The following is a 68,281-nucleotide window of genomic DNA, read 5'->3' on the forward strand; positions in this document are numbered from 1 at the left end:
GCGCCCAGCAGGTCATACACTGTCTAGCAGAATTGCAATGTTAGAGGATGCCTTGCAACAGATTTTAGTGCAGTAGTTACAAACAAATGTGGGGCAGTCTGAACTCACGAAAATGGTGCATAGTATGTCTGCCAGACCATCTCATGAGGAGAAAGGTAAATCTCCGATGGAACCGGAGTCCAGTGTTTGTACGGTCGAGCCTAGGAGGGCTAAGGTGCCTAATATTGCCAATTATAGGCCTGAAAAGTATTTCGGTCGGATGTCTGACCGTAGTTCCGATATCATTGATACCTGGTGACACAAATGGGACGAGGCATTTGCCATTTGTGAAATCAGGAATGATATGAAGAAAATCCGTGAGGCCACCCATATGTTTAATGAGGCTGCGGATAGGTGGTGGATAAAATAGCAAAAAGATGGAGTAGCATCCACTACCTGGGAGGGGTTTAAAAAAGAATTTAGAAAACACTTCCTACCTCCTGACGAAGCATCTCGAGCTTGGGATCAGTATCAAAACCTTCATGAGAGAAATTTGTCAGTGGCAGAATACACTGATAAGTTTAGAGAAAGTGTAATGAAGGTTGATGAGCCCCTACCTCAGTCAATCCAAGTAAAAGATTTTATCTTTGGATTGAATGATCGGATAAAGATGGAAGTTCAGGCTAAGTATCCAAACACGCTAGATGAAGCAATTGCCATAGCCCTGAACTATGAGGATGCAAAAGGGAACAGACCAAGTGGGTTTGTGCAGGTTGGGACTCAGTATGGGTACCCGAAGAAAATTGGGTTTAAGAAAAAGTGGATTAGCAAAGGGAGTGCCTCACAGCCTAGTGGTCAAGCCAAGCAGGCGAAACCAGTTGAGACTCCCAAATTGAGTACCACCATTGGAATCAAAAGGAAAGTAACACCAATGGCAGCTCGGGCTTGTTGGTCGAAGTCCTCTTTGAACCTAGAGCAAAGGGAAAAAAGCGAGGAGAGAAGGCTTGTGTTTTGGTTGCCTTCAGCCTCATTAGTGGAAAGATTGTCCACGAAACAAAGATCATCGGATGGCTGAGATGGTGGTCTCAGAATGCGACGTGGAAATGGAGGGAAGTCCCAGAGCAGAACAGATGTAGATTTAGCTAGTGGGATCTTCTCAAAGGTCAATACCTTTTTTGTTATGTGTGTCTGTTGCTAAGTTAGTAACTAGTGCACCTGATAATATCCTATCAAAGCCCGTAGCAACGGGGTATACAGCCTTTAATGATACGGAGTTAATTAAGATGAAAGAGCAAGTAGCTAATCATCAGGTCATTGTGTTGTTTGACTCAGCGTCAACGCACAATGTAATTAACTCCAAGCTCGTAAAAAAAGGCTGAAACTAAAGACTAGCCCATCTGACTATGCATATACAGTCAGGATGGCAGATGGAAGTTCAACTGAAGTATGGGACCAAAGGGTTACCCAGTTGGAGCTTCGAATTCAGGACTATGCTGAGAAGCTTCATTTTGAAATGACTAAGCTTGCTCATGCAGACATAGCCCTGGGTAAGGCTTGGCATTCTAGGAAGAATCCATCCATAGATTGGAAAAAGCACATTTATCAATTCAAGATGAATGATGTGCTGTATGTCTTACGAGGTGAAAGGGATATACGTCAAGGACCGTTGGTTTCCGTGATGGAAATTCGAAAAGCTCAAGAAGAGTTTTTGTTTCTTTGTACAGCATCGGTAGAGCCGATTGATGATTCTTCGGCTAGCACTGATGTTGCTCAAAATGGAGAGATGGCCAAGCTGGCTGATCAAATAACAGAGGAGTTCTCTGATTGTTTTAGGGATGAGCTACCTTATGGGTTACCTCCAGAGCGGAATGTTCAGCATAAGATTGAACTAATCCCGAGGGCAAAACTTGTAAATAGGCCTCCCTATAGGTTGAGTTTTACTAAAGAGGCAGAGGTGTGAAGACAACTGGAAGAATACCTCAAGTTGGGGCAAATTCAACCAAGTTTTTCACCTTTTACTTCCCCAGTGATATTAAAGAAGAAGAAAGATGATACTTTTCGTCTCTGTATAGATTATATAGCATTGAATAATATTACTATTAAGCACAGGTATCCGATGGCTTGGATCGATGATTTGCTAGATGCATTACATGGGGCCGTAATTTTCAGTAAGATAGATCTTAAATGTGGCTACCATCAGATCCGTATTAGAGCCGAGGATGTGCATAAAACCGCTTTTAGAAGCAAGTTTGGACATTATGAGTTTTTGGTAATGCCCTTTGGACTTACCAATGCTCCAGCTACATTCGTCATGCTTATGAACTATTTACTACATCTGTATATCGGAAAGTTTGTAGTACACTTTATTGACGATATTCTGGTATTCAGTAAGAGTATTACTGAGCATTATGAACACTTAAGAATAGTGTTCAGTACTTTGAGGAAAGCCAGTCTTTATGTAAATAAAAAGAAAACTATACTATGTATGGTAAGACTTGAATATTTAGGATTCATAATTACTCCTGAGGGGGTAGAAATGGATCCAAAGAAAGTGGCTGCGATACTGACTTGGCCAATCCCACAGAGTCTGACCGCTTTGCGATCATTCTTGGGATTTGTCCAATTTTATCAAAGGCATATCAAAGGATATTCCGAAATAGTATGGCCATTGACTGATCTGACCTCAGATAAAGTATCTTTTATATGGGGATAGAATCAATAGGAAAGTTTTAACACCATAAAACAAGTTGTGGTCACAGGACCAGTGTTAAAAATAGTTGATCCCCAGAAACCGTTTTTTCTTGAAACCGATGCAAGTGGCATTGCGGTATGAGTAGTTCTCCTCCAAGAGGGAAGGCCAGTAGCCTTTGAAAGCAAGAAGCTTTCTCCCTCTCAACGAAATTGGCCAACTCATGAATTAGAGTTGTATGTTGTTGTCCATGCTTTGAAAACATGGAGACATTATTTGTATGGATCAGAGTTTTATGTGGATGTTGATCATGATACTCTAAAACATTTTTGTAAACAACCTGACTTGAGAGGCCGCCAAGCTAGGTGGGCAGAACTCATGCAGGAGTTTAATTTGACGATTCGGTACCGAAGAGGGAAGGATAATAAAGTTGCTGATGCGTTGTCACGCATTATGCATAACATGAGTTTCACGGTGTTAGAGAGTGCTCTAACGACCGAGATTAGAGAAACTCAAAAGGTGGACGAGTTCTCGTCCAGAGCCTTTGGCCTAAGGCTCATGTATTAAAACCTGGAGAAAAGGATGACTTGGCATCCAGAAAAGGCCAAACTTATGCAAGATATGCCATAAGGGATGGTATGCTGAAAAGAAATGGCAAGGTAGTGGTACCTAATCAGAATGATCTCAGGCAGAGAGTCATTCAACAATGCCATGATAGCCCATGTGCAGGACATCCAGGAGTCGAGAAGACATATGATCTATTAAAGCGAGATTTCTTTTGGCCAAAGATGAAAATGCATATTCATGAATATGTGACGCGTTGTTTTTCGTGTCAGGTAAGTAAGGCAGAGTGGGTGAAGCCACCCGAACTTTTACAGCCCTTGGAGATACCACTAGGTAAGTGGGAGAGCAAATCCATGGACTTTATTGTAGGACTGCCTACGACACAAGGTGGATATGATTCTATCCTTATGGTGGTTGATCGTCTTACCAAGATGGCTCACTTTATTCCAACTAGAGAGTCTGTTAGTGCCCTGCAAGTGGCGGATTTGTTATTAGACATATATTTTGTTTGCATGGATTACCTAAATCCATAGTGTCAGACAGGGATGTCAAATTTACCGGTCATTTTTGGACTGCAGTATTTGAAACACTAAGGACTGAGTTGGGAATGAGTAGTGGGGATCATCTAGAAACGGACGGTCAGACAGAAAGAATCAACCAAATTTTAGAGGATATGCTTAGAGCATATGTCATTGAGGCAACATACATGGGACAAGTGGTTGCCATTGTTAGAGTTTGCCTACAATGATAGAAAACATTCCTCTACAGGGTTCAGTCCATTTGAGCTGAACTATGGTTATAGACCAGCGAATCCAACTATAGTTGGAATACCTCAGAAAGTGCCTAGTGCCGCGAACTTTGTGATTCAGATGCGGGAGATGCTAGCACTTGCGAGAGCTAACATCTGCCAAGCTATGGATAGAGCTAAGGCGTATGCGGATGAAAACCGATCCGCTAGAGAATTTAAGGAAGGAGAAAAAGTTTTTCTCAGAGTTCCTTCGCACTCTAAGTCTTTGACTGTAGGAGAGTGTGCTAAGTTATCACCTCGATATTGTGGGCCATGGTTAATTCTAAAAAGAATAGGCAAGGTAGCCTATAAATTAGAATTACCACAGGGTTGTAAGATGCACCCAGTGTTTCATGTTTCTCGTTTAAAGAAATTTTTGCATACAAGTGACTCACTAATCGAGGGTGTTGTTTTGTTTCAGGAGTTAGAGGATAATGCAAGACACAAACCAACATGAATCCTGGACTGAGGAACAATGCAAGTACGCAATTGGAAGATACCCATGATGTTGGCTGCATGGCATGGTCTACCTCTATCAGAAGCTACCTGGGAATCCGTATACCAGTTACGGAGAGTGTTCCTAGACTTTATCATCGAGGATGCTGATGCTAAAGAGGGAAGGAATGTTACGCTCAAGTCGAGGTAACATGACCTCGGAAGGGTCAGTCGACATTTTCCTTTAAAGGATCAATGTTTGTATTATATTTGTTTGGACTTCATGTAAATGATCAAAAAGGAATAAAGGTCAAGGTCCTTGGTGTGGGTGACAAGGCACTAGACTAGGTGGATCTAAGGCTAAGGGACCTAAATGCATGAAATGTGCCTAGGGGCAAATGTTTTAAAGATATCCCAAGAGAGGGGTAAATAATGCATTAAGGACCCTACAATTATGACATGTGGCATACTAGATTCATCTAGGGAGTTTTGGGGCTCGTTGGGAATAAGCAAGCATGAGCTTTTACGTAATCAAACTATCTGGGAGCTTGCTACCAACGAGGTTGGCTGGGAGGATAAACCAAGTGCCCGTGCCTGTGATTCGACGATAAGCAGGAAGAAATCAGATTAGACTGTGTTACTGCTGCTGTGCACTAATGAACTCCGGGGACAGTGAGTATTTAGACCAATGTGGTTGTGCAAGGGCTGATTGTCATCAATATTATAATACCCATTTGCAAAACAGTCATAATAGCCATCTTCCTTTTGTTGTGCATTATCTTCACAACTTTGGCTGTCATTTTCAGGTTGTACCATGTAGATTCCGCTTTTGTCATTGGCAGTGGTCATGAACATATAAGAATCAGCTGTAGGGCTCTGCCATCTGACATTATCCCTGCAATCCACATGCTTGGCCAGGTTTCCGTCCCCACCATTAAGTTCAGTCCTAGATAAATGCATCTCTGTTGTGTGCTTCATATACATGTCATATAAGTTGAAGAGCTCAAATTTTGATTCCCTTTGAAAACTATCCCCTCAAATTTTGCAAGTGCCAATACATGGCAACAATAGTTTTGATGTGCTGTAGATAGCAAGAGGACATCCTTCCAAATTTTTTCCTCTGCATTTATAACACTAGGAGGTAGAACTCCCACGTATACTCACCTAGTGAGCAATAGTAGCGAAGGGCATTATTCATGTGGCCATATTCCCCATTGTCATGCTCCTGACTGCATTGTGATGCAGCTTCCGGGATCAAACTATCATGCATATCTTGTTCTTGCTGCCCGAGCTGCTTCTCGTCATGCATATCTTGTTCAAGCTGCTCCTTGTCACTATGGGTAAGTTTACTTTGGCATCCCTTTCTGTGGTTTATGGAGACCATACAATGCTGGATACTAACCTCCTCCTCAAAAACTTTGTCCTCAAAGTTTGCATGCCTAGAAGGATCAAGTGTAAGTGCATCCACATCTTTACTTTGTTGGTCAACATCTGCATCTTGATTCTTATTAAAGACTTGCTCATCATTGCTTGGCTCATCATCTAACTTTTCACCCATCACGCCTGCTTCGTTGTCACTGTCACAGGTAAGCATTTTCCATCACCCTGCATAGAGGTGTTAGTATGTTGAAGTGCCAGGGCATCATCTCGATCAAAGTTTTGTTCCTGCAAACTGATATAACAGCCCTCTTTTTCTTGCTGTCCATATTTGCCTCCATCATGTGGGCTTCTCTTTTTATCTGAGCGGCTATCTCCAAAAATCCCATTCGTATTTGCAGCTGTAATCGCCTGTGGAAATAACCAGATTTGTGTCGTGCATACAAAGGCATGTTCACTAGCTTTGAAGCATGATTTGGCTATGTACGAGTGAGAGGCATAGGATGGCTGGGCTGCATTGGCTGCGTTACCAGCATTGGCATACGTGCATTCTCCCCAGATGTTGGGTGGCTATTTTTATCGGCATGCTTAGCCTTTGCCATCACACCTCTAGGCATCATAGCTCCAAAAACAAGTGGCTGCTTTATGGCATTTGTATCTCCACTTTTAGCATGGAATGACCCCACGAATGACAACTCTATTGGTTTTAACAACTGAATGTGTAAGGTACAACCACCGTAGGTTTTAACAGCTGAGGGGGGTCCTATAAATAGCCTAGGAAGCATACTAACTACCTTCTTGTATTTAATTTGACCCCCCACATAGGGCTTGATAGTTCCACATAGGACTGCCATGCAGCTACCCTTCATTGTGGCTGCTCATAGGCCTGTTTGGAGGCATCAAGGGCCGTGGGTTAAGCCCAGCATATATCTTTTCATATGGGCAAGGGAGATCCTAGCAAAGAGGCACTGGAGATGGGGCATTATAACATGGCATGAAGGGACTAGTCAACCAGCCAAAGGGTAGGCTGCATAGTGCACATACTGGTTGGCAAACCAGTCTGATTGGTGGGATGGGCAGACCCACAGACTGGGTCAGCGGGATCAATGGGCAATGAGCCCTGTATATACAGCCCCCATTGGGGCAGCAAAAGTATAACTAGAGCACTTCAGGAGTGCACTCCCAAGCAATAGAAGAGGCACACATTGGCAGCAGCAGAGTGCACCGTGCAGCACAGACACCAACAGTTGCTAAACTGAGGATGAGGACGCCAACAGTGAGAGGAATGAAAATCAAGGTGTGCCTGCTGATTAAAGACATCAGAAACTTGAAGTGAGATTCCAAAATCTCAGATTTATGAAGAAAAGGATGGCACTTTGGAGGCACTTGTTATTTATCAATGTAGTAGAATGCTTTTGCAGTATATATTGGCCTGGAGTTCAAAACAGGGAGGAAAGAGACTAGAGTTAATAACTTTTTTGGCAGTACCTTGGTTGATATGTATGCTAAATGTGCCAAAAGAAGTGTTTGAGAAGGTTTGAATTCAAGTTGGAGTAGCATAAATGCACTGATAGCAAGATATGACAAGCATGCTTGTGGTGAGGTTGATTAAACTGTTTCAAACAGATGCAACTAGAGGGTGTCTCTCTAAATGTTGACACATTTGTTTGCAGCTTGAAAGCTTGTGGCAGGATAGGAGCCATAGGCAAGGGCCAAAAGCTACATTCTGAGGCTGCCAAAAAGGGGTTGGAAAGAGAGATTTTGATCACCCTTTCCTTGGTGGATATGTAAGCCAAATGTGGTATCTTGCAAAAGCACGGGAAAGTGTTTGACAAACTGCTAGTTCAAGATGTAGTCTCATGGACTGCACTACTTGCAAGATATGTTGAGCATGGACTTGATGAGGAAGCTCTTTACCATTTTGAACAGATGCAATTGGAAGGTATTTCTCCAAATGCTATCCCATTTTCTTGTAGCTTGAAAGCTTGTGGTAACATAGGGGCCATAAACAAGGGCCAAGAAATACATGTTGAGGTTGCCAGAAAGGGATTGCAAAGAGATGGCAGCACTTGGTGGATATGTATGCAAAAGTTGCTGAGTTGAAAAATCACGGGAAGTGTTTGATAAGCTTGCAATTTGAAACGAGGTCTCATGGATTGCACTAATTGCAGGTTATGCCCAGTATGGGCTTCTTGAGAAAGCTCTTAATTGTTTTCAACAGATGCAATTGGAAGGCATCTCTCCAGATGCGGTCACATTTGTTCACAACTTGAAAGCTTGTAGCAGGAAAGGATCCACAGAAAATGGTCAAGAAATACCCGCTAAAACTACGAGAAAGGAGTTGGAAAGAGATCTCTCTGTTGCCAGCACCTTGGTGTATATGTATGTCAAATGTGGCTCACTTGTAGATGCAAAGGAATTGTTTGACAAACTTCCAATGCAAAATGAGGTCTCATGGAAGCTCCAATTTCCCGATATGCTGCAAAAATTGATTTTCATACAACAGATGCAATAGGAGGGCATCTCTTTGGATGTTTTCACATTTGTTTGTAGCTTGAAGGCTAGTAGCAACATAGAAGCCCTAGACAAGGGCCAAGATGCGAGAAACGTGTATGCCAAATGTGGCTCCCTTGCAAAAGCATGGGAAGCATTTGACAAATTTCCTGTTCAAAATGAGGTCTTGTGGAATGCACTTGCCGCAAGAGGTGATGCAGAGCTAGACCTTAGTGAGGAAGCACTAAACTATTTCAAAAAACTGATGCAGTTGGAGGGTATGTCTCCAATTGCTATCACATTTGTTCGCAACTTGTAAGCTTGTGGCAGCTTAGGAGCCGTAGTAGACAAGGGCTAGGAAATACACATTGAGATTACAAAAGTGCCTTGGTAGATATGTATGCCATCTTGCAAAAGCGCGACAATTGTTTGATAGGATTCTAGTTCAAGATGTAGTCATGTGGACTACCCTATGATGGCAGGTTATGCCGAGCATGGTCTTTGTGAGGAAGCATTGGACTAGTTCAAAAAGATGCAATCTCCAACTACGGTCATATTTGTTTGCAAATAGTAGGTAACACACACACATTTTTTGGGTGAAACCACCGAATTTATAATAAGAAAAACTTTTTACAATGAGAATAACTTGGAAAACAGGCTATTCTAAAAAATCAAATGTAGTGGGAAAACACCTCTAAAGAAGATACATCTAAGTCATTCTCATGACATGCATCATACAGAGATTGCCGTATGATGCTCTAAAAAACTCTTACGATTGAAGCAATGGATTGCCTATGAAGATCCGATTCCTCTGCCTCCAAATAGTCCAAAATGCCCAAAATCTGACCCAATGAAAAAAGAGAGAATATGGGGCCTATGCTGGAGTCAATCTGCCAAATAACTAGAAAAACTTCCCAAATCGATGACCTGGGAATCTCAAGCGAAGTCAGTGGGAAATGCTGTCCAAGAGTGCTCTAGAGTGAGGGCAAAACCAAAGAAGATGTGGAATTGTCTTTGCAGAAGTAGAACACCTTAAACAATGAGGATCTACAATCCCACGTTTGCCCAAAGTGACTCCCACTGAAAAAACGCCCACCAAACATCTCCAAAGAAACAATCTTTGCTTTAAAGGTAGCTTACTTCTCCATACTACTTTGAGATTTTACTTCCACCATGAAGGAAATTTGTGCAAATGCCAGAGGGTATTCCCATGCTGCGCAATCCATGGAGGAGGAAAATTCAGCCTATAAGTTTGCATAGAAGAAATGGCTTGCAAAGAAATGGGGCGTTATCCTTGACTGTAAGGCATGAGCTGCTAATTTTGAAGTCGAAGGGAGCCATCATAAGGTGGAATTGGGACTAGGTGTTGCAACAAGATGCTTATTTTCCTCCATATTGGTCTATGATGAATACCAAGGGGAAATCGATGACAAGCATCTGGAAATGATAAAATATTCCCCTGAACATCCACCACATCATCAATGTAATGAATCCCAAGTTTCATGAGATTGTATGCCCCAACTGGTTTCTGTAAGGCAAGAGGAAGATCGAAAACTAAGCTCCAGTGTATACTTTCATGGCAAAGAGAAGAATTGCCATTTAACTATAGAAAGCACTCGCTTCCAATCCTGTAATAGAGAAGAGGAGTAAGGACAGCCAGGGATAATGCCATGAAATTTGCGAATGATCACTTCCCAATGATCAGTAATCCAATCCCCATATGCCTTCATCCTCATGTTCATACACATGGCTGCCAACATGATAGCCCATGGCTGATTTTGCTAAAAAAGGTAGGAAGCATGGTAATCTTTCTCGCTAATATATGATAGGTGATGTTGAGAATGTTAAGATCCCCATGCATTTTGGAGAACATATAAAGTGCATTTTTAGCAGTCTCAAACCTTTCCTACAAGATTTTGTCTTCCAAAACAGCTCCATTGCATGATACATAAAAGTATTGAGATCTTTAGTAGTCCAATGTAAAAGGGGCAAATAAAACTGAACATGAGCCATAATAATGGACTGAACAATTATGAGGTGAACATGTAGTGGCCATGTGGATAATTTTCAATAATCCAACTTCTGATAAAGCTTCTCAGACACCCATGCCATTTGTTGTTTGATGGTAATATTCCATCCCACATGATACCCTAGATGTCTGACAATTCAATCAGGAAGCAAATTTTGACCAGGCCAAATAAGTGGGTGCCAATCCCAAGCTTTCAATGGCAAAAGCTTAGATTTATCAAAATTGATATTCAGACCAACTGCCAATCCAAAGTCAAAAAGAGTGCTCATGAGAAGCTTGATTTCAATAGGACTATTTTGAGGCATGAAAAGAGAATCATTAGCATACGCCTGTGCCAAAAAAGATTGTGCTCCAGGCAAATGAAGACCATGCAACTATCCCAAGTAAGTCAAATAATCCATATATAATAGCAATAGATGGGTAGCAATTGCATACAACAGAGCACTAAAGGGGCAACCTTGCCGCACAGATCTGAACAAAGTCCATGTCCTCAACAAGTGCTTTCCAAGTATGCATTGAGAAGTGGAAGCTAAATATAACAAATAGATCACATGGATTACTTTAGGTCCAAAGCCCATCTTGGGCATGGTGTTAGAGATAAAATCCTAGTGAACAATATTGAAAGCTTTGGCAACATCGACTTGCATAATCAAACATCCTGTGAAGTATATTTAGCATATTCAATGGCAACAAGTGTATTGGAAATGTTGTCATTTATCTATCTCCTGGGAACAAGACCATGATGCAATACCCCTTTAACTCTCTGCACAATCGTCTTAGCAAGGAGCTTATAAATGATAGGCATGAGAGTAATTGGCCTCCAGTCCCAGCAAAAGTTTCACACAACCATTTTTTAGGAACCAATTTCACTATGCCATGCTTTCAGGAATGAGGCAGCTGTCTTTCTTGCCATGCCAAATTTATCATTTTAAGAATGATATCTTTCAGATCATCACAAAAAGCCACAAAAAATTCCTCTGTTAATCCATCCCATCCTGGGGATTTACCTTTAAATGTGCCATAGCATCATCAAGTTCAATGTCTGAGAAATGCTTTTTAAGATCTACATCAACCTTTGAATCAATATTTGAGCTGACATGATCCAAAAATCTATGTTGAGCTTGGAACTGATCATAGGAAGGTAAAGGCTACAAGAATATGTTTTTGAAATGCTATACACATTCAGCCTCCAGTTGGGATTGAGATTGTGTCCAACAACCATCTTGTTTTTGAATCCTTTGAATTGATTGTCTTTGTCTTCTTGCATGCAAGGTCTTAAAAAAGGATTTTGAAGAATAGCCTTTGTCCAACAAGGGCTTGTAACTTCCCATTTACAAAGCTTTCTTTGATCATTTTGAGTCAAGATATTCCACGCAGATGAAAGAATATCTATCTCATGAGGAGTAAGCTGTCTTTCATGGCTAATTTGAGTGAGGCTTTGACACTTTGCAGGATATGACATTTTTTATGCAAGCACTTTGAGTTTTTCAGGAGTATGCATCTTAGCCAAGCATGACTTGCATCCTTTGCTGGCTTTTAATGATCAGCATGGCAGATGGATGGTGTTACAATGCATGGTTGAAGAGGATATCTAAGAAATTGCTTCTGTGTATGCCTCTCAAACTTTTGCTTTGCATGGACAGATGTGGGATGCCATCAGCCATTATCCTTGGAAGTATAATGCCTTCATATGTGGAGATTTCAATAACGTTAACTCCCCTCATCCACATGATAATACTACTCACAAGTCTCATATGATACCTTCTGAATATCATAAATGGGAGGAGATGTAGAGTGCTCTTAATGCAGAAGATTTGTGGAAAATCTCTCAGCATCAAACACTAGGATTCACAGATCATCATAGTGCACTTTCCCATTATGAGGCGAGATTGGACAGATGGTACCTATTGAATGTGCATCAGTTTGATGCTTTCGCATGTAATTTGTGGGTTGACTACTCTCTTCAACTGTTGGATCATGCACCCTTGTGGTTGGACTTATGTTTTGCTCAAACAGTAAATGATTTACAGCCTTCAAGTGCTAGAATGCTTCACGTGATGCTTTCCACCTTTTACACAAGCAATTTCAAGAAGCCATCTTACTTGCCATCCAGCCTCTTTGGTTGCATCCTTATGAGGATTTAGATTTTGCTTCAAAGAGTTTTGTATGCCGCATTCAAATGATTATTAAGGATTATGGCAAGTGGCATATGGTTGATTTACAACAACAACACACACCCACACACACACACACACACACACGATTCGTAAATTTCATGCCTACTTCATCATAATTTTCACAAGAAAGATGATTCATCCTCACACACACACAAACACACATGCACACATGTGTGTATTGTAGATATTGTTTTGAAAAGGTTTATGGATCTTTGAGTAGAGTAGAAAGCATTCACATGAAACATTATTAAGTATCATATTTACTGCATTTGAAAAAGGTTCATGAATCAACAATTGGAGTAGCAAGGACGACATCACAAACAAATGACATGCATGTTTTTCGAGTAAGTTAAATTTATTTATTTTTCTCAATTAGTATTGCAATTAGATAGTGTCACCTATTTTGGCATACTCGGGCTTAGGTTGCTAGTTAATGGTTGGCATGTGCTTTACCCTTTAGTTCCCATACCAGTTTAGACACCAGTTGCTTCTCTATCCTCCATTCTAGATCTATATCTGATGGTGGGTCCTTTCGGAGTTGCAACTGGACCTTTTGACTGACTAATTGCATTGGCATTGGCAACCAAATAATTAATATCAATAAGTATAGCTCTACAACTAGGGTCTACCTCTCATCTCTCAAGAGTATCCTTGAGAATTCTGAGATGTTCTTGCCATAACTTACATTTGGCCTGAGTATGATTCTCAACACAACAAAATAATTTAACAAGACCTTTACATTTATCAATCCTTCTCTTGTTGTTACTCTACTTAGCCGTCTCTCCTTGGACTTGGCATCTGCCATAACTTGGTTCATATCAGTTGGGCCCACTCAGTTCATAAACTACAATATTTTGTACAACATTCTTCTTCTGTATGTTTCTTTTTGAACATTTATTACACCACTCTCACTAGAACTTAGCTTCTCTCGATAACCCATCTCCTTTACGGATTTTTTGATAGTAGACTTGAGTTTATCCTTCTTTGATGACTATGCCTTGTCATCGTTATTATTATTTTGCTTCTTTGGCTTGGACTTGGTTCCACCACTCTTCTTCAAAGCCATAGACCAATTAAGCAAATCTTCATATGTCTTGGCAGGGTTAACAATTTTTTAGCCCGCATATCTACCTGTGTATAGTCGATCAAATAGCCAAGCACATAGAGATTTATCATCTCGGGGGGGCGGCACTCAAAAAACATGTGATATAGCATGTTAGTGCACGAGGGGTTATTTTTTTATAGGGAGACTTATATGCCATTTACATGCATGAGGGGATTTGTAAAATAGCAAATCATTGCCATGTATATGTGTAGATTTATGGAGGGGTGTCTAAATTTCAAGATTGAAAAATGTATACATGCAAGAGAGGGTTTATCAATTAGATGAGAAAAAGTAAAAATGCAAGATTAGGGGTATTATTAATACATGCTTGGTTGCACATGCTACATGGGGCTTATGAAGAGTGATCCCCCTCGGCTTCAGGTGGCATGCTAAGTTGGTTGATCAAAGCCCTCATCCTTAAGACAAAATTCTAGAAGGACTCACCTTCTTTTTATTTGAGTTCATTTAGTTTAATATGAACATCCTCTTTATTGATTCCTTATGAAAGCACTTCAAGAATGCCTCAGTCATGTGTTGCTAATCTTAGAAATACCCAATCAAGAATTGGTTGTACCACCTTTGAGCTGATTTAACCAGGGACCTTAATTCATGTACTCCTCCTTGGTCTTGGCCCCTTTAATGTGACAAACTCATAGAAAACTCTAAAGGTGGCTATACGGGCCTTCATCATCAGGTCTTTTATAATTCTAAAATTTTACCTTGATTGGAGGAATTATACCTTGGGCTTTACAACCACTGGCTTGGTAGTTCCTCAGAAGGTTCTTCATCCTCTACGTATTTACTGAGGGGACAAAACTCCATACTAAGTATGAGCATGCTCCCAAACTAGTGGGGTCTATTCTTCTAGTCGAGCCTACCTTCCATGCTTGGGTACCTTTGAAGCAACTGGTCTCAATCCCCCATGTAGTGGTACTTTAGGTGCAACTGGGCTTGGCCCTCATGGTGGTCTCCTAGTTCGAACATGTGCTTGAGAGGAGGTACAAGACTTGGTGCTCCATGTCACGAACTTGGCATATTGGTTCTTGGAGTACTCTGATAAGACACAGACAAGCTTCTTGGTAAAACCAAACTCAAGGTACTTGGCCTAGATACCTTGGGCTACCTCATGGCTTGCTCAGTCTTGAACAAGGCTCATCTTTTGGTTAGAATTCCTTCTACTAACACGGCAACATTCTAGCTGTCTCCAACTCACAGACAAAATCCTGTGGTTTTTCTTGGTTGGGAACTTGTCTTGGCTCCAATCCACACAATCCCCTTATAGATTCAAACCCAATTTGTCAACTCCACCTAAGTATGGGCTCTCTAAGTTCTTTGACATGGAGACTTTTTGTAGATGACTCCTCCAAATCCTCCATACACCACTTGAAGGTAGCTTCCTAATTGAAGGCTTCAGATCATCATAGACATCTTCCTCTAACCTGGTGTCAGTATAGTAGTTGAATCCCACACCTCTTAGTACATGACCCGTCTTGTTCAAGCCATTGCTGAGGGTTTGCAGTGGCTACAATGTGAGGATTCACTCGCACATCCATACCTAGTTTGGAATTCATTGTAGCTTCTCTGTTTCGTAATTATTTCCACCCTCTGTAGCCTCAATGCAAGTATTTCTCTCTCTCGGCCGCATATTGTTATCTTCTTTCCGCACGTGAATCAGACATCTTCAATGGCCTGGAAGGACTCCTTAGTCTAGAAACTAGTCTATAAGATTATAAAATCAAGAGCAACAAATACTCGGATGAATTTTTTGAAATATTGCACTCAACCAAGTAACTTTCATAACTCATCACACTGGTCAGTATAAACTACTACTTGGTGGGGTTTTTTTTGTGCACTCGTAGCTAAGACGCCTATTCTCAATCCACCCAATTTTCCCTACTCAAACCTTTCAATGCATATCCTCCCCAGTAGGATCACTAAATGTTGACACTTAGTTCTACTCCTGGTTTCCCTCGCCTCTTAGGGGATGCTTAGTGCCCACTGAATAGTGCATACATAGTGCTTAGTTCTACTCCTGGTTTCCCTCGCCTCTTAGGGGATGCTTAGTGCCCACTGAATAGTGCATACATAGTGCTTTGGTGGAAGATGCCCTCTCTTGCATTCCTTGGCACTCTCTCACATTCCTATCGGTGCTTGGTTGTGGAATCACATCTTGCACTAATAGGGTCTACATTGTGTGGGAGAAAACCATGGGAAGATGGATAAAATAAACACAACGCAAGTACAAAAACAATATGGTAATGGACTGTAATACTTGTATTATCAAAGACACTCAACCAATACAAACAACCAAGAGCTGCATAGAATCACACCTTGACTCAAGGTGAACCACTCACCCTTGCAATAGGACTCTAGACTCAGTTAGGCTTGCCTCTCATACAAGACACTATGAGCCAAAAGCCAATTGCCCTATTACAATCAACAACTTATAGACAGATTCAATCTCCTAGGTGATTCTAGAAACCTCAACTCAAGGTGAACCGCTCACCCTTCCAATAGGACTCTAGACTCAATTAGACTATCCTCTCATACAAGACACTATGAGCTAGAAGCCCATTTCCCTATTACAATCAACAACTTATAGATAGGTTCAATCTACTAGGTGATTCTATAAACCAACCTGCCAATTCCTACTATAAATCTTACTCAATTGCTAAATACTATTGGAACATTTTGGTGGTGAAGCACTGCTTTCCTTTGCTGCCAAATCTCTACCACTTGGCATTTGGCTACCTACTACGCCAACTAGGGCCCGTCTGATTGTCCAGTGCCTATTCAGGTTCTTGTGTCAACTAGGAGTCAATAATCTATTGTTTTGTCTCTGATGTATGTAATTGACGATTTTCTCCAACTGAGATGCATGTTACCGCAGAACACAACCTTGTTGCGCATTTCCCATACTACTAGCATCAGAGCTGCTTGCAGCTAGGGGCAGTAAGCAACCATGTTTACAATGTAAAAGATTTCCTTAGCCAATATTGACCAAATTTCCTCCATCCTTTCTTTACTCTTTACTCTAATAATAAATAAGGTCATCCTGGATGGCAGTTTGTCGACTCTTTCTTTTGTTGTTGAAAGGTGGAATAGTTCCCGTAGAGATTGAATATTTTGTTTGCTTAAAGAATGTATGTGTGGACCCTAAAGGACTATGAGAATGGAAAGTCCGAAAGTTCTGATATTATTGTGCAAAATAAAAAGTAGTAGTTGAAGGCGTGCACCGTGAAGGCGAATTAACCATAGAGTGTAGGCTATTTTGGACATTGCCTCCCAGACTAGATGGTTGGTCATCAGCTGGCCCAATGAGACTGTAAAAGCTCGACTTGAGAGCATTTTTTATGAGCTGTCGTTTGCTAACTTCTGAGTAATAAAAAAGGAGACCTCTTTCAATTTTTTTTTAAAAAAAGATGTGGAATAAAACACAAGGAGGATCGTATTACGTAAGATTCAAATTTCGTATTTTGTCTGATTCTTAGGGCAATGCTCGCTGAAAACAGTGCATAATAAAAGGGCCGTGAAAGATGGGAGCCTCTGGGTTCAATGTGTAACGAAAGGGAAATTAATAAAAGTATGTGCTGACGGATTGTGCCTCATTAGCTGCCTAGGAATGAAGACAGTTGAAATGTGTCAAAAGTTTAGTCCGGTTTTTAATTAACTTTGATGGTGCCAGTGGTCGATGGGTGGTTGTTAAGCGCTATAAATAATGATAATTAAAATAGCAAAATTCAGAACATTTTTAGTGCCATGTTCAAGTGTAAGACCTGACGGCCTGGAGACGGAATGTGGGTGGACTGTGGGTAGCATTCGGATTTCGAAGCCGGTGAGTGAGTTTTTAAGTGTCATACATTTCCACGTGAAAGGACAAAGAGTGCTTACTACGCTACATTTAGTAAGTTTAAACTTAAAGAATTAAGGTTCGCAAAAAATAACAGCATACAAGAAAGTATAGCCAGCCACGAGGTGAGAGCTAAGAGTATTAGAGAGGTGACTTTTTTGGCTTGCCCTTATGGGTAGGACTAAGTGAAGGTACGAGTTCCTTCATTTTCCCGGTGTCTAAAATTCGTATTGGTTGCTCTTAATAAGTTGGTGGTGAGATTCACGTGTTTTCTTTTTTGGGTTCTTAGTTCATGTCAAAAATTTGAACGCCACTAATGGACCTCTTGAAATAGTAGGATCAATTCCCTCCCCCTAGCTCCTCTCATCAACCTTGCCTAGGTTGTTGTGGGCTTTCAATCTTGGACCTGCACTTCCCAACCCCAAGCATCTTGTTCCCCAAAATTTTCCCAATTGGATTGAGCTCCAACTCTCTTTAACTCAGATCAGGACCTTGGTACCTTGGTTGTAGCAATATGTTAGTCATGGTTGCTCTGTGTGTAAGCCGTTATTCATCCTAGTGTGCATGTTGCTTAGGAGATTGCTCAAAATATTCATGTTGTTGCTGTTGAGGCGTTTTGTCGAAGAATCTATTGTGCCAGTTGACAATTGAGGTAGGACGAGTTGTCCTCTAATCACAAAAACAAAAAGATTCAAACAATCCCCCTTTCTCTTCACCCATTTCATTCATTACAATAACAATTCCTTCCATGCAGGCCTAATGAATGTAATTCACCTTGTTTTTAAAAATAAGAGAGGGGAAGGGGGAAGGGCAGTTAGGGGAGGCAAGGCGAAGGGGCAACGATGGTGAGATAACTAGGGGCAAGAGCCAAAGCATGGTAGGGATAGGGATGTTGATCGCAAGACAGCTCGAGAGAAGGCTATCAAGGAGATAAAGGAGCTAGAAATATCCAGATCAAATGAGAGAGAGCCAAAAATGATATTATATGCATTGATTAGTGATTGGGGTCAAGGATTTGGAAAAAAATTATTTATCTAATAAAATTTAAAGCAAGACTTTAGTTTAAATGCCATGCTTGAAACTGCTTGAGATAAATTATAGAGTCTGAATTTTCAAAAGCGTGGCACTCCTCGTTGAGAGATTTTTGGCATAATGTTGGAGTGTTTTTTGTGACTTACTTTGTGGGGCCTCAAAGAACGCAAATGCATGCATCAGCGTTAGAGGCAAACTTCAGTTGGGGTAGTTTACAATGTGTGGCTAGGTTTGAGGGGGACAAGGTAGAACTACTACCATGTGTCATGCTTGCATGGAGCGGCATGGAAGAAATCGAGGCATTGATCTTTGCTATGATCTTGGCGTAATTATTGGAGGTTCTACTCGTCTGATTTCATCGTGATGGTCGGGCTGCAGATGAAACTTAACATCTACTTTGTCTTACCTGGCTCGATGTCATTGTGGGGCCTCAAAGAATGCAAATCTATGCATCAGTGTTGGAGGCAGTTGGGGCAGGTTCCTACGAGATGTAGTTGAAATCGGAGAAGGTGAAGCTATTTACATTCACCGATTTGATATATTGCTGTCATGGCAATTGATGGTGCATTTGTATATGATGGAGAAGGGACTCTAGCCTGTGACTTTCGGCATGGAGAAAGAAGATTTAGACAACGCCTAGTAGTGCGAGGCTTGAAATCAACGGGCCCTTAGCATTTTAGGGAGAGCTCTCGGAGTCTGATACAGTCACTCTACAATCATCATCTTGATCTAACAAGTGCTGCTGAGAACTTAAAAGCAAACGAAACTCTGTTTGGTGCACGTCTCAAGAATTCTAAAGTCTTGTTGAAGTAGGAGTGTTTCGGCTTGAAGATGGAGGAGGAGTGGAGGAGAACGTTTGTCACTCTCGGAGAGTACATGAGTTCGGATGAGGGCAATCTTGAGGCAATTATTCGATCTTTGTGTCAGAGTGGAAGATGCCGATATTAAGGCAGTTCTTTTGTCAAGCCTGCCTTCCTCCTATAACGGGGTTGTAAAAATCCTTCAAGTCAACAGCAAGGTCTCCCTGAACCGAAATGGTTGCCACTCTATTGGATGACGAGCTGGCTGGAGGTTTTGGGCTACAACATGCTTATCACATGAAGGCACATGCATGCAAAAGCAAGAAGAAAGACCTAATGTGCAGGTATTGTGGCAAGCTGGGGCACCATGAAGATTACAGCTTCTGAAAACGAGATGATATAGCCAAGAAGAACAAAGAGGCCGAGAAAAAGGAGTCACTGCATGTAGTTGAACATCTCATAGGTTTATGTGAAGTAAACGTTTGTGACGATGATGATTTTGCCTTCTGGATCAAGCTTGAATGTTGTAATAAGGTCGAAAATATCTAGGAGGGTTGAGACCATTAGATTATCTGTAGTGTCGCTTTTTGCTTGTGTCGATTGTCTAGTCTCATGGTTTGTCCATTTGAATATGGTCTACCTTGAGTATGTATGAGCAGTTTGCTTTTTCAAGTCCTCACTAAGTCCTCACTTGGTTTGTGAGACATCTCCTCACTTGGTTTGTGAGACATCAGTGGTGACTGTTCAGGTTCTTGTGTGTCAACTTGGATATTTGGATCCTTTGTTTTGGATCTATATACGTTTGTTGGCAGCAGATTTTCTCATGGGTGACTTGGATACTCAATTTGAGGGACTTCAGTTGGGGTAGTTTAGAATGTGTGGTTAGGTTTGAGGGGGGCTAGGTAGAACTATTGCCATGTGGCATGCTTGCATGGAATGCATGGAAGCAATTGACACAATGGGTGGAATTATTGGAGGTTCTTCTCATCTAATTTTGTCGTGATGGTCGGGACTGCTGGTGGAAGCAACATCTACTTCTCTTACCTCTCTATATGGCTCGGTGTTGAGTATGTATGATCATCATTCAAGATGTAGTTCTCATTACAATCAATTGAATGCAAGCTTTTCTTTCTCTCGGCATCTATTCTTTAGTATTTAATGCGGTTATAGTGATCAATTCAACACTCAGTGTTCATAGAAAACCTGGAAACTAACTTGTGATATTTTCATTCACATATAAAAAATATGCTCTCAATTTTATGAAATATGTAAAATTTTAAGCAATTTAGCTATATTTTAGCTAAAAATTCTCAAAATTCTCAAGAACACCTGAGAATTTGAAAACCCAAGTTTTGTCAAAATTGTATTACCGAAAGTACTAACTACTGAGGAAGGCAAGTTTTGCGATTTGTTTCTTGTGAACATACAAATATATATTATATATATCTACAAAAAGCTTTTTGAAAATAAAAGAATTGCGTGGAGCCTGCCCATTGCCCAATGCTCGTTACGTAAAGTTACGTTGCTCCTCCGTCGCCATGCGTGTTTTAAATTCCTTTGTTACGTTGCTCGTTCCGTCGCCAGTCACGGCTGGACCTGCTCCTGCAAAATTGATTGGGCCCCTGGAGTCTGTGCGTGAACAACCATCCCTCTGGCCGCATCGCAATTGACTGCTCGCCGATGCTGCCCCGTCATCACCCCTTGGACTCTTGCGCCAGTTGGGGGCCTCGGACTACGCCGACGCAAGCCCAGCTGCTTCCTCCTATCTGCCCTCTACGCTTGGCCGTTCTGATCCTTTAGCCCTCTCCTCCATATCGCACGCCTACAATTGGGACTCAACCCTTGAGCTGTAAACAGCCGGTACTTTGCGACTCACGAGCAACGCGAGTTTCTTCTCCGTGTTCTTCAAGCCTTGCCTAGTGTGCTAGCTCTATCCTAGATTACGGTGCTGTTTAGCCCGAATTGCTTGCCGGAAGTTTGAATCCTTTGGCGTTGAGAGGCGCGCATCGTGGTAAACGCAGCTACTACCTACGATGCAACGCAACGGAGGAACCTGATTCGAAAAGCTATCTCCTTGCTCGCATTCACAGGTACTTCGGGCTCTGTGGCCTACCCGCTCCTCGCTGCTGCCTTCTAGACTACCCAAGCTGAACCTCTCAGTATTGAGCGGGTTTGCTTGGATTGTCGTGCGTCTTGGCCAGGCGACCCTCTCCATGGTGCCCGCTCTCTAGTTCGTTGGCTTCTCGCTTCGTGCGCTTCAGGTTCAGAGCCATCCACCCAGTTTTCTGGATTTTGCGCTCTAGGCTATAGAACAACTCTTGGTAGCTATCTCATTTCCACTACATCACGTGGCTCTCGCTACTTCTCCACATGTACCATTGAAAGGCTGTTGCACGTGTGCTTCACGTCGTAATATTATAAAACTTCAGCTCGCAAGCCGCCGTTCTTGGAACTGAGAACAACTACAATACTATCCTGTAGAGTAGCGAGGTAACTTCAGTAGCGATGGAGCTATGGAGATTCCGGGCAACTACTCTTTGGCTCTGCCTCCTAGCGTTGCGACCGTTTTTCAGTCTGCGTTCTGTAGTCGGCGCTCCAGAGGCTGACCTGGTGGAACACCTTCCAGGCCAACCAAAGGTTCATTTCAAGCAGTATGCTGGATATGTGACGGTCGATGAAGCAGCTGGCCGAGCCCTGTTTTATTACTTCGTCGAGGCAGAAAGACATCCGGAGGCCAAGCCTCTAACACTCTGGCTCAATGGTGGTATGCACATATCCAAGCCTTGTATTTCTTTCCAAGAGATTTACAGCTCGCAAATTTTGACATTTAGAATTGCATTCTTTTCGTTCAATACTCGATTGTGACTGGCTGGTATAGACTGACATATTTCTACTTGTATGTGTATGTCCATGAAGATTCGTTAGTATCTCTAAAGTTCTATAGCCATGTCCGGAATCTCATCCATATAGACACTATCGTCTTGCCTCGTCTCAAAAGCAATATTGCACCAATGTCCAATTGACAGAAAATTGTATCAATTACGAATGAAATGAGTATCGTAACACCTTTCCAAGCGATGGGAGCTCTAAAAACTGCGTTGTAGAACACAGAATCTAGGAGACCGTTTGCTCAACTTACCACTTTATTTCCGTCACAGAGCTCCAATCACACTGTTTGAATTGTCGTAATTGCTCTCCCGATTGCAGGCCCAGGCTGCTCTTCTGTTGGGAACGGAGCTTTTGAGGAGTTGGGACCTTTCTATCCGAACGGTTATGGAAGAGGACTCGTCCGGAATAATTACGCTTGGAATAAAGGTTAGTGTCGAAAATTCATTTTGCATACTTAAACGGCGGGTGCGCCGGTGTCTACTGTGTGTGTGTCTGTGAGAGAGAGAGAGAGAGAGAGAGAGAGATGCGGGGTAGCCTTTAACACAATAGACGGGACTGGACTTTGGGGGTTGCACCTGCAGAAGGTGGGTACTACTAGTACCTACACCAGGCCATTTAGAGAGAGATTCAGTACGGGGGAGACAAATTTGTCTTTTGACTTCTTCAATTTTATCTTTTTTTATGCCTTCGAAAGTGAAATTGGATTATTATTTTTATCCGAAAAAGTAAAATTAGATTTATTAGTACGAGGGCAAAAACTCAGTTGAACTAAGTGATTTTCAAGTACCGGGAAAAATATATTGAATGAATTCCATAGCTTGTGTTCATAGGACCTATTTGTTAGCTTTTTGAATTTTTTGGTTTTCTATGCTTCACACATTTTTCATGAAAGGTTTTGAAAGAATATGCAAGAAAAGGATTTTCATGCAAGGTTTCTAAACAATATGTAAAAACTAATGAAATGGGCTTCCATCAACTCGCTTGGATATTTGAGGAACATAGGAGAAAGTCACGACATGCGGGAATACCTATATGCTCTTATTAAGACTACGTGGGTCTCTCTCTCTCTCTCTCTCATCCCCTCCCTTCTCTCTTTTCTCTACCTTTCCCTTTCTTAGAGCCACCCAATTGCATATAGGAATATGTCAAAGTCATCTCAAGCCTAAGATATATATTACTTTGGGAGCTACTATCAATCAAACTTATTCCATAACACATGCTCTCTAAGGAATGACTCAACCTTCTCCCACGTCATTGCACCTAGTTTTGGGAACTATATTACTTGAAGACTCTATACAATGAGCCCTCTTCTTATAGTTATGATCATAGCTTAATTATGTTACGCATCCAACATAGAGCTCTCTCTTGCTAGGAGAATCTATCTTTTTAGAGTACTCGTTTCAAAGAAGTGGACACATTGATCTAACTACACCTCCAATTGGATCAATTATACTTGACCTTAACCCTAACCTAGTCTATACTATGAGCTCACTATGAGTTGTCCCATCAAGAACATGTAATATCCTTGAGATTTCTCACATACAAATAATAATGTCAATGTTTTCTTCTCATCAATTTAGAGTAAGCCTTACTGGAATCGAATTCCAAACCTCTTGTCCCCCCTAACATCCTTTCTAATGTCCCAAAGTAAATGGTCTATAGAATTGGTATATACATAAGCATAAATTGGTGAGGATCTTTTTCAATTCCAAAAAATCCACCTTTGCTTCCCCTAACCACAAGAAAGTTTTTTTTTCTTTTTTGGTAGATCTATGGGAGTAACCAGCATTTTAGCAAGGTAGTGCTTAAAAATAGTTTAGATCTCTCAACTACTTCACAATCATATCATCTATAAGACTAGGAGTAGGGGGGACTTGCTAATTGTTACTTTAGATGATTGTAAATTTAAGAGGAATGCTATAATAATTGTTCTCATGCCTAGTGCATCCTTTATCACGCTTTAACTAATTTTGCTTTGTGAATGTTGACATTCTTTGATGCATTTTGCTTTAGTGGAGCCTATTATGATCTCATTAGTGCTTCCTTATGAACTAGGATGGCAACCTTATCTCCATGTGTGCCTACATGTATTTGTGTCTATGTGTGCACACATGTTTATATGCTCATGTGGAGCTTATACACATTCTTTCAAGTATTTTGCTTTAACTGGAGCTTATTCTAATGGCATCAATTCCTACTTATTGATTTGAAATAAGTATTTTGCTTTAAGTGGAGCTTATTCTAATGGCATCAATTCCTACTTGTTGATTTGAAATAAAACACTATCTCTAGGTGCGCGCGTGTGTGTGTGCACATGCGTGCGTGCATGTGCCCATGTAGGCACTCCCCCATTGTCCTCGGCACTTTGTGAAGAATGGCACGCTTTGCTAGGAAAAGCATGTGCTAAGAATTGCTTTGCTTCTTGAGTCAAAGAGCATTTCATTGTAGTTTTGCTTTTTAAATGCTATGTTATAGGGTGGGTGCATAATCAATTCATCCAAATGGTGATGTGTTAGATAGTGCACTATTAGTGACTACGATTGAGCTTATTTTATAGGAATTTAGGGTAGCTACAACATACGTTGACTCAAATTATGGTGATTTGTTGGAATATCATAATCAATTGGTCCCACATGCATATTTTGCAAATTATAATGGTGGTCATCTTTTAAGAGCTATTATAGTACTATACTAGTAGAAAAAGTGATCGACCTGAGTATGCACCCATCATACAATAATCCGTTAGCCTTGTTTGAAGTAGAGAGTCATCTATTCAAACTGATTAAATGCTCTCTTGAGGATCTTATCTACTCACCATATCAATTGGTAGGAGATCTTAGGTGGGCTCATATTGTTCAACAAAGTAGATGGTTTTGTCCATCCTTAGCAACACCATGTGTTGCCTACTGGTAGTCTTATATCTTAAGCTTCTTATTAGTCTCAATGGCTATAACTTGTGGCTTATAAGGTCTTTCTATCGATGAAGGTATGGGTGTCTATAGTGGAAAGAGAGTGGAACCAAAACATGAACATGCATTTCATCAATTTCCTAGGATAGTTGATGTAACAAATATGTGACTATCATGTGAGGTAAACAAAAGGTATTATTAAATTCATTTTTTGGATTTACAAAAGTATAATTACGCAAGGGGTTATTTCAATGGAATTTAGAAAATTTTGTAAGTTTGTATGCAAAAAGGGTTCATTTTCTTTACTCAAACTTCTCAAATAAGGGATATCTAATATACCCCTTAAACATGTGATTCTATATAGTAAACTTTCTTGGGATTTTTTGTAATAAAGAAGGCAAATAAGTTGAGTTAGTGGGGTCAGTACAAGGGCCTATCTAATTAAGAGAGGGAGGTAAGTTAAAGGGATTAGTACAAGCAGTAGTTTTAGCAAAGGGACGACTAAATAGGAGGATGTGGGGAGGCCAAGATTAGCCCTCAAGGGTTCAACTATACAAAATATGAGTAGCACATGCATTCAATAGAAGGGAATTGTTAAATCATGTTTTTAGCCTAAATACATTTATAGAGGTATATCATAAAAGCCATTTTGAAAAAGCTACGGACTTATGTACCAGTCAGACAATATTCATAGAAGATAAAGGATTTACAAATGAGCGTTGAACGCACGTGATATATAGGGCTTAAATATAGTGACTAATGAGCATGTGATCGACTAACTTGTAGTCATAACATGATTTATAATCTCACTTTCTGAAATAGGTTATGCTAGGAAAACATAACGGACTAAGAGATGTAGTTATAGCAATATGCATCATGTTAATCCTCTCCCTTGTTAGGATACAGTCGTCCCACTATTTGTTGCATTGCCAATTCTTAAGATATTGCATTCTTTTTGCTTTCAATGGAAACCCAAGTGTGAGAACCTACCTAAGAGAGATAATCATGAATAGCCATCCTATGTCTTCTAATTCCCAACTACTTACCTTAGATCTATCAACAAATTTTGTGTAGTCATAAACATGTCTAGGGGCTCTATATCTACTAAAGTACACATGTGCATTATGTATCTCTCATTCATAGTCTAAGCAAATCCATGTTCATCTTGCTTTTATTTTCTTCTTTGAGATGTTAAAGCACAAATTGTACACTATTACATTAATTCAATCACGTGAACTTTATCTATTTTAACCATAGCATCTCTATGTGAAGATAATAATAGATGACATTTTTTGGTTTCAAGTAATAGCTATATAATTTATGAAAGGAAAAATTGGAAGGTCATACACAAATTATGATGTATGGCTAACAATCTATTTTATGCAGCGTCAAACCTCCTATTCCTTGAATCGCCTGCTGGAGTTGGTTTTTCATACTCAAACACTACTGCTGACCTTACCACTGATGATAAAAAAACAGGTATTTTAATCATTATTTGAATGTATTAATCATTTGTTTGTTGAGAAAGAGGTGAAATGCATAGTTTAGTATGCCTTATATGCAATGACAATCATAAAGAGTGTTACTTGCAATTGTTTATTAGATAATCTTTAACTAAAATCATGTTATATAAAGACTTTGCAACATAAAGATTAAATTTTATGCAAGAATATCATAGGTCCTTTATGTATTACATTTTAAAAGCCCATCTAGCTTAGGTACTAATGCATGGATAATCTTTTAGGCAATAGGGATTTTGGGGGGGGAAATCCCTTCATAGTGATATGCATCATTTAGTGGCATATGAGTGGTTGACCAATAAACAACATGCCATGTTAGCTATTTTTAGTCATGAATGCCTCTTAAAAAAACCCATGGGTGTCTTGTTTTTTTCCATGTGGCTCTAAATGATAAAAAATATGCCATGTCAATTATCAATGGCCAATTTTGATAAAATGCCACTTGAACACTAATAGGGACTAGTTGACATTGCTAGTGTACATGTGTAGATAGGATGATTGATACATTATAAGGAGACTCTTGTTTCCCAAAATATATCCGGTTGCATGGTTGTTTGATGCTATATGATAGTCATTAACTTTAAGTATAAATGAAAACTAATGACCAAAACAAAATTCAATGATGTCATGTCCTATTTTATTTCAAGATTCCCATATAGGCGTGCACTTAATCTAGAAAAACTCAACTATCCTTCATTACAAGGTATCTTAGAAATGATAAGTTTGTGCATAGAAAAAATCCACATGTGGCCTTATGGGGTTTTAACATTCTAAAATAGTTAAAGTGCCCTAATTGTGGTAGCCTACAAATTGAGACAACATCTGTGATTGGTTATGTGTGACAATTTTTTTAAAAGTCTTTTAGATAATTTAGTGATGCCACCTTTTATGATACCATTAAAAGTATAATGGGGTAGAGAATGCATGGTATCTAAGCCAATTTGTTGCATTGTTTAAGTATTCAATAGCATGTGATCTTCTAGGTTCATTCCTTAACACTTTGAAAATGGTCATTTAACCTTGGTGAAGAATAAGACAACTTTGTATAGGTTAGCATGAAAGAAGTAAGGACTTTGTTACTGGACCATCAGAATATGTACCCCCTTTCATGAATGGGTGGCTTCTCTATGGTGAAAGAAGTAAGGACTTTGTTTTTCAACCATTGGAATATATACCCCTTTCATAAACATGTCCCATGGCTCTTCAATTCACCATCCTTCACATACCAAGCATCCTCTAGTACTCTATTGGAATGGCAAACCCTTCTCTATTGTCCTTAAGGTTTGACTTCAAGGGAGCTAAACTATCGATAGATTCCTTAGTTTGTAAAATTCTATAAATTCTTTATAACATCCTTGACATATGTGTAGTAATATATGTGTGGTTGATCCCTAACATATATGCAAAAAACACATGATCTTGGGGAATTTATTATGAACTCTCTTACATCACGTGCATTTAATAAAGGGAGTTTTAGGTATCCCTTATGTATGTATAATTTTTGTAATCCCACAAGGGGGAAAAACACTTATTTTAAACTCACGTGCTACCTCACATATTGCTTAGTGAACTCCTCTTTTGTTGAACTCACATGCTATCTTACATATTGGCTAGTATTCCTACTTCACATGTGAGAAGATGAGCAAAATACTTTGAACTTGCAATATTTTACCTACCATCTTGAGTTGCTAACTGCTTATCGTGGATGCAACATGGATGTAATGTGACTTCTGGCATTTAAATAAATCCCTCACAATGTAAGAAGAACGTGCCACTCCTCGACTCATACTGGAGATATTGATCACTCTCCATGATGCAAGATATCAAGCGCTATGTAAACCATAGTTCTTTCCATTAAGAAAGATGAGGCATGATGATGAGTATTGCTTCGAATTTTGTTATGCAATCTTGCAATCTTTACAATAAATGCTATATCTTATACAGGTTGTTGCATAGCAAAGGTACATGCCATTCCTTCCCATGTGATATTCCACATCAAGAAATGGTAGGAAGATAGAAGGCTAGAGTAGCATCATGATTCGGTGTGGTTGATTGTGAAACTACTTGGGGGCATTGCACAAAAAGCTGTAGTGGTGGAATTACAAAATTGGTGATGGCATGATGCGTCGATGATGTGTAATAGTTTATGTTCTTGTCGAATTAATTTTGTAGCATGATATTTCACTACTTTTTTCAAACTCACCATTTTGGTTGAATATAGCTAAACTAAAAGGTAGAAGCCATTGGTAGTATAAAGGGCATGGTAGTTGATGACTATTAAGAGCATGCCTAATTATGACACTACACCTATCATGTTTCCCTTTGCTATGGATTTAGATGCTCGTTTGGGAGAGACTAAAATCAAATTGTTTAGACTTCACAAGCAGTTGTAGCTTGAATGAAGAGATTTGGACTACTTTTTGATTAGCCTTCTCCTTTAGTGCTAGCCTTCATCATGGCTGAGTTTGCCTTTCACCTCTGGAGTGCCGACCGAAACTCAGTACGAAGATTTTGTATAAATGGATGCTCAAGTATGTGTGGGTGTGTGGATTTGTATGTGTGAGAGCATACTTTTATACTATGGTCTACACCCACTGTTGGGCATTGATGACGTCAATGGGGATGTCATAGTAGCTAGTCCCTACTATGCATGATGGAGTTTATGGTTCTCAATCTTATGAGTGGCTCTCATGAGATTGAAACTGCACTATGTTGTGTTTTTAGAGGATGAGTTTGGGAATGCTCCTGGATTCATCTAGGTATATGCTTCTGCCGTATTAGCGGACATGCAAATTTCACCTTGCGAATTTTTCGTCCAAGTTGCGGCCTGTTGGTATTGCGATAATTCTTTCTATCTTAAATGGTGCATTGCCCTACCAGCTACATTTAGATTTAGATGCTCGTTTGGGAGAGACTAAAATGAAATCGTTTAGACTTCACAAGCAGTTGTAGCTTGAATGAAGATATTTGGACTAATTTTTGATTAGCCTTCTCCTTTAGTGCTAGCCTTCGTCATGGTTGAGTTTGCCCTTCACCTCCGGAGTGCGGATAGAAACTCAGTACGAAGACTTTGTGTAAATGGATGCTCAAGTATGTGTGGGTGTGTGGATTTGTATGTGTGAGAGCATACTTTTATACTATGGTCTACATCCACTGTTGGGTGCTGATGACGTCAGTGGGGATGTCATAGTAGCTAGTCCTTGCTATGCATGATGGAGTTTATGGTTCTCAATCTTATGATGACTCTCATGAAATTGAAATTGCACTATGTTGTGTTTTTAGAGGATGAGTTTGGGAATGTTCCTGGATTCATCTAGGTATATGACCCAGATGAATTCCATGTCAAGAATTTGAACCTTGAGAAAAAGTAGAATCCACAAGCTAATTTAAATTGAGAGAAAACAACAACCAACCTCATCCAATACTATTTTACTATTTCCTATACATTGGGATCATCTTGGTGCTTAGCTGGTAGCCCATTTCTTGTAATAGCAAGCTTATTATTTTAATTCATGGGCTAGTTTCGAAACCATCAGGCTAGCTAGACAAGGCCAATAAGCTTGCCATTCTAATCATTGGAAGGGTTCCTAATATAGGCTAACTTGAAGGGTCCATTCACCCAAGTTTGTTTTGTTAGAAATGACATAGCTAATATCATCCTCAATGTAGCTAGCTGGTCTTAGCTATGCATTCCTTTCACTTTACATATGCCATCATTTAAGTCATAGAGTATTGTTTTTTAGGTGTGCAACACTGAGGGTGTTGGTAAATCTGCCACCCTGTGAATTTTTAAGTGCAAGGTAAAGCTTTGAAAATGAGAACCTAGTAAGCTTTGTAGAATGTTCTTGTTGGTTGATACCATATTTCATGCTATCCACTATGATGGCAACACTTAAATGTGTGCATTTGATGCCCTTGAATCCTGCACCTATATTCCTTGCATTGTCTCGAGCCCTCTGCAAACATTATAATTATCTCTTTTATTGCCATTTGAAGTTATACCTTAATTGGGTTTTTCATCCTTTTTATCTTGTACCCTCTCTCTCTTTCTTTGCAAGCTTCCCAAGTTTCTTCATACCATATTATATCTTGTTTTAACGATACTAGACTTTAGAGAGTCTTAAACTGAATAACTTGTGAAGAGAACAAACAAGAGCAGATGAATGTGGAAACTTTTGCATTCTTGCATTGATTGTACATAAGAATGTAAATGCCTACTATTGAAGAGATTAGGACCAAAATGTATTCCATGCTATTTGGGCTTAGAACTTGCCATACAAAGATAGTATGTGGTAGACCTCTTCCGAGCCCCTCTAGAAAGAATTACCAACACTTAGGATAGCTCTAGAACACAATTTTGGAGAGTCTAAAGTGGTTGAGCAAAGTCTTTCCTCTCTAGTCTTTTGCCTACACTACTAAATCCACCCATGTACCATGCATTAGATCTTACAGGATGGTATCATGGCGAGTATAAGGCATTGAACCATCAACTGAGATTCGAAACTAAGCATCATCTCCAGATTGATACAAAGAACAAATTAAAATTTCATTGTCTTGTCTACTAAAAGAAGAGAAACTTCCATCTGTCAAAATACAAAGGAATTATAAAACATTTTGTTTAGCAATAACTCCAATGACTTTTTTTGTCCAAAAAGACTCCAATGAATTTAAACAAAAATTTCTCGAGTAGAGCTCTTCGTCCACTTTCATAGACCCAACTATCTAGTATACATGTATGCACCCTCTATGATATCTACGATCAATAGGCACTAGATCTTCCATAGCTACCTTACCCTTTCTCATGTTCACTCTTCACTGCCAATCATTCTATCATCTGATCCATAAGCTATAGAATATTTGAGCCAAAGATCACAAGGGGCTATGCATTGAGTACATTGCACATGGACATAGCACCCTAGCCTCGATCTTAGTAAAGCTATTTAACGAAGCAATTTGTACTAGTGTCCCTCACACCTAGACCCTTTTTATTATTCACCACCATTGGTGATATCAAACATGACCCTCAAGCTTTACAATGGGTGAGATAAAGATTGTGAGGGGCTACGTAGAGCCATGATCTTAGCGAGGCTATTTAATGAAGTGGTTTGCTCTAGTTTTCCTCACACAAGGATCGTTAACAACATTATTTTAATTCATATGGCAAGGGATCCCATGATTCTAGAGACATATAAGACCACTGAGTGGGCATATCATGTCTTATGTATCAACACATGACACTCAGGTTAGTTTGTGGATCATGAGGGATTCATATATCAACTTAAGTAGATTAATTTGGAAGGTCATGCTACCATGGGGCTATGATGGGCCATATTCTCATGATGAGAAGTGTCATCAAGAAGGCTAAGGCATGAGAGTAGAGACTCTACTCCTGCTTTATGTATTTTAGAAAAGCTTTTGACACAATGCCATGAGCTCAATTGTCTATACAACTATATGGCCTAGGATATAATGGAGCTCCAATCAAGACATCATCTAGGCAGTCCACACACTCTATGATCAAGTATCAGGTAGAGTGAAGACCATGGATGGGTGGACAAGGAAGTTCATGGGCATGATTGAAGTCAAACAAGGGTTTCCTTTATCATTGACTTTGTTTGGCCTATATATTGATTAGCTTGAGTCGTTCATCATGATTGTACATAGGGCAGGCTGACCTTAAGTTGACTCTTTAATCTAGAGACCACTATATGTAGATGGTGTGGCCCTACTCTCCATACTTTTTGTGAGATACATAACCTAAAGATCAACCTTGGTACAACCATAGGTTTGAATCTTCAACACATGTCTACTAGCTAACATTGAGAGTAGTTCACCTTTGATGGGATGCCAACAGAGATTGTTGCATCTTGTAGTACCGAGGAGCTACCTTCTTCTTAGGCCCAATCTTTACAACAAGACTTAGCCATGTAGGCCAGTTTGAGATTGTTGCATCTTGTAGTACTTAGGAGTTGTCTTTTTAGGTCTAATCTTCATGACAAGACTAGCCATGCAAGCCATCTTGAATCGAGAGTATGTCACATTGTTGGTGCTTTTAGTCCCATGTCAAAGATTAAACCTCTTCTAATTGACTCTCTTTTTCATCGAGTCGGGATGTAAGTCGGGATGTATGACAGTGGATGTATGATAGGGGATGCATGATAGTGCCTAAATTGATGAGCATATTGATTCGAGAGAGACTTGTCCATATTAAGAGAGTACAAACTCTACTTCTTGCTCAAATGATCCATAGCAAGCCATCGGTCCCACATGTTATCTTGTTAGTCGAGTTTGGGGCTACCCCTTTTTATGGCTCATCTTGGTATGACCTTTATGTGGTGATCATCGCATACCTTCATAGAGCCAAGGCTTGTGGCACCATGACATTCGAATGGTGCAGGCTAGGTTAGTCTTGACTTCATGTAGGGCACTTGAGGCAAAGGAGGATCTTACAAGCTCATGTGCTAAGACATGTAGATGGTTTGTAAGCCTAGGACTCCATATCGACAAATGGCCATCATTTTAGTATAGCTTGGAGTTACATCTTCACCTCTCAGGAGAAGTATTGATGTGAGATATTGAAGCGGTTCTAGATAGAGAAATACAAGGAAGCAGTGATGCCAATGGAGGTTGGGCTAAAGCTGATGGCTCAAGATACATCTCAACTGATTGGTACCAGCAAATATCTGAGGTTGATAGGCCTTTTGCTCTATCTGATGAACATGAGACTAGGCATTTCTTATTGTGTTGGTGTGCTTTGTCAATTTTCTTTCAATCTAAAGGACAATTACTAAAATGAGATGCATGAAGCATACTAGCACATATGGCATTACATATAGCACAAGTATGGAGTTGGTTGGTTATTGTGACTCAGATTGGGTAGGTGACTAGGGCACGCGACATTTGACTACTAGCTATTACTTCATCCTTGCTTCAGGGGTCACTTCTTGCCTAAGCAAGAAATTAACATACGCTTTTTCTTTAATGGAGGTGGAGCACAAGGAGAGTACAAGATGCTTGTATTAGAGCATGTGAGATATTGTGGTTAAGGCCAATTTTGAAAGACATCGATATGCCTGAAGAGGATGCAATGTTGGTCATGACTAACAATCAGAGTTGCATTGCCATTGCCAAGAATAACATGTTCCATGCATATACGAAGCATATTGAAATAAACCACCACTTTGTTTGAGAGCTCATGATTGACGAGATTGCAAAGCTTATGTATTGTCCCAACCAATGGCAACACCTTGGATGTGTTCATGAAGGCAGTCCCAAGGGAGCAATTAGAACACCTCATTTGATGTATGGGGATTAGCCCACAATTGTGTCATTTAGAGGAGGCATTAAGTCAATGGCTCCACTTGTGAGGCCCCTTATGAGAAGGACAAATTGGTCATTGGGGACTAAGAGGATGTAGGGTACTTGGAAGTTGGACCTTGTGATTGCACATCAGACTGAATAGGTTAAGAGGAATCTCCATCATGGATGTTGCATCAATTAACATTGTTGACTGGGTTGCCTGTGTCATAGTAGATGCCCAAGAAGCAATTGCAAAAAAAGAGTCTAGAGGGGCCTATTTATAGCCGTACCCATGGGTCGACCAAAATAGACTTTCCAGCTGACTTGCCAAGTTGGGAAATTTTGTCCATAGATTGCTATTCATCTTGGCTTCGTCGGGTTAATAAGGGGGTAGATAACCTCCTATAAATAACCCTCCATATCCCACAATCCAAAATCAACACTCATTGAAGCCTCAACTAATAGGAAATGCAATGGATCATGAAGTGTACTTATTAGGAGAGTTCTAAGTAGAGCTTGTTTCTAGCCCCTTTTGTTGGAAGATTGTTGTGCTCACATTGAGTCTATGTCACCCACATCTTTCGGTGGGTCACCAGTTGAGATCGTATCCTCATACACTTGGGGGTCATCTTCTCCGGCCCGCTGATCTTCACGATAAGATCAACGATGCAGGCCAGACTGAGTAGGGGATACGCCTCACTGGCTTGGCTAGAGAGACAATGCTTCCACTTCCACTTCTAGGACCCTCGGACCAAGGCTTTTCTCTTCGACTCCTTGGTGCCTCTAGCCAGTATGTATGGCAACCCTTGTTGGGGGCCTGACATGTCAGAGATAGAGTGGACACAGGTGGAGCGCCTACAAATCCTCATGCACTCACGGATGATCCAGGGGAAACCGTTTGTATCACATCACATCACATCATCGAGGCCAAGTTTGGTGCTTCTCCACTCTAGCTAGATGCAGCCTTTCAGACCATCACATATCTATATCGAGTTAGATCAAATGGAGACTGCACATCAAGGAGATAGAGGTTGCCATGGTTGGCTCTCAATTCCTCCATGAGGTTGGCAACAAAGAGAGACAAGCGATGCTCATATGCACGGACTCACAGATGGTTTGTGAGTCTAGGGTTTCACATCGATAGGATAAGTCCTTTTTAGTACAGTTTAGATGCCCCTCCGAAACTCCCACCCACCATCCCGATTGGGCCACACACCAACCAGGTCATTCGAGAGGATCTCCTATAGCTACACACATTTAGGACCTGGTTCGAGCCGAGGGAGCTTCCAGTGAAGTTGAGTTTCTACAAAGATTATTGTCTTCGTATTTCGGCGGAGGGATTCATCACACCACCGGGGTACACTAAGCTTCATATGCCTCTCACTACGGATCTCCATCGGATAGTTTCGGGTATCATCACATCGCCTCCACATAGAGAGTGGCAGAGCAGAGGGGATTCCTAGGGAGCATCGCTTATGCATATTGTGTGACTGTCAGGAGGTTGAGTCGGAGGAGAATTTTATTATCAGGTGCTTAGTGTACTATGAGATTCGAGGTCGCTACCATTGCCTCTTCAGAGATGGCTTTGGGCTCCTTTCTAGATTCTTGCCTACCCAGATCAGAGATGCCTGGCGGCCTTCATTCATGAGGGGCTTCAACACAGAGAGTACTTACTCAGGTGACGGCGGGGCTTGGCCACATCATCAAACACCTCTTAGAGCAGGATCACAGAGTTCTTCCCATCGAGTGACATTAATCGTCTAGTCTCTAGCCACAGACATGACAGAGACCCCGAGTGGACGACCGCAGCACGATAACGAGACATTGAGGGGACACATATCACTCTGGGGACCTCCCGTCATTGTTTAGACTTGGGATACGCCCCACAGGAGTCACAGTGGCTCTGGTCTTGCATCGAGCCTCATCCAAGAGAGCGAGACGCATGGCACCTCTTGACGGGCGCTAGCGTCCCATCACCGGCTATGCACTAGGCAGGGTGACATGACATATGGCGAATTCCACTACACTCTAGTCCTTGTCTTTTTATTGTTACATCCAGATGTATTTGATTATGTATGATCAGGCTTAGGATTCAGCACTCGTGATGATGCTCGTTTCTTTTAGTCTCATAGACCCATCGGTCTTTCGAAGGCTCTAATAAAATTTCTTTCTTTCTTTTCTTTCTGTGTGTGTGTGTGTGTGTGTGTGTGTGTGTCTCTCTCTCTCTCTCTCTAAGTTGGTCTATGTTACCCACATCTTATGGAAGAATAAAGTTTAAGTTCCTAGCCTCGTTGCCTACCTAGCCTAGCTGCTCTGCCTCACCTTGCTGCTCATCCCTGCTCCGCTCTCTACCCGCTCTGCCTCGCCTTGGACTACTGGCTCTACCTCTACCCGCCTCTTCTCGTTGCTCCTCCCCGCCTTTGCTCTCTTCTCCTCCCCTGCTTTTGCACACTCTGCCCCGCCCCGCCTACTAGCTCCTCCTCTGTGCATTGGTGCAACCTTGCTGACTGTTGCTACCCACCTGCAACTCCGACTACCTCTCTGCCACAGCCTGTAGCTCGTCCCTCTAGCTGGTTGCTCTGCCCTCCCACTGCCTCCTCCGCCTGTGTAGTTAGCCTCGCCACCCCTCAGCCAGCCTCACCACCCCTCAGCCCTCCCCGCCTACCCTCAGCCTACCTCCACCTACCCTCGCCACCTTTTAACCCCCCCACCCTATCCTATCCCCGTCCTATCCTATCCTATCCCATCACACCTGGCCACTCCTTCCTCCTCCATTCCCCTCCACATTCACCCATTCCCCTTCGCCCCGACCTACAGCCCCACCTTTTGCCCCCTCCATTGAGCTCTCCTGCTCCCTGCCTTTTTTTAGCACCCTGGGGGTACCTCCCGTCATGGGGGGGGCTCATGCTACCGCTCCCACTCCCACTTTTGCACTAAGACCTACACCGAACACGGGTTCTGACATATAGTTGGTGAGGAGCATAACTCTTTTTCCAAAAACTACAAAAATTGCTTCTGCAGTTCTATGACTCTTGATCATATAATACATGCGTGTAGTCAGTGCATCCCAAATTCCACCACCATTTGTTATGTTGTACATTTCACCTCTACCTTAGTGGGAGCATTGGGTGCAATGGCAATTGAAAAACTTTTGAGACTACTTCTATCAGCTGTATTCCTAATGCCAAGTACCCATCTGATTCGTGTAACCTCGCAAATCGTTCACCTTCCTATAAGTAATCTGCCACTTCCACAAGTTTATCTATGGTATCCCTCCAACTCAATTCTTTGGAGCCAAACTATGTTTTCCAACTCATCATCATCCAAGTAAGATTTCAAGTCGACAAAGGGTGACGATTCTCAGCTGCAACATATTGACTCTCTTTTTGCCCGTTGAAGGTTCTCTTCAAGTTCCTCTAGCTTCTGTGCTTTAGAACACAAGGACCTGGATGTGTAGGGACCAAGATGGTTCAAATGAAACCTTACATTTTCCTATGCTAACTGATTACATTTGTGAATCTGAGTCTACTTGAGCTTGTGAGGTACACTTGTAGTGTCGATGGCAGCAGCTGCTTGCAGTGGTTGGCTTGTTTGTAAAAAGCCTCGCATGTTGAGTGGTATAAGGAAAAGGGTTGGACCTCCCTTCAAAAGGTGACTTGTATAAAAGGCCAAATGGTTGAGTTATACACTAATATACTAAACACCCACCATGAAGAGTTTGAACTTGATATTCCGGTTTACCCATGTTTTCCACCTTTCTTGAATGACCTAGACCATATACTGGCTTTGAATCTGGTCCTCCTCTAGTCAAAGTAATTGTTCTTGCTTGAATTGAGTTGACTTTTCTGGGCTCATCTTCACTACCAAAATAGACAGACTCAAGATATAAACTCTATCTGGATGACAACCTCCAAATGGTATACCAACCAAAATGATGTCATGCACGTGGTGACTTTAAAAGCATTCTAATTGCCCATACCACTGAGTCGAGTTTTGTATCCCGATTTTTTGGTTTTGATACGGTCATCTTCATGATTTGCTTCATCGTCTTGTTGCTGCTCTTTGCATCTCCGTTTCCTTGCAGATGATATGTCGTGGCCATCTTGTGAACTACCATATGCACATCTATCAATTCATGAAGTCCAGGTGCCATTTTTGGAATGGTTCCTATTGAAGAATCAGACTTAGAGGCTTCTTGTCAGCATGACCGCTGACAATACCAGCACTACTTTGCAAACTCATGCGCATCTTTAATAACAGTTGGCCATTATAACCCGGCTTGGAAAATTGTATTTGCCATAATGTCTCTTGTAAAGTGGCCATTGAATATACACTGATGTGCCTCTATCAGCACCACATTTAGTTTATGCTCCAGTATACAGTGCCTTAACACCTGATCCACTCCTCTATGATGCAACATGCCGATAATCACCATATAAGGTTGACTTTTAAAATGCCACCCATTTTATTTGATTGTGACATTTCCTTCGAAAAACACCATTTGTCAAAAATTGAATCATGCAATCATACCAATATTGTCCCAATAGCTTCATAGCTTATAACTTCAAAGAATTCAAAGTTCGACAAAGCCACACATGCTACATCAATTACCATAGATTATTGATAGATCATAAATGACAAGTAGTTTGGGGCCTAGGCTAAAGCCTCATAAAAGTAAAAACAAAACATGATCCATGTCACGACTCTGAGTCGTGACATGTCAAAATCGTAAAAATAACTACTATATAGTCTATGTTGTAGCTAATACAAAACATGAACCATATGATATATTGGATCCAAAAATCTGACAAGCATCATGCATGCTCCAAGAATCACTCCTCAACATCATCAGCATCCATGATATCATCTGTCTCCTCTGACTCCTGAGTGTCAGCCTTAGATGAAGAATCACAGAGAGGATCTTGCTCCTCTGGCCCTGCTGAAGTGGAAGCGATGGATATGGCCCTCGATCTCTGCCTCTAAGAGTGGGTGGAAGAGCGAGTGGTACGGGTCGATGATGTCAACTCCTCATAAAGTAAGGAGTACATATCGTGCTCTTCTTGTGGGATCACTAGAATGAACTTCACCTTCTCAATGTCAATCTTCTCCACATTCACTTGAGAAGGCTCCAGATTCTTGGCATTCCTTTTAAGGAGCTGGAGGTTGCAATGACAAAATACCAACCTCTCTAGCTGAGAGATACTCAACCTATTTCTCTTCTTTGAATGGAAGAGTGCTCAATTTCTCCAATTTCTCTCACATGGACCGGAACTGCAATCCTGAGAGAGCACTCGAATGGCAATGCATTTTTGCACACATAATTAGAATTAAGTAGAATGTAAGTTGTAACTCACACATCGAGTGCTTTACAAGCTATTGTAAACTCTTACATAGGGATTTTACTTCACCACATACTAATTTAGAAAATTTGAAAGACTTTCTAGAAAATTTTCTTGTTTTATTTTGGAATGGACTTGTTAGCTTGAGCATATTCTTTGTTAGGTTATAAATATACACGTCAGCTTGGTAATCTACAAATCTAGAACAATCAATTTGCTACTATTTTTAGATTTTGCCATGCAAGATCAATAATTAATTTGATCATGTATACACCCTAGTAGATCAAGATGGATTTGATAATAAGAGATATCTCATTTTCTTGAATGCTAGCAAGTATGCATGTCATCTTGGTATATATAAAGTATAAAAATTTGAATAAGATGGAAAGTGGTATGTGGAGTGCTTTGAGGTTAAGTATTTATTTAGTGAATAGTTTTTGAGAAGGATACTTGGCTTTGTATATCCTCTAGTGACATAGTTGGCAAAAGAAAATAGATATGTCCAAGTTAATTGTCCAGGATTAACCTAGACAAGCTAAGAAGGGGAAGGATAAGGGATGATTTAGATAAGAGTCATTGAACGTATCAATCTGATACACATCTTAAACCTCTCCTTGAAACTAGGGATAGGTATCGCTTCTTATCATACACTCCTTGCTTGTGTTTGTTTGATTCTCCCCCTTGCAATCCCTTGGATAGCCCAAAATCCAACCTACTTTTCTGTATCATAGGCAACAATTTCCCAAAGTCAATGGAAGAACAATAATAGAAGGTGAATTGGAAGCTTGCTTCTCACATTTCTCCTTAGGTCTAGGATTTTATCAATTTGGTGAGATAGTTTCAAGGTGGATCAAACTAAGGCTTGAAATGTGTATGCTTCTTGCATTGCTGGCCAACCGCCCATTCCTAAGGCAAGAGTGAGATGTATTAGAGTAGGGCTAAGGGTCACAATCTGATGTCAACTCTATGGTCAAAGGAAGATATGTAGAGGGTAGGGTTGCTAGGGAGGTATGTGAAGTACATCCATTAGAGTTCTCGAGGATAAGAAGGACAGAGCCTTGCCTTTCACTAAGACTGAAGGAGTTTGTCCATAACCATCCATTTGGTCGCAAAGTTTCTTTGGAGAAAGCTATGCCTGAGATCGAATGATTAAATGGAAGGGGAGTCTATTTCATCACTTATAAAGCCACTGATGAGATTAGGCAAGAGAGTGGTTAAGCCCTTTAAAAAGAGTGTCATGGTTAGCCTTGAAGAGAATCATACTTTGCCAACATAGGATAGCTAGAGGCTAAAGGAATAAAAGAAAAGACAATGGGTTTGGTGGCATTTCGATCGAGCTTTAGATGAAGGAAATTGTCTTGTATATACAATTGAACTAGGGTTGGTGGATACACAATGGCGATACCTTTAGTGGTGGATCTAGCCCCACCAAAGGATGAGGACTTTCTTAAGGAAAACCACCGAACATTGGTGTTGGTGGAGAAGTCAAGTTCGAAGAAATCATTTGAGATGGACACTACGAATGATGCACATGTTCATGGATTTTCCTCCCTCGCCACTCTTACATAGCATTTCTACTCAACCAGATCACAACAACCTATAACATTCATAGAGGAGGGTAAATCCCAACTTGCTACAGACTTACACCTCCTACCATGAAATTTAGTGTGATAGAGCTTTGTATGCATTCCGTAAAAAATAACACCTGTTCTCCTTGCCACCACCTAGACTATGAGCGACATCATTAATAGTTTTGTTGTTTGACTTTAAGAGACCTTCTGCGATGTCAATGATACAATTTGGATTGCCTGTCATAATTTAGGTTATTAGTTGTGGGTAAATAGCCCATGTAGAGGGAGAGGCAGGGGGTTTGTTTTAGTTAAAAACTTTTGTTTGAGGTAGTGGTGGAAGTTTTATGTTATTGGTGCTCCTTCAATATTCTTTGTATATGCTCCAAATGGTTCGAGGGAGTCATGGGTGTGTTAGGAATTTATGTGAAGATTTGTTTGGGTCTGATTCGATTCTTGGGGGAAACTAGAATTTAACAGAGAAATAATAGAGGTGTTTCTAGTGTAAGGGCAAGAGTTGGGAGGACCCTTAGATGGATTTGGTAGATTGTGTTGACGTGATTCAAGGGGTTTTGAGTGGATTCTTATGGTCAAATAGAAGGTTTGCAAGGGAGATTTAATTTGGGCAAATTATCAGTTTCACATGTTTGGAGAGGATGGTGGTTATGGCCTCCCTTTGGAGGGAAATGTGTATCCTCTATGGGGATGTTGGATCACTTTCTTGTAGTCTAGTGGGGTAAACCTTTTGGTAAGTTGGACCTAGTCTCTCTACTTGTAGCCTACGAAAGAAAGAGCACTTGGGGAACAAGAGGGTAGGAGACTAGTCCTCTATTGTTAAGTTGAGTTGTACTATTTCTTTCTCTGGTAGAGTGCTTACTTGCTGAACAAGGTGCTTGAATCCATTCTTGAGCATTTGCCAATCATCTTTGTTGTTTCAGACTCTTGGAGGGGAAACCAGTGGGCAATTAGAGGGTGAGCAAGGCAACTCCTAAGGTGTTCTTAGGTAGTTGTTGGAGAAGGATTTGTTGATGAATTCTCTTAATCCCAAGTGAAAGTTAAGAAGGGGGATATCGTGGTGGAAGGATATATTTTAAAATATCTGGAAGGCTAGTCAGATAGGTCAATGAGGGTCAGATTAACATTTTCATATGGAAGATTCTCCACAATTGGCTTTCAATTAGAGGGAGATTCGCTAAGTGGTTCCACAATTGGCTTTCGATTAAAGGGAGGTTGGCTAACAGGTTCTTGGTTGACCCATTGTGGTTATCCAGCATATGTGGATTGGCAGTTGAGTCATTGTAACATTTGTTTCTGCCAGGTTGCGAGGGGGTGTGGCAGAATGTGAAAGATAGCCGTGGTGCTATGTAAAAGTTTGCTTTGATGATGGCATTTCATGTCACTCTAGCTGGCACAAAATATTAAGACCCTCAAGGCTTCAATGGCCTCTATATGGCTGCTTCTTAGGACTCCTATGTTTTTGGCAATTAGAGAATGCAAACATAGTATAATTTTGGTGGAGGCTTTGAAGTAGGAGCCTCAGGTGTTTAATCTTCTTGGTAGAGTGAAGGCCCTGTTGGAACTATCGGAGTCCTAGTGTGTGTGGTCCTAGAGTCCTAGGAGTGTCCTATAGTTGTGTGAGTGTGAAGAGTCTTGAGGCCACTTGTGCCACCTCATGTGGTAGGTGTGATTCCTCCCCTAGATTATAGGATCTAGATTCTCTTGTGTGTGACCTCATCTATGAGGTGTTAGTGTGGGAAGATAAGGCTTGCCCAGCCTATAAATGAGGCCATGTACTTGCTATGATTACACAATCTATCAACATCAGTTCGTGCCTCAGCTCTTGTCTCTAACCTGTGATTGAGTGTCTCTCACCCTCTCCCCATTTTCAACAGTTGGTATCAGAGCAGGTCTTCCCTGACTGAGCCTTGCCTCATCATGCACAATTCCTAGCCTTCCATCTTCCTTTCCTATACCCTCACATCGCTCGCCCTATTTTGCTTTGTGTTCTTCTTGAAGACTGCACACTACTCTGTGAAGATCACCCAGCTATTCTTCTAGTTCTGCCCATCATGCTACACGATTTTCGTGCCATGTCTTTGTGATAACATTACCGTATGTCTCTGCCACACCTTGCATGAGCTTCTAATCTTGATGTCACCATTGTTGCTAGCACCTACAGAGGTGAACTACTTCAGACATCGACTGCTAGAGAGGTAGTCGACAACAATGAATGCATGGCCTATTGTGTAAAGCCTTGTCCACTGCTCGTCAAGCTGTAAGAGAAAGGTGCATAGATCTGGAGATGTGTCTTGGATAAGTGACAAAAAGTCACGCGGCAAGCATGAAGCTGGCCGTGGTCATCGACTCACACGTTGCCATCTCCACGTTGTTGTCCAGCAGGCCGTTCCAGTTTTGCCCGCAGTCTCTATCCCAAGATTCCTGATGGCTGCTTCAGTTCTGCCCATTGCTGCTGCCGCCTCTCAGCTCTCCTCCTTCCGCCCCTGATCTGCGCAATCTCTAGCAGCAGCATTCTGCCCCAATGCCCTGACTGCTCGAGCTGAAGTCAGGCCGTTTTACTGCTGCTATTGTTCGTGATCTAATGTCTGCTCCAGCTTCATGCCCACGATTTGCTCTCATAGTTCGTGGGTTCACTCTTGCGGTCTAGATCTTGCTACAACCGATACTATTACTGCAACTTTTCTGTTTGTACTATCTATTGTTTGCAAACATACATTGATTTTACTTCCTTACCCAGAATTGAAGCCTCTGGCATGTAAAATTTGGGGCTTTTTTTGCAAAATTTGAGTAAACATTGTAAGGGATTTAGACACTGGCTGTAATAACAGCTAAGACCTTCCCACCAATGGATAGCATAAAAAACTCCTCGTTCATTGAGAAATTCTCAGGGAGCAATTTCCCAACTTGGCAGACGAAACTCCGGCTTCTTTTTATGCGAGAAGGCATATGGAATATCACCAATGGCAAGGAACCAAAACCCCAAAGTGATGATGCTAGAATCAGTTGGTGGGAGAACCAAAATGATAAAGCAATGGCTATCATTGGCCTAGCTTTAGCTGACAACTTTATCCACCATGTGGATTTTGATAAGACTGCAAATGACGTTTGGGAAAAATTAGAGAATTTGTTTGGAAATAAGATCAATAATTCCAAAGTCTTTCTCAAACAAAAACTTTTCAAGCTCAAGATGAAGGAAACTGAAACCCTCAATGAACACTTGAGCAAATCTTGGGTCAATTCTCCAACAATTATCTGCCATTCGAGCCATTGTTGAAGATGATGATCAAGTTGCTATACTTCTCTCAAGTATTGAAGACATTTCCAAGTACAATGAGATCCTTGCTATCCTAAGAGTCAGCCGCAATATGAGCTTTAAGGATATGGTAGCTCATCTCATTGATGAGGACCGTAGGCTTACAGAGAAAGCAGAATCTTCCTTTGAATCTGGCAAAGCATTCTTTCTCAAGAATAAGCCCAAGAAGAAAGGAAAACCTCTTAAATGTAATTACTGTCAGAAGCTTGGCCATTCAGAGGATCGTTGCTTCAAGAAGATGGCAAAGGTACAAGCCAAAGAACATGCCAATCTGGTTGCGGAGCAGAGCGAGGACGAAGACGATGAAGCTACACCTTCTGGACCTGAGGAACAAGCCTGCACTATTGCTGTTTCTGGTTTATCCCTCCATGAGGTGATAGATGAAGAGTGGGCTTTCTAGAGTCATGTGTGTTAGGTACTCTACCTTGGGTAGTCCCCCTAAAATGATGTAATAATTTGTCATTTTGTGTGCCTTGTCCTATAAAAGGCTCTACTTATTTCCATGTACCTAGTTAGGAGACAGTGGGGTTGTTATGTCTTTCCTTTATCAGGCTTGGTCGAGTTCTAGGATGTTGGTGTACTCCCTAGACCTATGAGTTGGTCATGCATCCATGCTCAGATTTGTGTCTCTGATCATGTTGACACCTAAGCCATGAGAGTGCTTGGTTCAACCTCTGAATTATGCTCAGCTGTTAGCCTCTGAGATTGTTTGGGATGCATAGTCTGGATGATGTCATAGTTTCTCACCCTAGCTCCGAAGGGGGGTTTGTTGGAACTATCGGAGTCCTAGTGTGTGTGGTCCTAGAGTCCTACAGTTGTGTGAGTATGAAGAGTCTTGAGGCCACTTGTGCCACCTCATGTGGTAGGTGTGATTCCTCCCCTAGATTATAGGATCTAGATTCTCTTGTGTGTGTGACCTCATTTATGAGATGCCAGTGTGGGAAGATAAGGCTTGCCCAGCCTATAAATGAGGCCACGTACTTGCTATGATTACACAATCTATCAACATTAGTTCGTGCCTCAGCTCTTGTCTCTAACTGTGATTGAGTGTCTCTCACCCTCTCCCCATTTTCAAGAGGCCCTCCTTGGTGCATCCCTGAGAGCGAAGGCTTACTGGGTAGTGTTTCCGTGAAAGGCTTGCTGGGTAGTGTTTCCCTTGTGGATATCAGTTTGTGTGGGGTAATTTCATTCGATGTTCGTTCTCTGTCTGGGGTAATTTCACTCGAGATCAGTTTGTGTGTGGGGTAATGTCATTCGATGTTAAATCTGATATAAATAGCGGATGCCACGCCATGGTTGAGGTGGCAAACGAGCATTTCGTTTAGACTTCCGTCTGAACATGTACTCATAACCCCGATAGGCTCCCGTGATCTTCAAGGTGACGTGCCCCTGATTCTGATCAGATTGAAGCAGGAAATTTTCTTAACGAAATTCTGTTGGAACCACACAGGTGCCCGACGTATCTGTCTCTGGAGTTGAAAAAAACTCCTTCTACTTTCTGTGAACTATCGAGCATCAATCGTCTCCTCCACTTGCTCGGGCGGTTTATTGATCACCCTTGACTTCTTGAACTGCAAACATGTGCGTTCCTGCCCAGAACCTCGTGTAATCCTGTCTGCCAAAATAGCCAAATGCACAGCAATTGTGGTCTTCCCCTTTGGCTCCATCTACCAGTCTTTAAACAGGAAATCAGCTCGCTTGACCTGTTCCTGTCCTTTACTACATCACCCCCGTGCCGTCATCCTGGTAGCATACTTCAAATTCACCATCTCATTTGAAATTGAATTTGCTGCTAATGAAATTCATTTGTCATATACTCAACAAGTATTATTCCTGTGAGAGTGTCGCCAAAAACGTGCGTTCCTGCCCAGAACCTCGTGTAATCGTGTCTGCCAAAATAGCCAAATGCACAGCAATTGTGGTCTTCCCCTTTGGCTCCATCTACCAGTTCTTAAACAGGAAATCAGCTCGCTTGACCTGTTCCTGTCCTTTACTACATCACCCCCGTGGCGTCATCCTGGTAGCATACTTCAAATTCACCATCTCATTTGAAAATGAATTTGCTGCTAATGAAATTCATTTGTCATATACTCAACAAGTATTATTCCTGTGAGAGTGTCGCCAAAAACGTGCATAATCCCCTCATGGGCGGACCTAGAAAGTCTGCTACACTCATGCAACAGAAAAAGGGCCTTCAAGACAAACTGATCATGAGTTTATCACTCTTGAATTTCGAAATCAAGTCTTGAATAATTTGCAAATTAGGCAAGGCGGGTCGACAAAAGCCAACAACACGGCCCAGTTGAGCCAAACACAGTGCGTCGTTGTGTAGTATCCAACAAAGATTCCAGTGATTTAAAATCCAGCTGTGATCCATTGCTTCAGAGATATACAAGGGTGGATCTTCTTTAATCGATTGATAATGAAGATAGGGGAACTATTAGCAAACGGTGAGGAAGACAGAAACAAATGGCTTGGTATGAGTATAAAGGCAGGCGGATGGAAAGGATCCCCGAATTAGATGACTATGTATGGAGCACCGACTAAGAAATTTCTGTCCCTCAAGATTATGGTATGGAGCTTCAAGTTGACGGGAAGACAAGCAAAAGACAACGAACGCTTAAGAAAAAAAGAAGACACGGTAGCTATTGATGCAGTGGAAGAAGAACACGAGTGACAGGATAACCCATAAGCAAATAGGCAACGAAACAAGCGAGTACAAGTACTCGTGAACATTGCCTTTAGAGGGACGAGTTGATTTGGAGAGGGAGAGAGAGAGAGAGATGTCACTTAGAAGAGAAAGTGTAAAACGTGGCCTAAAATAACTCGAGGGACACTTTTTAAGAGGAGAGCACTCCCTATAAGGTAGTAGATGAAAAGTGAAAGAATGACTCTAGTCTAGTTACACTAGTACTCCAATGTCAGTGGCCGCCTTCACTGAGTAGCTCAGAATTTGCTCGCATAGAGATCCTCTAGCTTAGACCACACCTTAGATGTACTATCTAGGATCTAGACAACTAGATAGAGACCGTATCCGCTCGCATAGAGATCCTCTAGCTTAGACCACACCTTAGATGTACTATCTAGGATCTAGACAACTAGATAGAGACCGTATCCGCTGGTAGTACCAGGTGCCTATAATAGAGCAATAACCTCAATACTTGTAATGATATTCTCACTAAATCAATTGACAACACTAAGGTAAGTGCAAATGCCTATAATAGAGCAATAACCTCAATACTTGTAATGATATTCTCACTAAATCAATTGACAACACTAAGGTAAGTGCAAATTTGTGATTCTAACCTCACCAGCTCGATAGCTTGCATAATTTCTATACATGAAATAACCTACAAATACAATTTTAGGCATGAGGACAAGAGTGCCATAACAAAAAAGGACAAGGTTGGCCCAACTCTTTATAGAAAAGCTTGCTAATAAGTGCGTAAATGCAAAGTCTACTGCAGGCAAAGAAAGGTTAATGCATAGCAGCTTCAGAGAGCTTCAAATTGCATAAAGCACCACTAAATCTTGTGGAGCATTAAAGTAGTCACCTTGAACAACTAAATATTCAAAACTTACTACTTGGAAGGCTAAAACCCTAGCTAATTAACTTTCATTAATGCATTCTCAACACCTAGGATAACTTCCCTCTTTGGTCATGGATTATAGGGTGTCCATGAGTGGTTCACACACTAGGGACTAGGTAAAACCTATGCAAATATGCCTTCACCCTTGTCGACCTTCTCACCATTAATGAGTCCCTTTCCAATGAGGGGAGCATCATATCAAACAAGTTGAGAGCCTTTTGTAATGATATGTCTTATAACATAGAACAATCATTGAAAATGATCCATGCATCCCCTATAGAAATACCCTATGGAAACACCATGAAGATGTGATGTAACAAGGTTCAATAACTTTTGATTAGCAACCAAAACTCTACTCGGGAGTAAGACCTTGGTGGAGCTCTAATGCAATGTTTAGAAAATCCAAGGGAAATGAGGATGAATTGATTTTTGAGGCTAGGGGGAGGGATGGTTGAGAGAAATGGGAGAAATCACAAGTGAAAATGACTAGTAGATCACTCACTATAAGTTGGGTCATGGTCACATCCATAGATAGGATTAGTGACGACTACATAAAGACCTAAGAGAATTGGGTAGTTCCAATCTAGACTTCAACTCTAGTGGTCCTTGTGTGGTTGGGGTGGACTATGGGATGAGCCCTTTGAAATTTTTTTTGATTGGGACCTTTTACTCCCAAGAATGAGATGAGGGGAAAGAGGGCCCAAGGTTGTGGGGAGTTCACCTCACAAAAAGTTAATGTACCATGTGCATTCAAAAGGAGGGGTTTTTATTCAACTTTAGGAACAACTTTACAAGATAACAAGAAGAGGGGCTTCTTAATTCAACTTTAGAAAAAAACACCTTGTTTTATAAGTAATAAGGGGTGCTTTATTGGGGGAAATATTTTAGTTGAGGGGCTTTTAAAATACTCCTTCAATGCATGTGATACGTAAGGTTTCTTAGGAGTGCACTCCTTGAGGCCCAATGTGGTTGAAGAAAAAGGTCACTAGGCAAGGCTTTAAAGGGATGCAAAAGCAAGTATGGAAGGAATAGGATTTACTATGAATCCCATCTATACTAAGTAGGAAGGAGCAATGTTTATGCTTTAAAAAAGGATTAACAAGGGGTAGACCAAGAGAGACAATAACCCTAGAGCGATAACAACTTAGAGAAAGAGGAAAAGAGATAGATGGTGAGGGAAAATAGCACCAATTGCTAAGTGAATAGGGAAAGGAGGCAAATGTAAAAGAAAGGGGTTTGACTACATGAGGGCATGCCAATAGAGCCCATGTGTACTAAGGGAGGGTTGAAAAATAGGCTAAAGTGAGATCTGAGTGAGACAGAAGATAGAAAGAAGAAAAGCTATGAAGGTAGGAAGGGGTTCCTAAAGAGTAAGTTTTCAAGAACAAGCGTAGGATCTTTCACGTCAAATGGTCACTGCAAATCACATATTAACAATAGTTATTTGGAAACTTCATGTAATGCATGACATATTACCTTAAGTAGACATGAGGCCTTATGTTTGTCCCTTTTACTTATTTGAACATTATGACTGAATTTTGTATTTATAATGCGTGAAGAAAATGATTATTGGTTTGACCTAAAGCAAACAAAATCAATTATTCTAGTCTTTTTATGTTTGTCCTTTTATCATCTTGACGAACACACCATAAGAATTGTAGGCTAAGTTTTTGTCTTGCTTTACAGCCCTAGATTCTATGAAATTCTTGTTAGCATGGTTTGACAAGTTTCCAGAGTACAGACATAGAGATTTCTTCGTCACTGGTGAAAGCTATGCAGGTATTTGATTGTTGCTTCTTTCCTTGCCCATTCTTTTAAATTAATTTTTGAACTTTGCATGTCCAAGAGAACATTGTATCTATGACATTTTTATGATAATCTGGAGATCTTTAGGTCATTATGTTCCACAACTGGCTTGTCTCTTGCTTTCATACAATGATAAAAAGGGAGCTTTCCAATTCAACTTAAAAGGAGTAGCTGTGAGTATATTTTATATTTTGTAGGTGGCTATATTGAAATCTTGTTTTGTATTTAAGATTGGACATTTTCTTGGATTGATGCACAATTAATTTTGTAGTCTGTTAGCTATCATACATTCCACTTCACGATTTTTTTGTCCAAGTTGTAGACTATTGATTTTGCAATAATATTTTCTATTTTAGTATGCCATTTCTTTTAGTTATTTTCATCTATGAGCATGTGTTAGTCTTCAATCTTAAAAGTTTTTTTTTGGTCGTTCCAAAATTGTAAATCTTATTTCCAATTCATGATATTGGGTATTGTAGATTGGGAATCCTTTATTGAATCTTCCAATTGATAACTATGCTACGTATCTGTATTGGTGGTCTCATGGGATTTTGTCAGATGAGACTTTTGATGGAGTTACAAAGTCATGCAATTTTAATGATTACTCTGTAACTTCTACAACTCATAATGAGTCTTACACTTGTAATCTTTTCCTCAACAATACTATTGTTGAAGTGGGAGATTATATAAACCCTTATGATATTGACTTGGATGTGTGCTATGGATCGATTGCAAAGGAAGAACTACGACTAAACAAGAAGGTGAGTGCAAAGTTTCAACGTGTTATTTGAACAAATGATAAATGTTGAGATCTAGTTGATCCGCACTACAATATTACTGCATACTAACTTTTTTGTCATTTTCATGTTCAACAGGTTCATAACTTTAGCCTTGGAGTTGATGTATGCATGGATAATGAAATAGAATTTTACTTTAATCTTCAAGAGGTACAAGAAGCACTCCATGCCAATATTACACACTTAACCTACAATTGGACATTATGCAGTAGGTATGTGAAAGGTTTTGTAATTCATACCTTTACCCTTTTCAAAATTTGATTGGAAACAAAAGTATCATCTTAACTTGTGTGATGTATTGACATCTCTTGGGAATCTTGGTAGCTCTGCATCATTGAACTACTCTGAGATCGACCTGACGATTGACATGAAGCCATATCTTGAAGACATCTTAAGGCACGGGGTTCGCCTTTGGGTATATAGGTATAAAGTTACTATTCTACTAAACTACCTTACATAATTAAATATTCTTTGTATTTTCTTAGTCTTTCACCAGCAAGATGTAGAATCCTTTGTGAGATTATCGTTTCTTTACCTTTCACAGTGGAGATCTAGATTCTGTAATACCCTTAACTGGTACACGAACCATTATTAAAGATTTGGCTCAAAGCTTGAACCTTCATAAGGTCGAATCCTACAGGGCTTGGTATTTAAAGGGACAGGTTCTCTCTCTCTCTCTCTCTCTCTCTCTCTCTCCCCCCCCTTGTGCATGCATGCATGCATGGACATGGATTCATGCACATATGAATGCATGCATGCATGTACACTGTACACTGTAATCACAAACATGTTTTCTAATCCGAACACATGATCATTTTTAGGTCAAGGAAAATAAGTATGATGTTAAGTTACAAGAACCTGCATTTAGATAGGAATATCAACTGGGCACTCTAGCTCTTGCATGCTTGTTAAAAGTGACTCATTTTTCAAGTGAATGCATGTATTGTGGCATTTTAAGTGTGTTTCAATGTCTTGCATGAGTGGATGGGTAAACATCTAATAATAAATGATTTTGTAATGCTCTAACTTATGTACAAGATTAAACAATACTTGGAGGGCACTCGATTGGTGGAATGAAAATCCTAGAATGAAGGTGTAAAGCAATATATCGATGTCTGAAAAAAATAGCTTATTAAAATGAAGACACGCTTTGTATACATTACTATGTGTTATTGGGCATGCTATACCATAGTTTCGATTTTTGTTTTTAAAATAGTTAAAGTTTGAAAGTAATTGACTAACTTGGATCATCTTTTAGGTTGGTGGATGGACATCCATTTATGGAAATCTCACTTATGCCACTGTTAGAGGAGCTGGACACATGGTGCCAATGACACAACCAGCCCGAGCCTTACTCTTCTTTGAGCATTTTTTGTTAGGAGAGCCATTACCTCTAAACACTATGGCTATTCAAACCTTAAATTCCACTTTGGGTCATAATTAAGTTCGATTGTCTCATTGATTTTCCCATTCATACTATTGTTTCTAGGACATTCTTTCACGAATTAAATGCAAGGCTTTATTCACTTCAATAATAAATGGCTTGATTAGGGACTTCAAATCCAAGCCGACAAACTCTCTGTCTTTAACTAAAGTTATAAAGGCCACTTTATGGTAGTGTTAAAATGTAGCTATGCCCTGTAAGGACTCGGGAGGAGTTGACTTTATGCAATCCCTCAATTCTCTTGCTATCTAGATAAAGTAGGTCAGTTTTTGGTTCTAGTAGTTTGTCGCATAGACTCATGAGGTCAGCAAACATTAATAGAACTTTCTTTCTTTCTTTCTTGTCGCATAGACTCATGAGGTCAGCAAACATTAATAGAACTTTCTTTCTTTCTTTCTTGTTTTATTTATTATGATGCAGATGAAGATCATGGTGGATAGAAATCTCGAATAACATGCTATCTCAGTTGGAGGTCAAAATGCAATAAGGTTTTTTTGATAGCAAAAATCTCTAGAAGAAAATTGTATGTGTCTCTTCAATGCACTATATATACTTAAACATCTTATTTCAAACCAAAAAATGGTTATTTATTGTGCGCTAGGACATCTTCATAAACTACCCATTTGCCTACCTTGTGTGCTTCCTTTACCTTGGTGAGCTCATTGTTTCTTTGTTTGAGCTGGATTGGAGTGTTCTTAGATGTGAAAATCTTTTTACCCTTCAACTTATGTGTTTGTTTGAGAATTTTGATTCTTGCTACCATCATTCTGTAGTAAAACTCTGCGTGTGCGTTGGTTTGATAGCATACATTGAGTGCATCATTTTCATCCAATTCAATTTGTGGTAGTTCCTTCTTAAGGAATATGATTATGTTCTCAATGTTTTTCTCCTCATCGTTGTGAAGGTTTTCTTCCCACCCCTCAATTCGTGAGATCATGTTATTGCATGCTCTAGCTTCCTACTCTTCTACTTCCACATAAAGGTTAGCTCTATTGACATTATTAGTGCCGATGGAGATGAATTACATTTGTGTACTGCTCTCTCACACACACTCTCTCTTCTCTCTCTCTCCCCCCCAGTCCGCACCTCTCGTGTCCATATAGCCCCATTCATACCTCTCCATTCTTACAGCCCATCGCTTGTCATCAGTGCCCTGTCAGCAACAAACACACTAACCCTAACCGTGAGTTGGGCTAAACCCCCAACCCAACCCAAGGGTTAGGTTGAAAGAGTAGAATATGGGGACTCCCAGAGGATTGGTACAAAGAGGAGGAAACATAGTGAAATATTGACAAAGATCAAAGCAAGCTTGCCCAACGTTGAATGATGATGATGACTCCAGGCCAACTTCTATTATGCACTATAAAGGTCATGCAATCCTTACATTGAAGTCAAAAGATATGCAGATCAAGCTTCGTCGACAATCTTACATGCTGAAGGGTACCAAAGTATGGATAGTAGAGGAACTTACACATCAACTCAAGAATAAGGCAACTAGAGAGTTTAAATCAAAACCAAAAGACTCTCACTCTTAAACTAATGTATGGCCATTTACTCTTTAAAACTCTTATGTAGGCACTCTAAAATAATGAGGGTTGCTTTTTGCACTCCTTGGGAGTTGCCATGTGCCCTCCCTAAAGCAGATATACTAGAGGGATTCTTGCTGTCCCATAGACCTTTTGGTCTCCAGTGGAGGTTAATAGACTTCCTCTCTCTCTCTCTCTCTCTCTCTCTCCCCCCCCCTCCTTGTTCATATTTGTGGATTCTTTTTGGTAATTTGATTGCTATTAAGATAAAAAGTTCTAATGCCTTATAATGTGTCTTCTTCACTATCATGTTCCTCCTCCATTTCAAAGAGAGTATAGCAAGAGAAAAGTTAGAGCACATATCTTTTTTGCAAAAATATTTTTCCTTCTTTTTGTTGAAATGCATATACTACCTCTTAATGGTACATAACATCACTTCATCTTATTAGATTGAATGTTTCTTTATGTAAAGTATTGCCATAATGTTGGCCAACTTTCCCATTTGTATTATGACATTGTACTTTAGCAGCTACTTGATGGCATTATGATTATATTCCTACTATATGCAAAGTCTAGTGTTGCTTGCATAGGTGGGATGTTATTTCTTTAAAAAGAAATGGTAGGCATAGGTGGGATGTTATTTCTTGAAAAAGAAATGGTAGGCATTCATAATTAATTAATACTTCTTCATTCGAATAATAAAGAGTACTAAGAAGCGATCACAAAACTGAACAACAAAGGACTAAATCTATATAAAATACTTTTTTTAAAGTTAAAAACAAGGAATGCATTCCAAATGTGAAAGGGTTTGTACTTCAAAAGAGTATATCATGTCAAACTGACATTAGTGTAAAATCTTAAATCATTGAGAGTGTAATAAACACTTAAGGTATTGTTCTCTAGTTTCAATCTTCGACGTAGCAATGCTCATCTAGATCTAGCTCCTGAGATATTGTGTATTGTCCCACAATAATCATAGCAACTTAATTCTTTTCTACTTTGAATCTTCCCACATAGCAATGCTCGTGTCTCTAGATCGAGCTCCTAAGACGTTGTGTATTGTCCCACAATAATCTAATTGTGAGGGAAAGAGGTTGGTATCAGATGTGTTTTCTTAAATATCTTGTATGAGGTTAGCCATGACTCCATAATTTAATGTGGCTCTCTTGGAGTCAATGCATTTCCCATGAAAATGCCGTCCACATGACCATAAGTTATGTGAATGTTATGTACTTTTTGAACTACAAAAAAACATCATTAAAAACAATGAGAGTGCAATTTATAGTGATTGTGACAGCAATTAACTCAAGCAAACCAAAAATTAAGAAACTTACATATAGATCACATCCTCATGCAAACTCCCACTCTCGCTTGGTTCCCATCTCTCCGTCATCTTTGGCTTGACAAAAAGCTAGTTATTATTGAGATGTCTTTGGGGAGAAGAGTAAGGTCTTCTAGATGTAATTGCCTCGTCCTGTGCCTTACTCTAAATCTTCTCCTTGCTCTTTGTATTTGGGCCTCTACACTGTCTCTAAATCCACTTTTGCATGTCATTGCTATTAGTATAGAAACCTTGATGATTTTCTCCCTCAACTCTTCACCTCAGCTACAATACAATCATCATCCTTGTTATTGTTGGGATGTGTGTGATCAACGGCTTGCTCTAGTAGCAGTCATATGATCATGTGTGTGTGTGTGTGTGTGTGTGGTGAAGCACATTTAGTGCTATGAGGTGTCAAGACCATGACATAGGTGATGATGTAGTACAATGTTCCCTCTTGAGGAGGTGCCACTAATTTAGGAGTTATCTCCATTGATGTAGCAGAGTTGCCTATGATTTAGGCCACCCTCTCTCTCATTCTATAAAAGAGAGGCTTCCCTCTCAAGTCAATGGAACATGCACTCTTTGGTTCATTTGTGTTCTTACTCCTTCTTGCCATGATGCACCTTTCCTCTCCCACTCCCCAACATGTGGTATCAGAGCAACCTTGAGCCTCTAGCCCATTCTAGCCCCAAAATGCCATCTCACCATCTTCTTCTCCATCGTCCACCTTCTTCCTCATTTTTCCCTCCTTCTCTCCTGAGCTTGCAGAGCTCAATTCTCCGACTTCATGCGACCATTTCTTAAGCCCTTTGAACTGAAGAATCCCCTCCCTAGGGTACACCTCTGACTCCAAGCTTTACATGATATTTTGCTTCTACAGCCCATGCCAACAAGATAAATGCCTAGCAAACTTATCAAAATAAGGGGGTGTCAATTTTACGAGCAATAAACTATGAGCAGGTTTATCCAAGTGTGTTTTTCAAGAGATTTTAAAAATTGTATTTCTTTAGGAAACATGGTTTTTACAATTTTATTTTCACTAGAACTAGATCCCTTTATCATAAAAATCTACAGAATTGCTCACTGATTCAATTTTACATAACATAAATTTTCTTCTTCATAGACATCCTTTGTACCCATGTTATTACCTTAAAAAGTGTTGAAAAATAATTCCTTTAAGAAATATCCTTCATAATCACTCAATGTAATAATATTATACATATATAATTACTTATTAAACACATTTATATCAATTTGACAAGAGCTTTCTAGTATTTTAATAGCATAAATAACAAGATATTTATGGATTTGTTTCTCAAGAAGTTTAAATTACTATAAATAAGCATTAATTTGGGCTTATATTATATTTAATACTATATATGCAAGACTTTCCAAAATATAACCCCATAGATGTGCTCAAATGGGGTTTTCGATCAATTTGAGTGGCTGAATGACTATATTTGGACATTGGATGCCACTTTTAAAAGTGCTATCCATGGTACTTTCACCAACGAAACTACCTTGGAAGACCTACTTCAAAGGGGTTTTCGTTGGCGAAACTACCTTGATGGCTTACTTCAATGAGGTTTCTTTCTAGGTTGAGAGAGGGTTTTCAATGTCACCTCCTATTAAGTAAAAGTTGTAAGAAGGATCATAAGGGAATTTTCATAGAGAAGTCTACTCTACACGTGGGTTTCTTCAAAATCCATCCCATTATGTTACTCACCATTCCCAAAGATTCATGTAAAGATTTGTGTTTAAAATAGGCATTGCTCTATAATACTTTGCATATTTCTAAGTAAAACTATTTTTTGTTTCGATCTATTTTGGCCATATTTTTACATAGTTGGAAGTTTTTTTTCCCCTTTGCTTGGACGCTCAAAAAATTCTCATCCCCTCATTTCAAAATAGCAACTCCACTAAAGGGATTTTGACCTGCCCTTTGAGCACATGTTAGAGAATGCTGTGAGCTTGCTTTTGATATAATATGAGCCCAAATACTTGTTGGAGTGAGGTGAAATCATATAAAGTACAACAGTTGGAAATGGCGCACCTCTCTCGGACGTTATAGGACACAATTTTTCCAATGCTCTCTGTTGGCTCTTATTTGGTATACAAGCTATACTGCTGCATAGAAAGCCCCTTTAATAGCTTTTTGAGTTGTGTGAATTCTGCCCTCCAAATTGTTCTCCTATAATTTTTTGACATTTGATGATAACATTTAGTTCATGTGGGTGTTGAGGGTGTTTTAATATCAGTAAGACTTTTAGTTAGTCATGCTTTTTCAGAATGCCTAGCTCTTGTTCCTCTTCCAATGCTTCATATGGGAAAGCAAAGGAGAAGAAATAAGCACCTAGATATGTCAATAGAAAGGTGACAAAGGTTGTGAAGAAAAAGTCATATAAACCATATTATTATTGTGATGCAAAAAATTTAGGATTCTCTGTCTTTATGCAATATGCACTTGTATGGTTGAGATTCATAGCCATTTGTAAGAGAGCAGACACTGCCTAAATGTAAAGGTAAGAGCCTCTCATGGCAACATTTAAGATAGACAAATTCAATGTCCAAGGCTTCGATACTTGGCAAATGAAAATCAAATTTGTGCTTATGAAAGGAGAATTTGTGGGACTTAGTCAAGCCAAGGAATGAGTCATCACAAGAGGGTGAATCCACCACAACCAAAGGCAAGGGTAAGGCAAGTGACTCCACTTCAACAACACTAGCAGATGCTAAAAGGCTAGAGAAAGCCTATCCAATTATTGCATTAGGCTTGGGAGATGTTTATGCAAATCATATTTCAGATTTGGAATCTCCTTATGAGGCTTGGCATAAGTTAGATGTGCTATTTGGTGCTAGCTCTCATAACTTTAAATTGACTTTAAAGATTAAGTTCTTTGAATTTAAGATGGATGGAGACTTTGTTGTAGCTTGTCAACACTATGAGGAGTCTTATGGCACAATCGGCCTCATTCAACTCTCGAGTCATCATTGAAGATGATGCAATGGATGTGCTCTTGAAGAGTATGCCTCAAGATTTTGACTATGTTGTGACTACTTTGAAGAATCTTCCCCAACCAACACTATAAAGCATCATCATGTGCTTTTCATTTTTTTTACATGCACCCAAACACATATAGCGACACTTATATTGACACTCTAAGGACTACAAAAAAACCTAAAATGCTTTTCTACCTGATTCTTGTTTGCATCCTCTTTCTAATCCTTTTCCTTCCATTTCCATAGATTTTATTTCACTCCCATTTGCTCTTACTCGCTCTCAATGAAGCTCCCTCTCCACCTTGTTGCCCCTCCACCAAGATTCCTCTTCAAGCTCCTTAAAGATAAGTTATAGTTTCATCCTATTTTGTCTTCTAAATTTCATTTTTTGTTCCTTTGCTAAGCCTCTTGCCATGTTTCCCTCAAGTTTGGCATGCTTAAATGAAAAAATAGATTTCTTAGAGACATGATGTCTAATCTTGCAATAAGAAGAATCTCTTATTTTCTTGTCTCTCCTTTGTCTTGCTTTTATCTCCTTTGCTTGCTTTCTACATTTGTTTGAATACCTTTGTGTTACTTTGCTCTCCCTATGTTTCTTCTCATGTAGTTCTTAATTTTGTAGGAATCCACCCTATACCCCTACACAAGTAGGTATTCATCTCACCTCTTTCTATATATGGGTTTTTATACATACTCTACTAGGAAAAGGTTGTATTTTAGTTTTAGTTTTATAAGGGTTCGGGTTGGATCTAAATGCTTAGCATCTGAGTAAGAAACTATTTATGCATTACAAAAAATTTGGACTCGAAAAGGGCCTTGTAAGGGAGCCCTTGGGCTGGTGACATGGAAGAATAAGGTGAATAAAACCCAATAGAATATTGGCTGGTGCAGGGCAATAGAATATTGGAAGTGGCCTGACTTCTCTATTTCTTTATTCAATGGCCCAAACAATGTGGAGCACCCACTTGCTGCCTCAACTCTTCCATCACGTTTTTTAACTATAACCAAACTGAGAAACCTAGTTTCTTAACTAAACTTGAACCATTTGACTTGAAACCAAATCCTAACATCCAACTACCACACTCCTTTCATTCTCTCTCATTCCTCTTGCTTCCCCCTTATTTATGAGCACCATTTTGAATTTTTCTTTGCTCCAGCCCTCTTTTCAAATTTCCTACTGGGAGTGGGAAGCTTCTTTCTCTATTCTCCCTCTCATGGGATGGACTCTCATGCCAAAATCTCATCACTTCTCTTCTCTACTTGTATTTCCCTCCCATTTCACTCTCATTCTTTCAAAACGTCCAAGATTTTTGAATGAGATTCAATTTACCTTCTTTCTCTATTTTGGGTGCTTCTCCTTCAAATCTCACCACTTCCTCTCTCATTTGAGATTCTCCCACGATCTAAAATCATTTCATTCAGGAAGACAAGGCAATCAATGTTCTGAGTGAGCCATGAATGATGCAAGGTGTTTGCAGCTTAGAAGGAGCTATTGGACGAGATTCTTTGAGAAAGGATCAAAGAAGATTGACTTTCAGGCATTGCAGTTGCTGATGCATGAGAATCAATCTTTCTTTTGCCCATCTCTCAATACTAGTTACTTTCCTTGCTATTGCAATCTCTAAGGGTGCATGATTTTGAACCATTTGTGAAGGTTTGGGTCCATCCAGACAGCTTGTATGGAGGTTTAAGTGAGATAATCTTTGGAACAATGCAACAGAGTGATTATGACAATATGTTAATGATGTAACTTTGAAGAGACAGTTAGTTCATAGTTCATTTTGTGTAGTTGTGTTGCGTTGTTTTATTTCATGGTTTGAAAACGTTGAAAAATTTATTTGTTTTGTAAGAAATTCCCTGAGAAATGAGTATTTTTCACTCTTACTATCAATGGTTTTCTACAGAATATTACTTAAAATAGATTTTGAGATGTTTGGGAGCTTATAATTTGTTTTGAAGAAAGAACCATCAACTTCATCAATCCTGGAACACATTTGGGACCACTAGGAGGGACAAGTTTGATCAAATTTTTCTTTCAAAGAATCTTGCTCCAAGAATCAAGTACTATTCATTCATGTAGTTTTAGAATGTTTTTAGTTCTCAACTCAAATCAGGGTCTATTAGAACAACTTGCATGGAGATTTAGGTGAGAAAACCTTTAGAACAATGCAAGGCAATGAAAATAATAAGATTTTATAAATGCAACTTTGAAGAAGCAATTAATTTGTAGTTTGTTTTGGTAATTTTGTTGTTTTCTTTTAATACATGCTTTAAAAAGGAAGAAATATTTTTTTGTTTTAAAACATACACTCTTACTATTGAGGTTTTTTACAGAAGATGGTTAGAAATAGATTTGGAGTTGTTTGGAAGCATATAATTAGTATTGGAGAAAAATCCATCAATTTCAGCATCCTGGATTACAAGAGGGACCATTGAGAAGGACAAGTTTGATCATGTTTTTTCTTCAAACATTCCTATGAGGTATTGTTCATTCACATAGTTTAACAGTGTTTGATGATAAGTAAATGTTTTTTTGAATTTATAGATTTTAATCGTTAGATTTTGCATGCAATTGGGGTTTTCATTTTTGCTTGGTTTGATACTTTTTTGAAACATGTCATGTTTGTATATTATTTATTGATGTCAATGTTATATTATATTAGGTGGTTAGTTCATGAAATCATGCAAGCTGCTCAAAATTAAAAAAAGGTGGATATCCATTTTCAAATAGATGCAGAGAATGCATCATTTTTAAAGAGAAATGAATTCTCCTTAGCAAGTGAAAGTGATTTAGTAGCTCTTCAAAATCAAGGAAAAGCACATATGGACTTGTGGTTAGAAGGGAAAAATATCCAGTAGATCCACAAACTTGTCAGACTCCTCAATTCCATGGATTGACCAGCTTAATAAAGTTTCTATGTAAGGGTGAGAATGGTTTGTTAGGATATTGTCGAAGGTTGATTGGTCATAAAGGAAGTAGCCTTCAGAGCCAATATCAATCTTTGCTTAGTGAAAGAGACAAAAGGATCGCAATGTTGGAGGCATGGAATCAACATTTGGTATCATCTATGTAAGCTACAAGTGTTCAAATGTCTACATATGATGGCATAGAGAAGAAAAATCAAGAATTATAGGTAAAGGTTCAAACATTAGGTGCTCAATTGGGAGAGAGCACTATAAATGCAATTCACTTACAGATGCAAAACACAGCTCTGAAGGATGAGATCAAGAAGTTAGAGAAAACATTATCATTCATGAAGGATACTCCAATGGATCCAAGACTACGTAAGAGGAAATTGCATCCAATGGATGAAATATCCAAGAAAAGTGGTCACTGGAAGCGTCGAGTGAGAGCTTGTAGGAGTGTTTTTGAACTCATGTGTATCCATGATGAACACTATGGTGCTATGGGTGAAGTGTTTACAAAAAAAATGTTGGAGTCTGTTATACAACATCCAAAATTCAAAAGTCTAAAATCAGAGATATTATCTGAGTCAATGAACAAAGTTGTGGAGCATTTCAATGCAACTAGTGCACAGGGAGTTTGTGATACTACAGGGATAAGTACAAGGGCATATTGGCTCATATTTAAGAGCTTAAAAACAGCATGTCTTTCTGTGGGAGCAAAAGTTAAAGCCCCGCTTCCTAAACCGACTGATGTTGATAATAAGGCCAGGCATGCACTCAATTTGGGCGTACTTGATTTGATCGATGAGCCCCAGCATGTATGTAATACACTAACTTTGAAAACAAAGGTTGGAGAGACTAAAGAATGGATGTTCAAAGAGTTCTGCAAGCCATGGTAAAGTTTTATGATATGCCTATGGAAGAATGCAATGGTACTCTGAAGATTGTGCTAAAGCTTAATGAAAGTGAGGTGGTCAAAGGTCAAAAATTGGAAAGAGTTAGTTTGACAATGATGAATAGAATACTAGACCTTGAAGTTGAGCTTGATGATGCAAGACAGTTCAGTGTGCAATCAGAATAGGAGATTTGGTATTGGCTACCTTTGAGGTATGATGGAAATTTGTATTTTAATGCAATAATGCAAAAAGACTTAAAATATTTTGAAATAACGTGAGTTTTTTTTGCAAGTGCCGAAAGAGTCACATTCAATTTTGAACTGGTTTTTTGACCAAACCGATATCCCAAGTATGATCAAAGGTCATAACAACAGTGAGCTACGTGAAGTTGAGGGCTATGGATCCTACCATGTAGAATGGCATCTAGCCTATTGCTGACCTCAAGACTATTAAATGTATGTTTAATGTGGCACATGGAGCAAATACAAGCCATCCTTCTCCACAGTACATGCAAATGAGAGTACCTACAAAGGGTGGTAAAAAGAATCAAAAGCAATGGGCCTCTGAACTTGCAGAGATAGATCAAACTAAGGCACCAGATAGGGATGCTCTAGGGAAAGATCCATCATGGAGCCCAATTCTTGAAATTCCTCTTGAGCGAGTACACATTTGTGCACTTCATGCTATTGTGCGAATAATTGAAAAGTTGGTGCATCTACACATCATTGATGCATATAACTTGAAGCCCCAACAAGACAGTGAGAGGATGATTGCAAGAATTGAAAAGGTTCTTTTAGATATGGGACTACACTCTGGGCAAGTAAAGATTACAAAAGATTAGAAAAGATTTGGAAAAACAGACAATGTTCCTTGTAAGCCAAGCTTTGGTGATGTCAAGGCTTTAAAATTCCTTTCTGCAAAGAAGAAGAATGACAAGCTCAAACGTGCTAATGAGTTTGATGTATGGAGAAAGTTACACAATGCCTGTTGTGAACGAGGGGGGAAGGGACAAAAAAGACTGGAAGAGACACGAGTGTGGTTAGCTCTTGATAGCTTAGTACCTTTACTATAGAAGAAAAGATTCGAAGAAGATGATGCACAATGTTTCATCAATGCTGTGAATGACTTTAGCCGGAATATGGAGATAGCTTGGGGAAAGAATCATTTCACATAGTACATGGTAATCTCTAACTTGGACATTGAGATGTGCGTATTGAATGGTCTTATATTTACTGATTTGTTTTTTAATTTGGCAGCACATATTATATGCTCATGCACCATACATGGCATGGAATTATGGAAGCATCGGAGTGTGGTCTACTCAAGGCATGGAAAGATCGCATTGGCAAGCACGTTGTCCATATAATAGAGCGACCCAACATGAGGGTGGTAGAACTAAGTCAAGCCCAATGGTTCAATTGGTTCAATGGTGGTACAGGCATATCAAAATAAGAGCAGCTGCAACACTAGCATTCAAAGAATCCTTAGTGTCCCATGCAGTGCAAGATGTTAACACGGAACGTCAAAGAAGAATATACAACTCATCGAATGCAAGACAAAATCATGCAAGTTAGCATGCAACCCGTCATAGACAAGGGCGCATATGGGTGGAGACAGATGAAAATGATGGTGTAGACTCTTCCAATGTGGATGCCCATGCATAAGTTTCAGAATTTATTTGTAATTTTAGCTATGTGATTTGCAGTAAAGCCAACGTATAATGGACATGAGTTGCAGTATAAATGAGAAATTTTGTGTTATGGGATGTTAATTATAAGTATTTAGCTCAAGGTTGCACTAATTTTACTTTTTGAAGGGTTTTTATTGAAACAAGTATTTTTAAAAAATTAGGGTTTTTGTCCTTATATAAGAGAATGTGCCCTCATTTTCATTTCACTATTTAAAGAGCTCTCCACTCCCACACCACCTACCACTTGCCCCTGAGATTTCCACCCTATCTCTTGCACCCTCACCCTTTCTCTTGCACACTCTCTCCATCCCCCATGGCCAGGTCCAAGATCAAGGCACCATGGAGACTGGCACAGTAAACCCACCTCCAGACTCAGAGACAGAGAGTGATAGCCCCCCCCCTCTCCCCTCGATGATCCCCATCAAAGGGAGAAATTGCCAATCCGAAAGCCAGACAGGGAGCAAGAGGGACAAAGGAAGGCACAAGAGGAGGGACAAAGGAAGGCACAAGAAGATCCTTTAATAGAGACAGATGACTCGGAGAGCATAGAGGAGGAGCATGTGGAAGAGGAACAAAGGACAGAGCAGAGGACCAAGAGAAGAACAAACAATCAGGGTCCACACCAATGGGGGAGAGGTGTCCAAGCTCCAAGTGCAAGTCAAAGAGGCCCTCCACATCGAGGGCAAGGAGGCAATGGCACTATGGGAGATTAGAAAGTTTCAGAAGTCCATTGATCTATTGATCTCGATGGCCAGCTTCGCAAGGGTGGCATGCGAGGTCATGCAAGACCTCAACCTTAGCGCAATGTCCCATTTTATAGGCGCAGAGTTGTGGAGGCTCCCTGGCGTATTTCTAGAGACGCCTTGCTTGCGTTGCAGCATGCATCTGAGGCCTACCTAGTAGACCTCATGGATGACACCCAATTAGTTGCCATCCATAAGAAAAAGGCATTGGTGACTACTGCAAACATGCAATTTATTGTACGTCTTAGGAAGCCCAAGGGCACTTAGGGATTTTGTATGCTCCACCTTGTACTTTGCCTACGGGCATCTATCTTGTACTCTGCCTACAGGCATCTACCTTGTACTCTGCCTACGGGCATCAATATAATAAAATGTCTTTTTTAGAATTGTCTTTGTATGTGCAATCTTAAATTTATTTTCAATGTATTTGCAATCTATTAATTTACTTACATGCACTCTTAATGTATACAAAAGCAAAATGAAATAATAAACATAAAATCTTAATAGAACATGCAAAAGGAAATAATACTCAATTTTACTTAGCATAGAAAAGGAAGAATGTTCTATAAACGGGAAGAGAAAATTATTTGAAAATGGTATTCTTTATTTACATTGAGTAGTATCACAAAGATCATCAAAGCTTGAATGCCTAAGCTACTCTAGTCTACACTTCTTCTTGCTTGGCTCAGATCCCTTTTATTGCTTGCTGAAGTAGAGAGGGGTGCACAATTTCATCCTCTATAGCCAAGGGATCTGTAATGCCAGCTAGCCCTGCAATAGCTATAATACTATGAAGTGGACCAGATCGTGTGTCTGAGAACAAAAATAAAGCTACACTACGCCTAATCAGAACAACACGATCGGCAATAGGATGAATGGGCCTCATCTTCACCATCTGACTGAGGACCCTGAACTTCATGATGTTTATCTTTCCATCTGGCGATAATTGTTGATGGAACACCAAAATGTGTTGAGCCACTTTGTTGATGTATGGCTGATCGATGCCATCCCCCCACCAGAAGACCCTTTGGTTCCACCCTTGCGTCCGGCATACTCATCAACCCATAAAATATCCTGCAAAACCAACATATTACATCAAAATCCAAAGATTATATAAATTAATAAAATATAAATTTTCAAGAATTAATAAGGGTTTTTTTCCAAGTAAAAATCATATTTTTAAGAAATCTTATTTGGGAGGCCACTGGGACCCAAAAAAAACCCCTACAAGCCCAAAATCCGACATCATGTGACCAAAGCCCAATTTCTACAAAAACTGGGCTCTGGTTGCATGATGTCAGATTTTGGGCTTGCAGGGGTTTTTTGGGCATAAAATTTATGGGCATGGTTGCTAGGGTCCCAGTGGCCTCCCAAAAAATATTTCTTAAAGATATGATTTTAATATGTGAAAAAACCATAACCCTATTTACACAAATGGAATGGGAGGGGCATGTGGTAGGGGCACGTGTAAGGGGCAAGTGGCAAGGCATGTGTGACAATGGTAGGATGTCCTGCGTTCAAAATCATAACATTTGGTTGGGTTTTGTAACCTAAACCCTCAATCTTATTTTTCATTCCCTAAATCAAATTTGGGAGGCCTCTGGCACCCTGGAAACCATGTCCATCATTTTCAAGCCAAAACCCCAGCTGTAAACTCTAAATCCGACATCATGCGTCCAGAGCCCTATATCAGCACAACACCCGCATGATGTTGGATTTAGGGTTTACAGCTAGGGTTTTGGCTTGAAAATGATGGACATGGTTTCTAGGGTGTTAGAGGCCTCCCAAATTTGATTTAGGGAATGAAAAATAAGATGTGGATGTCTTGGGTTTAAAAGTCATAAAATTTTCTTGGGTTTTCTACTCTAAATCCTAAACCCTATTTTTTATTCCCTACCAGTTGAAGAAAAAGCAATGATTTTTGCTCCTAAAATGGAACCTAGAATTATACTGATGATTTTGAATCACATGATGAAGCTGGCAAAGCTTTTCTACCTCATCGTGGAGTGCATTAGCTACTATAGTGTCCAACTAGACTCCCTTTTGTGGTTGATCTTGAACTTCATGTTGGCTTGAGGTGCCAGCTTCTTCATCTCTATCCCCAAACAATTCCCTCTTCAAATTCATGAACTGCTCATCGGACATGTCGTACTCTGGTGCGGCATCCTTGATTGCCTTCTGTGTTAGTTGGATTGCCTCCAGATCGGTGAGGCTTGAGTCATCAAAGCATGCAATCTCATCGATTGCTAGATTCACTGGAGCATTAAAGTCAATGACATCATCAAAAGTGTCATTCGAGATCTGACAGAGCACCTCGTCCTCTTGGGCCGGTTTCTTCCATCACTTCCAATAGGGTAAGGTATTCCTCACCCTCAATCTTGATTGGATCACAACCAAAGCAAGGTGTGGCTTGCTTGCTGCCTCATCTGGATTATAGGTAGAGGATGGATATCCATGAGTCAGATATGAAGATAAGATGACCTCGCTTTCAACTTGCTCCTTAGCTAGGCTAATAGTATCCTCCTCAGGCTCCAAGTGTAGGTTTAGGTCATCTCCTCCACCACTTGTTGATGGACCTACTCCACCACTTATGGATGCAGGACCCTCGAGCTGCTTGCCAACATCCTCATCAAACTTGCTAGTCACAAGGAGAACGGTAAGGGCTGTATCTCTCTTGATCAAATGAATTGGGGAAGATGAATCATCCTTGATGGGAATAGCATACTCACAGAGAGAGAGAGGGACATTATCCATGGCCCTACCTAGTGTCTTCTTGAAGTTAGCACTCTGGTCAAAAGAGCTCAAAATATCCAATGAAACCCATTGGTGAGGGGAGTTAGCAATCGTGACAGATTGCCCATGGATAAGTCTATCAAAAATTTGAAGAGAGGGATTATCAGCAGGAAGGAGAGCTCTCAAGTGTGACTCAAGATGGAATGCTTTGCAGAAGATAGGATAAACCTGATCTGCAGAGGCATGGGAATCAATGGAGAAATCCACTGGTCAAAAGCCTCTCTAGGGGAAGCCATGAGTGTAGGAGGATGCCCGAGAAGACGAAAGAGGAGGTTGTGGAATGCAAGGTTACTCAAGAGTGGGAAATTGAAAATGTGAAAATGACCTTAGAAGTGTACTTTATAAATGGACATTGGCCTTAAAAATGCTCTTAATTACAATATTTTTATATTTATTGTTTTTTCTTTGGAAAGTCTCTCTCTCTCTCTCCCTTGAGCTATCTCCCTCTCCTCTCTCTCACTCTCTCCCTCTCTCTCTCTCTCTCTCTCTCTCTCTCTCTCTCTCTCATAGACCCACAAGGTCTTCTGAGGATGTTAATATATCTTTCTTTCTTTCCCTTCCTTTGTGTCCCTCATTGCTCTCTCTCTCTCTCTCTCTCTCTCTCTCTCTCTCTCTCTCTCTCTCTCTCTCTCTCTCTCTCTCTCACTCACTCCCCTCCTCTCCCTTGCTCTTTCTCTGTATCTCTATCTCTTTTCTTCCCTTTGTGTCCCTATTTGCTCTCTCTCTCTCTCTCTCTCTCTCTCTCTCTTTGACACCCGATGATCATCTTGTTACCATGTTGCCCTTAGCTATCTATGTCATGGACATTGATTTTACATGTACAGTTTTTGTATTTTGTTAGTGGCTCCACCCTTTGGATTAGTTGTATATGGGTTTTTTTTCAATCTCATAGTCTCTCAAAGACCTTAATTAACTTTCTTATTTTTCTCTTTCTCAACTTAGAGGTGCAAATGAATAAATGCAATCTTAACTCTCTCTCTCTCTTCCCATTCTCTACCTCTCTCTCTCTATCCCACTCTCCATCTCTCTCTTTATGTCCTTATCTCCATTGTCATGGACATTGATTTCATGTATACACTTTTTGTATTTTGTTAGTGGATCCACCCTTTGGATCCGTTGCATCTGGGGTTTTTTTTTTCAATATCTTAGTCTCTCAAAGACCTTAATTAAATTTCATATTTTTCTCTTTCTCAACTTAGAGGTGCAAATGAATAAATGCAATCTTAACTCTCTCTGTCTCCCTTTGTATCCCTCCCTCTGTCTCTAAGAGGCCCTTTGTGTCCTTGACTGCTCTCTCTCTCTCTCTCTCTCTCTATTCATACATCTAACTTTGTCTCATGGCCAGGTGCATTATTTGTGTCGCTTATTGTATCTCAACTTCTCTCTCTCTCTCTCTCTCTCTCTCTCTCTCTCTCTCTCTCTCTCTCTCTCTCTCTCTCAATCTCTCTTGCATGCTCTATCTGCTATCTATCTCGAGATCACACACTCTTTGTCTTGCACAATACAGATATACAAATAGTTACTTCAATTTAAAATTACAAATATTTATCACTTTATCATTCATAGACCAATGCCTCATTGCCAAGTGCATTG

General features: G+C 40.1%; 1 protein-coding gene across 1 annotated transcript; it reads left to right on the top strand.

The window, feature by feature from the left end:
- The first annotated feature begins 21,126 nt into the window (after positions 1-21,126).
- Positions 21,127-51,849, top strand: LOC147904253 (serine carboxypeptidase-like 42). The gene is made up of 10 exons (XM_087385534.1): positions 21,127-22,081; positions 22,525-22,632; positions 26,502-26,594; positions 49,449-49,541; positions 49,656-49,741; positions 50,048-50,329; positions 50,444-50,577; positions 50,690-50,788; positions 50,910-51,027; positions 51,624-51,849. Exons 1-10 carry the CDS (start codon positions 21,823-21,825, stop codon positions 51,807-51,809), a joined length of 1,458 nt encoding a protein of 485 aa, XP_087241660.1. The 5' UTR covers positions 21,127-21,822; the 3' UTR covers positions 51,810-51,849.
- Positions 51,850-68,281: the final 16,432 nt, after the last annotated feature.

Source organism: Dipteris shenzhenensis, chromosome 2, assembly GCF_047967505.1.
Source record: "Dipteris shenzhenensis isolate YYH24624 ecotype China chromosome 2, Dip_SZ_1.0, whole genome shotgun sequence".
Taxonomy (NCBI): domain Eukaryota; kingdom Viridiplantae; phylum Streptophyta; class Polypodiopsida; order Gleicheniales; family Dipteridaceae; genus Dipteris; species Dipteris shenzhenensis.

Bases quoted from the DNA above. Each gene is read 5' to 3' on its own strand.
- LOC147904253 (XM_087385534.1), top strand. From the start codon at position 21,823: ATGGAGCTATGGAGATTCCGGGCAACTACTCTTTGGCTCTGCCTCCTA. The intron at 22,633-26,501 runs GTTAGTGTCGAA...TATTTTATGCAG, and splicing joins TAATTACGCTTGGAATAAAG to CGTCAAACCTCCTATTCCTT. The intron at 50,789-50,909 runs GTATAAAGTTAC...TACCTTTCACAG, and splicing joins GTTCGCCTTTGGGTATATAG to TGGAGATCTAGATTCTGTAA.